Genomic DNA, 72,089 nt, shown 5'->3' with positions numbered 1-72,089 from the left:
GCCTTTCAGCTGCGCCCTCCAGCCGGCCTCCTGTGGCGGCCGGTGGCCGCCCTCCGCCCCTCTGTGCGCCCTGGAGTGCTGCTTGCCGCTGCCGCGACCCCCCCTCTCCCTGCACCCCGGCGGGTTCCTGCCGATGCCGCCCAGGAACTTCCTGATCTGGTAGCCGCGGAACCACGACTGGATCCTGACCGCCGCCCGGGCCACGCGGGTGAGCTGGCGCCGGGACAGGTGCCCCCTCCACGCCGCCTGGATGGCGGTGGCCGCTCGCTCCCTCTCCTGGTGCTGGCGGCGGGTCCGCACGCTGCGCCGGGACCTCTGCTCGCAGCGACCAGATGCGGCCGCGCTCCGCACCGGGACGCCGGGCGTGCAGAGCGGGGCGAAGACCGGCGCGTCCCGCCCTCTCGCCGCCTGCTCCTCCTCCGGTGGTGCTGGCGGCGGCGGCCGTGGGCAGGTCTGCCCGGTGTGGACCCGTGCTGCTGGCTGCCTCTGCGCACGGGGGAGAGGCGGGGAGCAGGAGGAGGCGGCGGCGCTGCACTTGGCCGCCTTCTTGGCCGCGGCTTTGAGGCAGACCAAGGGGAAGATGCCCTCGCATTCAAACGCTCTCCGCGTCTGGTAGCTCCTGAAGGTGGCCTGGATCTTGGTGGCGGCCGACGCTTGCTCCCGCAGCGCCCGGCGAGTCCGGTAGCCCTTCCAGGCCGCCTGGATGATCGCGGCCGCCGCGCACTCCTCCCGCAGCCGCTTGAGGGAGCGGCGCAGCGGTTGCTCGGGTGGACAAGACGCCGCGTCCTTCGGCACCTCTAGGTCGGACAGGTCGAAGTCCAGCTCCGCCGTCCCACCGCCGCCGCCGCCGGGGAGGGAGCCCACCGTCACTTCCCGGTAGCGGATGAGCTTACGGGGGCCCGAGGTGTAAGGGCTTGACTGCAGCAGGTACTGCGAGCCGCCGCGGCCCGGCGCGCAGTCGTGGCCGAGCGACGAGCGGCGCTCCGCTCTCAGCTCCTCCGCGCTGCGCTTCTTCAGCCAGCGGGCCGAGGCGAGGGGGAATGGGGGCGAGGAGCAGCAGCACGACACGCCGTCCCCGGTGTCGCCGCCCCCGCTCAGGATGTAACCGGGAAACAGTTCGTCCGACTTGGGGTCCTCGTCAATGATGGAGAGCGGTTCGCGGAGGGCGCTCTGCTCGCCCGAGCCCGGGCACCAGCCGCGGGAAAAGCGCGCTCCGCCCTCCGCCGGCCGCCCGCCGCTGCCTTTGGCCGGGTGCGGGGCGGAAGGGTCGCGCTGGCCGCCGCTGCCGTGGACATTGCCGGCGTGGTCGCCGTTGTCGATGATTATATTGCCCGGGCTGGCGCGGCCATCGTAGGAGAGAGGGTTGCAGCTATTGACGCCGTTAACGGAGCGAGGGGCGCCAATGCCGCCGCCGCAGAGGTAGATGCCGTTACTGGAGCGGTTGCTGCCACTGTGGCCGCCGTTACCGGAATGAACGCTGTCGTCGTTACTGCTGTAACCAGAGCGGACGCTGCCGTTTCCGGAGCAGACGTTGTTGTTGGGGCCGCCGGTACCGGAGCGAGTGCCGTCGTTGTGGTCACCGGTAACGGAGCCAACGTAGCTGTTGGGGCCGCCGGTACCGGAGCGAGTGCCGTCGTTGTGGACACCGGTAACGGAGCCAGCGCAGCTGTTGGGGCCGGCGGTAACCGAGCGAGTGCCGTCGTTGTCAAAGTAGTTAACGGAATGGACGCAATCGATGTCGATGCAATTAACGGAACGGGCGCTCTTATTGCTGCCGGCACCGGAGTGAACGCTGCCGGTGTGGCCGCCCGTACCGGAGCGGGTGCCGTCGTGATTGATGCAATTCACGGAACGGACGCTGTCGTTGCTGCCGGTACCGGAGCGGACGCTGCCGCGACCGGAGTGCGCGCTTCGGTGACCGGAGTGGGCGATGCCGTGGCCGGAGTGGGCGATGCCGTGGCCGGAGTGGGCGATGCCGTGACCTGAGGGGGTGTACCCCTGACCGGAGTTGGTGCTGTAGCTGATGCAGTCGCCGGAGCGGACTATGCTGTTGCCGTTACCGGAGCGGGCGCCGCCGCCGCTGATGAGGCCGGTACCGGAGTGGGCACTCCCCGTGTCGATGCCGTGCACGGAGTGGGCGCTGCTAGCGGGGCCGTGCACAGAGTGGGCACCGCTGTCGATGCCGTGCGCGAAATGGGCACTACTCCTGTCGATGCCGTGCAAGGAGTGTACGCTGCCGTCGATGCAGTGCGCGGAGTGGACGCTGCCGTTGATGCCGTGCGCGGAGTGGGCATTGCTAGCGGGGCCGTGCGTGGAGAGGGCGCTGCTCCTGTCAATGCCGTGCGTGGAGTGGGCGCTGCTGGCGGGGCCGTGCGCGGAGTGGACGCTGCCGTCGATGCAGTGCGCGGAGTGGGCATTGCTGACGGGGCCGTGCGCGGAGTGGGCGCTGCTCCTGTCAATGCCGTGCGTGGAGTGGACGCTGCCGTCGATGCAGTGCGCGGAATGGGCACTGCTGACGGGGCCGTGCGTGGAGTGGGCGCTGCTCCTGTCAATGCCGTGCGTGGAGTGGGCGCTGCTGGCGGGGACGTGCGCGGAGTGGACGCTGCCGTCGATGCAGTGCGCGGATTGGGCACTGCTGACGGGACCGTGCGTGGAGTGGACGCTGCCGTCGATGCAGTGCGCGGAGTGGGCACTGCTGACGGGGCCGTGCGCGGAGTGGGCACTGCTGACGGGGCCGTGCGCAGAGTGGGCGCTACTCCTGTCAATGCCGTGCGTGGAGTGGACGCTGCCGTCGATGCAGTGCGCGGAGAGGGCATTGCTGGCAGGGCCGTGCGCGGAGTGGGCGCTGCCGTCGATGCAGTGCGCGGAGTGGGCGCTGCTCCTGTCAATGCCGTGCGTGGAGTGGGCGCTGCTCCTGTCGATGCCGTGCGCGGAGAGGGCATTGCTGTCGATGCAATGCGCGGGGAGGGCATTGCTGGCGATGTGCACGGAGTGGGCGCTGCTCCTGTCGATGCCGTGCACGGAGTGGACGCTGCCGTCGATGCAGTGCGCGGGGAGGGCATTGCTGGCGATGTGCACGGAGTGGGCGCTGCTCCTGTCGATGCCGTGCGCGGAGAGGGCATTGCTGTCGATGCAGTGCGCGGAGAGGGCATTGCTGTCGATGCAGTGCGCGGGGAGGGCATTGCTGGCGATGTGCACGGAGTGGGCGCTGCTCCTGTCGATGCCGTGCGTGGAGTGGGCACCATCCGTGTCGATGCAGTCCAGTGAGTGGGCACTGCCCGTGGGGGCTAACAGCGACGTTTGCAACTCGCTCAGGGGTTTCCCGGAGGCGGCTCCGTGCGAGCTGAGATGGCCGTGCTCGTAGGACAGGTTGAAATCCACCATCTCCGACTCCTCGTCCGGCGGTTCGGGTTCGTGGTCCAGGGGCGGGTGGAGCCTCTTGCGCGCCAGGTAACCTCTGTAGAAGGACTGGATGTAGACCGCGGCTCCCACCAAGGTGGCCATGTCCTTCCGCGTCTTGTACCCTCTCCAGTTCGCCTGGATCTTGGTGGCCGCCTGGTGGCACACCTCCCCAAGCAGGCGGTTGTGCACCGTCTGGTCGCAGATGAACCTGGTGATGCGGGCTGGGGCAGGCTGGGCACAGGGATCTCTCAGGCGGCGGGCGGCGTGGAGCGAGTCCGGGTGCTGTTTGATGGGGAGCGGCTGGCAGGGGGCGGCCGGGCGCATGTCCGGCTCAGGCCACCGCCCGGGATCGCGGCTCCGGGGCGGCTCCTTGCGGGGGCAGCACAGCGACCTGGGATCTTCCCAGCTCAGGTGCTGCCCGTGGATGCGGAGGCGCCGGCTGACCGGCTCCCGCAGCACACGGCGCACCCGGCAGCCCCGCCAGAAGGCCTGCAACAGGATGGCGGCGCCCTGCTCGATGTACAGCTGCTTCCTGGCGCAGTAGCCGCGCCACAGCGCCTGGATCTTGGCAGCCGACAGGTTCATCAGTTTCAGCAGCTCCTCGGCGATGAAGGCGTCCTGCAACGAGCAACAGTCGACCGGGGCTTCGATGACGGTCTGTCGACAGCAACTGGCCGGTCCCGGGCATCGGTTCACCGGCAGAGGGATGGGGCGTGCGGGTTCCATGGAGTCCGAAGGGAGAGAGAGAGGGCAAAGATCTGGCGGTTCACACGGAAATTAGAATCTGCAAAATAAATAGAAACGTTTGGAAATGTCAGGCCAAATGTTTTACGCGTAACATCTCTGGCCCTGGGGGAGGGGGGAGGGAGTGTATCCGCCCCGCCGCCACCTGAGAACCTACGCCACAGAAGGACACAAAGTGCTGGAGTAACTCAGCGGATCAGGCGGCATCTCCGGAGAACACGGTTAGGCTGTAGTCATACAATGTGGAATCAGGCTCTTGTAAATTGGCCGCTTGTGTGCGGAAGCGTTCTAGTGCACCGGTGGCCGCTGGTTGCAGCCTGGACTCGGTGAGTCGAAGGGCCTATTTCCGCACTCACCAGCAATAAACCTCGTACATTATTAGCACACTTGGGGGGTGGGGTGGGGATGGGGGCGCCACCGAGCCGCCCCAAAATACTGTAGGTGACGTTTCAAGTCCGAATGAGGTGCGACCCGAAATGTCACCCGCCCATGTTCTCCAGAGATGCTGGGTTACTCTGGCACCTTAAACCGCTCGCCCTTGCACACCTGCACTCACAAGGAGCACGCCTTTGCACACCTGTACTCGCAGGGGAGGGCGTACAAAGGTACACACGTGCACTCACCAGACGCGCCCCCTTACACATCTGTATTCACACGAGGAGCGCACCCTTCCTGGTCATGTCCTTGCTTCTCCTACAAGCTCCGTCTTAGGAGCGCTCGGGTGGCATTGGGGACGTTTAAATAGTGCATACGGGGAGCGCACAAAGGCCCCGAGGGAGCAGCGGCAGGACTGCATCTCCGTGCCTCCCGCCCTATCCCCCGGGACAGCCTGCGGACCTGGCCTCACACATGCCGAGGCACCGCCCGCCCGTCTTCATCCGACCACGCTCCTTCAAACGGGCGCCCGCCCTCACACATTTGTATTCACCTGTACTCACTGGGAAGGGCATACCCTACACACGTGCACACATCTGCATTCACACGAGGAGCGCAACCTAACGGATTATTTCTCACACGAGGCGCGACCCCTTACACAGGGGGCGCACCCTAACACACGTACTTACAGAGGGGGGTAGCTCACAAGGGGAGCGCCCCTTACACATCTGTATTCGCCTTATATTGCTGCACAATCACGGGGAGCGCACCCTTGCGCGCCAGTCAAGCACACGTGCGCTCACAGGGCGCTTGTGCATTATGCTCATGCGGCGAGCGCACCCGTAACACACTCGCGTACACACGGGGCTCGCACCGTCACCCACCTGCCCTCAAACGCGTGCAACCTTTACACATCTGCACACCGGGGAGAGTACACGCATACACGCGTATCTTTGCACACATGCCTTCGCAAGAGGAACGCACCCATTAAACACCTCTGGTCATTTGGAGTGCGCACCCTTACGCGGCTGCGTTCGCACGCTGCTCACACCAGGACACTTTATACACTTGCGCACACGAGCGCCCTTATACACACACAAACGCATCTACGTACGCGGGGCGCGCACCTTACACGGGGCCATCACACCGACGCTCACCCGTAGGCGCCTGTACTCACGAGGGCGGAGCATGTTCACTCGTTTGCACACGAGAGGCGCGCACTTACACATCTGCAAACGGGCCGAGCCTTTTACACGCACTAACAACTGCACTCACACGGGGTGCGCACCCTTACACGCAAGCACGCGTGTTCTGAAACTTACACGGGGAGCGCACCAATACATACCTGCGAGCAATCAGAGCGCGCACTTACCGTTACACGCCTGACTCGCACACAGGGAGCGCACCTTTACACGCATGCACACGGGGAACACCCTCGCACACCTGGACTCGCACAGAGAGCGCACCTTTACACACCTGCACACTGGGAGCGCACCCTCACACGCCTGGACTCGCACAGGAAGCGCAACTTTACACGCCTGCACACGGGGAGTGCACCCTTACACGCACGCTCATACGCATGCTTCCAGAACTGCACTCACACTCACGAATCTCCTTGTCCTTAAACAGAAAAATAGGTGCAGGAGTAGGTCATTCGGCCCTTCGAGCCAGCATCACCATTCAATATGATCATGGTTGATCATCCAAAATCAATACCCCGTTCCTGCTTCCCCCCCATATTCCTTGGTCCCCTTAGCCCTAAGAGCTAAATATAACTTTCTCTTGTAAACATCCAGTGAATTGGCCTCCACTGCCTTCTGTGGTAAAGAATTCCACAGATTCACAACACTGGGTGAATTTTTTTCCTCATCTCAGTGTTAAATGGTCTACCCTTTATTCTTAAACCGTGCCCCCTAGTTCTTACTATCAGATTGTTTGTTATCAGGCTTATGAACGGTCCTCCCAAGTGGACCCGTTGGGCCCATTCCTCGGAGAGGGGGGACAGGGGAAAAGGAGAGGGTGTCACTTTACTGGGCCTCGTGGCGCCATTGCTGCAGCCAGAGCGAGCCCTGGACCCAAAGCCTCTCCTGTATTGGTGTAGCGCCTTCCCCCCCCCCCCCCACTCAATCCCGCCCCCACTCACTCACTCCAAGCCCCCCCACCCCCACTTCGCTCTCCCCGCTCCCCTACTCCCCCCAATCAAGGTCGGAGCTGAACACAAAATGGCATCCCTTGCACATACCCACTCCATCCCCACTCCCTCTGCCCTCACCCAATCCACGCCCCCTCCCCAGACATGGATAGAAAATTGGTTGACAGACAGAAAGCAAAGAGTGGGGATAAATGGGACCCTTTCAGAATGGCAGGCAGTAACTAGTGCGGTACTGGAAGGCTCGGTGCTGGGACTGCAGCTATTTACAATATACATTAATGACTTGGATGAAGGGATTAAAAGTACCATTAGCAAATTTGCAGATGATACAAAGCTGGGTGGTAGTGTGAACTGTGAGGAAGATGCTATGAAGTTGCAGTGTGACTTGGACAGGTTGTGTGAATGGGCGGATGCATGGCAGATGCAGTTTAATGTGGATAAGTGTAAGGTTATCCACCTTGGTGGTAAGAACAGGAAGGCATAGTATCATCTGAATGGTGTCAAGTTAGGAAAAGGGGACGTACAACGTCCTAGTGCATCAGTCACTGAAAGGAAGCATGCAGGTTCAGCAGGCAGTGAAGAAAGTCAATGGAATGTTGGCATTCATAACAAGAGGAGTTGAGTATAGGAGCAAAGAGGTCCTTCTGTAGTTGTACAGGGCCCTAGTGAGACCGCACCTGGAGTTTTGGTCTCCAAATTTGAGGAAGGATATTCTTGCTATTGAAGGCGTGCAGCATAGGTTTACTAGGTTAATTCCCGGAATGGCAGGACTGTCATATGTTGAAAGACTGGAGAGACTAGGCTTGTATACACTGGAATTTAGAAGGATGAGAGGAGATCTTATCGAAACGTATACAATTTTTAAGAGGTTGAACACGTTAGAGGCAGGAAACATGTTCCCAATGTGGGGGGAATCCAGAACAAGGGGCCACAGTTTAAGAATAAGGGGTAGGTCATTTAGAACGGAGATGAGGAAAAACTTTTTCAGTCAGAGTTGTGAATCTGTGGAATTCTCTGCCTCAGAAGGCAGTGGACGGCAATTCTCTGAATGCATTCAAGAGAGAGCTATATAGATCTCTTAAGGATAGTGGAATCAGGGGTATGGGGAGAAGGCAGGAACAGGGTACTGATTGAGAATGATCAGCCATGATCACATTGAATGGTGGTGCTGGCTCGAAGGGCCAAATGGCCTCCTCCGGCACCTATTGTTTATTGCCTCCACTCAATCCCCCCTCCCTCATCCACTCCATGCCCCATTCCCCCCCACTGACCCACTCCATCCCCCTCCCTCCCACCCACTCCATCCCCCCAACCCCCACTCCCTCCCTCCCCCTCCCCCACTCCATCCCCCCTCCTCCTCCCCCAACCCCCACAATCCCCCCTCCTCCTCCTATCCACCCTGACCCACACCATTATTCCCCCTCCCTCCCTCCCCATGAACCCCCCTGACCAACCCGCACCCTCTCCAGCCTTCCCCTCCTCATCTTCCCTCCCTCCCACCCAACCTCCCCTGACGCTCTCGTCACCTTCTCCCACCCCCATTTGCCACTTCCGTCACTCGGGCGGGTCCTGCCACCACACTCCCCCCTGCAGCGCGGGTCTCCCCCGCCTCCAACGCACCAGTACCCCCCTTTCCCCTGCGGGTCCCGCCTCCCGCCCCCCTCCAGCGCGCGGGTCCTGCCCCCCACTCCCCGGCTGCGCGCGGGTACCGCCCCCCTCCCCCTGCAGCGCGCGGGTTCCGGCCCCCCCGCCCCTTGCAGCGTGCGGGTCCCGCCCCCCTCCCGGCCCCCTGCAGCGCGCGGGTCCCGCCCCCCTCCCTGGCCCCCTGCAGCGCGCGAATCCCCCCCCCTCCAGCCCCCTGCAGCGCGCGAGTCCCGGCCCCGCCCTCTGCAGCGCGCGGGTCTTTTCAACCGTTTTTCTTTAAATGGAAATGATTCCGAGCTGCACACGGGTCTTTTGAACGGTTTAAAAAATGGAAATGTCTTCTTCGGGTTTGTTAACTGTTTTAAAGGGTTATTTTTAAAAGTCTAATCTGTGAAGTGAGCGGGGTTTTTTTAACAGTTTTTAAAAAAATGGAATTTGATCTCCCCACTCACACATCCCATTGGTGATCTGCCGGCTCAGGCCCAGCAATCCTACCGATGCGTGCGCTCGTTTGCGGGCGGGGAGCGACCCCCGGGTCCTGGCGCCTGCGTTGAGCGCTGTTCGTCGTGAGCTACGGGGAGTGGCCGAGAGGCAGCGCTGATCGACGGCCATCTTGTCAGACCCGCTGCCGCCGCGTTGCAGTATGGGAGGAAGGTCAGACGCGAGGCATGCTGGGACGGGCGGCGGTCCTCGGGGTGGGGGGAGCGCTATTCTTGAAGACATGCGAGTCCCATTGTGACGTCAGACGATGAAGATCCACAACCAAATCTCAAAAGTATATATATACACAGGCAGCATGAGCCAGCGCTGCCCTCGCAGCTGCGGCTTGCCTGCAGTCCGTTTGTCTTTTGTGTTTTTTGTTGTTTTTGTCTGAATTGTAGTTTTAATATGGTGTAGTGTTTGTATGTTATGGGGGGAGGGAACGGGAACTGTAACAATAACATTGTCTCTCCCGAACGGAGACGCGACCTTTGTTTCTGTGTCGTGTCTCCGTTCCCGCTGCGGCCTACCACCGGCCATGCAGCTGGAGCTGGCGGGCTCCGGCTGTGACCACCCGGGCTCTGGTTCGCAGGGCCCACGGCCCGGACTCACCACCTGCGGCGCTGGCCGCCTTCAGAGGCTGCGGGAGTGGCTGCGACTCATCTCCGGAGGCTCCGGCACGGGCCGCGTGGACGTCGGAAGCCCGCAGCCCCCTGGGTGGGGGCCGACATCGGGAGCTCCGGCAGCGGCAGCGACTTCGCCCGCCCCGAATTATGGGGCTTGGGTCGGCCCGCCGCGGACCTTTCACCGGCCTGGAATAGGCCGCGGGATTTACTCCGCCCGGCGGGGGCTTCAATGTCGGGAGCCACGGCCACCCCGACGTGGCAACTCCAACAGCCTGACCGCGGGAGAAGAGAAAAATACATTCTGGCCTTCCATCACAGTGAGGAGGGGACTGGAGGAGACTCACTGTGATGGATGTTTCTTTTGTTTGGTGTTAGTTTATGATTGTATGTGTTATTGCATTTTTATTGATTATTCTTATTGGTCGTATTGTTGAACTGCGGGTAATGTTTCATTTCACTACACATTTATGTGTATGTGACAAATAAACGACTATTGACTATTGATATATATACACATATATATATATATACATATATATATATATATATATACTAGACCATGTGGACCCGTTGGGCCCAAACCTCTCCTGCATTGGTGCAGCACAATCTACTCCCCCACTCCCCCCTTAGAGGCATGAAACATGTTCCCAATGTTGGGGGAGTCCAGAACTTAGGGGCCACAGTTTAAGAATAAGGGGTAGGCCATTTAGAATGGAGATGAGGAAAATCTTTTTCAGGCAGAGAGTTGTAAATCTGTGGAATGCTCTGCCTCAGAAGGCAGTGGAGGCCAATTCTCTGAATGCATTCAAGAGAGAGCTAGATAGAGCTCTTAAGGATAGCGGAGTCAGGGGGATATGGGGAGAAGGCAGGAAAGGGCCGAATAGCCTACTCCTGCACCTATTGTCTATTCCTTCCCCCTCTCCCCTCCCCCTCATCCTCCCTCCTCCCCTACCCTCCCACTCCTTCCCCCCTCCCCACTTACCCCTCCCCCCACTTTTTGTTTTTTTGCTCAAGATTTCAGTATCTGTAGTTTCTTGTCTCCATCAATGTTACATATGTTCATTTGTTGAGTGCCAATGAATTTTAAGTTAAAACTAGAGCAAGTGGACCCATTCCGCATAAATGGGAAACAGGGAAGGGGAGAGGGTGTCGCTGAGTGAGCCGTGGACCCAAAACCTCTCCTGTATTGGTGTAGCACCCTCAACCCCCCCCACTCAATACCCTTTATCCCCCATCCTCCCCCCACTGACCTACTCCATCCCCCCTACCCACCCCACTTGCCCCTCCCCTGCCCCACCCCCATTTCCCCCACCCCTATTGCCCCATCCCACTCCCCTCACCCCCACTCTACCCTCCCCACCCCCTCTTCCTGCCCGCACCCCACTCTCCCCACCAATCTTCTCTCCTCCCCACCATCTCCTCCCCCCCACCCTCTTCTCCCCCGCTCCCCCCCCACTCTCTAGTCCCCACTCACCTCTCACCTCCCCCCCACCCCTTCCTCCCTCCCACCTCCCACCCCCTCCACCCACATTCCCCTCCTACCCCCACCCTCCCCTCCACCTACTCGGCCCGCACGCCCACTCCCCTCCGTGGACACGCTGGCGGCGAAAGCCACTTACCACTGGCCGTCAGAGGTGGGAGGTAGACAGCGCGGCGGGAGCTGGGACTACTCGAGGCCGGCAGCGCGGCGGCTGGGCCTGGTGGAGCTGGGACTACTCGAGGCTGGCAGCGCGGCGGGAGCTGGGACTACTCGAGGCGGGCGGCGGTGGCTGGGCCCGGCCGATCTGGGACTACTCGAGGCCGGGGGCGCAGCGGCAGTAGGCGTGCACAAGATGGCAGAGCATTAGGAGGAGGAAGAGAAGAGCGGCCGCCATTTTACTGGAGTCGCGATGAGGCAGTCGGTGGAAGCGGTCCTCGTCGACGACGCCGTCAGTAGAAGCGGCCGCTGAAGGAGGAGGAGAAGAAGCTGCCCGTTGGGGTTTGTGTTGCGGTGATGGTGTGGGGCGCTGGGCCCGGGCGGGAGTGTGGACTCGAGGACGTCGTGGGTTGAAGGGATGGAAGGGAGGGATCAGTGGACCATCAGTCCGACCATCTCCCTCCTGCTTGGAGTGTTCCCCGGGTGTGGGGGAGAGTGGGGAGAGGGGAGAGAGGAGAGGGAGCCACTGACCCCGGGGTGGGCGCCCCACTGCCGGCAGCCATCTTGTTTGGCGAAGTGAGGAGAGAATTGAAGTCGTGCGTGCCGCATTGTGATGTCATACGCTGAGCACTTTGAAGAATTCGGTTAGAAAATACATTTTAAAACTTTAAAATCTCTTTAACTTAAAAAATATAAGACCGATTTAAATAAAACTTGTTATAAACAGTCGCCAGGACAGTGGTGATTACGGTGGTGCTAAAATTGTGGCGCTCTGGTTTACTGTTTTGGTTGTAAGTCAGATGGAACATAGAAAGCATTTTATCAGGATGCATCACAGCTTGGTTTGGTAACAGGTCCATACAAGACCATACAAAATTGCAGCGAATTGTGGATGCAGCCCAGACTATCACATAAACCAACCTCCCTTCTATCGATTCCATTTATGCCTCACGCTGTCTCGGCAAGGCCAGCAGCATAATCAAGGACAAGTCACACCCTGGCTACTCCCTCTTCTCTCCTCTCCCATCAGGCAAAAGGTATAGAAATGTGAAAATGCACACCACCAGAGTAAGAGACAGTTTCTTCCCAGCTGTTAGCAGGCAACTGAATTATCCTACCATAATCAGAGCAGTGCTGAACTATTATCTACCTCTTTGATGTCCCTTAGACTATCCTTGATTGGACTTTGTGGCTTTACCTTGCACTAAACGTTATTCCCTTATCATGTATCTAGACACTGTAAATGGATCAATTGTATTGTCTTTCTGCTGACAAAAAGCTTTTCGCTGGACTTCAGTACACGTGACAATAAACAAAACTGAAACTAAAATTTCTCACCTACACCATTTTTTCCTTAATGTTACATTCAATTAACTTCTCTTTTATTAATCTCATTGCCATTGTTAGTTAATGTTCTTCATCTACTGACACAATTACAGCTGCCACTGCCTTGTTCACTTTACCATCATTATCTGCATCTGCCTTTCACGAGCCAAGTCTCTCTTGCTTCTCTATTTTTTATAGCTTATACTAGAGATTCTGCGCATCAACAGGCCCTTCGGCCCACCGTGTCTGCACAGACTAGCAATCCTCGAATATTAACACCATCCTACACACACTAGGGACAATTTTTCATTTACACCAGGCCAATTAACCTACAAACCTGTACTACTTGAGTGTGGGAGGGAACCAAAGATTGCAGAGAAAACCCACGCGGTCATGGGGGGAACGTACAAATTTCATGCACAGCACCCGCAATCAGAATCGAACCTGGGTCTCTGGTGTTGTAAGGTAGTAGCTCTTCTGCAACCCAACTGTGCCATCAATTATAAAATGCTTTAGTATCGGCCATTATATCACTTCAATACCACGGACACCAGAAGCATGTGGCAGGGTGTCAGGGACATCACTGGCTACAAGAGCAGCCCTGCCTGCCCCCACAGCGATATCATACTAACCAATGAGCTAAACACCTTCTTTGCCCGCTTCGAAACTGGCAACACCACCTTGAGTGGAAGAACTCCAGCCGAGGCAGAAGGACTGGTCTTGCAACTGAGCACACAGGAAGTACAACGCGCTCTGCAAAGGGTCAACCCACGCAAGGCTGCAGGCCCGGATGGAGTTCAAGGAAGGGTACTTCAGGACTGTGCTGAACAGTTGGCTGAGGGATTCACTAGGATCTTTAACCTGTCATTATCTCTGGCTAAGGTCCCCAAGTGCCTGAAGTCGGCTACCATAGTGCTGGTGCCGAAAAAAGCAAAGATCACCAACCTGAACGACTACCGTCCGGTTGCCCTAACTCCTATAGTCATGAAGGGCTTTGAAAGGCTGGTCCTCTCACACATCAAATCCAGCATCCCTGACTCACTGGACCTACATCAATTTGCTTACAGGGCAAATAGATCCACAGAGGACATCATCTCTCTGGCTCTTCACACTGTCCTGGCTCACCTGGTGAGACAGGGCACGTATGTGAGGATGTTATTCATTGACTATAGCTCTGCCTGCAACACGGTCATCCCCACCAAGCTCATCACCAAACTCCACCAGCTAGGCCTTAACTCGTCGTTATGCGACTGGATCCTGGACTTCCTGCTGGAGCGACCGCAGGCAGTGAGAATGGGCCCGCACCTGTCCTCCACTATACCCTGAGTACCGGCACACCACAGGGTTGTGTTCTGAGCCCCATGCTCTACACCCTCTTCACACACGACTGTGTTCCTGCATTCAACACCAACACCATTGTCAAGTTTGCAGACGACACAACGGTGATCGGGCTAATCACCAACGGTGATGAAACAAAATACAGAGCGGAGGTGCAGAACCTGGCCGACTGGTGCTCTGATAACAACCTGTCCCTAAATACCACCAAGACCAAGGAGCTGATCATCAACTTCCGTAGGTTACACAACGGGGAATACGCCCCGATCTTTATCAACGGGGACAGTGTGGAGAGAGTGTCCAGCTTCAAGTTTCTGGGCACTCGTATTTCGGAGGACCTAACATGGCCCAATAACACTGCTGCGCTGGTCAAGAAGGCACAGCAACGACTGTTCTACCTAAGAACACTGAAGAAGTCTGGTCTACCCGAACAGCTGCTGACGACATTCTACCGCTGCACCGTAGAAAGCATTCTAACACATGGCATCCTTGTGTGGTATCTCAGCTGCACAGAGGCAGAGAGGAAAGCTCCTCAGCGGGTAGTCCATAGAGCTCAGAGGACCATCGGAAAACAGCCTTGGAGGGCATCTACAACACACGATGCCTCAGAAAAGCCACCAGCATCCTCAAAGACTCTTCACACCCCTGCAACAGTCTGTTCGAACTTCTACCATTGGGCAGACGATACGAGGCCTTCTACGCCCGCACCTCCAGACTCAGGAACAGCTTCATCCCCAGGGCCATAGCTGCTATGAACCGGTCCTGCTTAGCCGGATGGTCACATCGCACAGTGATCCAGCACAGATCTACTTGTACTTTATTCTGTTTTAAAACTGTTACAATTTGTTTCATTGGGTTGTTTAAATTAATACTGACTAGCTAATTAATTTATTGCATCGTATGGGAAGCGCATTCCCAATCTCATACCCCTGTTCAATGACAATAAAGATATATTGTATTGTTTTGTACAGGTTGGTTCTGTAGATTCTTCCTAATATTTTAAAATATTTTATTTGTCAGCTTGTTACTTTTTTATATTTCTGCCTGTCCTCCACTGAACTTTGCTGTCATTTAAAATTATCCCCTGTGTACCACTATCATTAAAACAAATCTCAAAAAGCACTGGTCTGAGCTACTGTCAACCTTCTTTGGAAGCAACTACAACTACAGGTGGCAGGAGTTATGGGGAGAAGGCAGGAGAGTTGGTATAGGAGGGAGAAATCGATCAGCCATGATTGAACAGCAGAGTAGACTTGATGGGCCGAATGGCATGATTCAGCTCATATCACTTATGATCTTATGACAACTGTGCATCATGATTCTGTTTTCTGTCATGGCCAATTTCTTATGCTTATTGCTGCCCAGTTTATACCACAGGCTGTAACTACTGCTGACAAGCCTACTTTGCGCACTTTATCAAATGCTCCTTCTCTCTCCAATTTGGTCCACATAGACTACGTTAACTCAATTTTTCTCCCCAATTTTTGCCTTATTAAAAATATTCAGTCATCTTAGTTAAAGACCATTTGCCTATTACAAATCTGTGCTGACTTGCATTAAGCGGTCAATTGTCTCAGATTCTTGGTTCAAACATATTTCTCCTCAACTCCTCGCCGGTTCTTTTGCTAATTATCTCATGCCTATGCCTTCTGCATATGAACATTCTTGCCATTAGTAACTTTATTCTTTCAAAACAATTCAATGTTTTAAATATCTGTGTCAACTTTTGTAACTAATCACCTTTTAACCTCCTCCTATCAAAGAATTCCATCCCCCTTCTTTCACACTTGCCTCCCTCATTCTATAGTCTCCATGTATATAATGGAAGCCCTCCCTCCCTTCCCCCTCTCCCCCACCATTTCTATGAACATCCCGATAAATCTTCTCTAGACTCTCAGTACTGGACATCCTTCTGACGGTGTAATGCACAGAATTTGATTCTTAACCCAGATTTATTACTCATTGCGAAATATAGTACCGACATGCCCCCTGGTGACACTGCTACAGGTTTCTAAGCCTTGTCACGGACTCACTCACCATAACCTCCTGTGAACGCCCACAATCTGCCACGGATTTCAAACGTTTCAGGGAGTTTAACTGAAAGTCATTCTATGCAATCGCTCAGCAGTTGCTGCCATTGGACGGCCCGGCTTCTAAATTGTTGTTACGTCATAAATAGCATTGCATGAACAGCCTTGATGGGCACTAGCGGCATTCCCTCAGTGATGTCAGTGTAAGCACCGGTGATGCGAGAGAGAGAGAGAGAGAGAGAGAGAGAGAGAGAGAGAGAGAGAGAGAGAGAGAGAGAGAGAGAGAGAGAGAGAGAGAGAGAGAGAGAGAGAACCAGCATTATTAGAGTACCATTAATGAGAGCAACAGGGTAGTATTAGTAACAGTAGAGTAATTTCAGGGGCACAGTGTTAAAGTCAGTGAAGCAAGATAGAATTATTGCTGGAAAAGTTGTAGTATTGGTGACACCAGAAAGACCAGGAAAAGCAACTCATGTTCACCTTGGGTAGCTTATGGTATGAACATTGAAGATGGACACAAAAAGCTGGAGTAGCTCAGCGCTACTGGCAGCATCTCTGGAGAGAAAGAACGGCTGACGTTACGGGTCTAGACATTTCTTCAGACTCAATACGAGTGTATGAACATTGAATTCTCCAATTTGAGGTACTCTTCTTTCTCTGCAATAACCTCAGCCCACCTCCCACCCTCCATTGAGCCCCAGTTGACCCTGCACACATCTCTCCCTTCACCCTCCACCTACATTCCTTCCCCATGCGACACAATTTGCACCTCGTCAATCCTCGAGCTTTACAATTTGCAACTTTTGTCTCACACCTTCTGCATGTTTGTTTTTGGCCTTTGTCCAACCATCTGCATATCAAAAAACCTCCCTTTACCCGTGTTCACCAATGGCCCTCCAAGGTTTCACCCGTCCCTCCACTCTTCTAGTTTTCTTCCCTCCATTCCTGCAATCTGTCCGAGGGGGCCCAACCCAAACATCACCTGTCCATTTTCTTCAGGGATGCTGCCTGACCGGCTAAGTTACTCCACTATTTTGTGTCTCTCTTCAGAAAGACAATAGTTGTGATATCAGTGGAATTGGAGCAATCTTCATATGCTCCTCCTTGCATTTGATTCCAAACCCAGATCTGAGCCTTTAACTCAGTAGTTTAGTTAAGTGAAACAGGCCTTTCGGCCCACACCGACTAGTGATCCCTGCACATTAACATTACCCAACATACACGAGGGACAATTTACATGTGTACCAGGCCAATTCACCTACAAACCTGTAAGTCTGTGGAAGGAAACCGAAGATCTAGGAAAAAACCCACAGGGAGAACGTAGAAACTCCGTACAGTCGGCACCCGTAGTCAGGATTGAACTGGGTCTCTGGCACTGTAAACGCTGTAAGGCAGCAACTCTACCGCTGCGCCACCATGCCGCCCTTCAGTTGATAGAAGGAATTGCAGATGTTGGTATACAAAAAAAGACAAAGTACTCAGTAGGTCAGGCAGCATCTCTGGAGAACATGGATAGGTGACGTTTCAGATCCAGACCCAAAAGGTCATATGCATTTTCTCCAGAGATGCTGCCTGATATGCTGAGCCGCACCAGCACTTTGTTTCTTTAACTCGGTCTTGCTTTTGGTCATATATTCTCCTATTTCCTGAAAGGCATTTGTTGAACCCTCACTCCAGTAAGTGTTTATATCTGGGGTCTTGTATACCTCTGAGAGTTAGTGTCTGTAGGACTGGACTCCAGTGATAATCAGTGTTTGCAAAACAGTATTTCAGTGCTGTCAAAACTCTCACACATCAATCGTTACCACCACAATCAACTGTTCCAACTTACCATTCATTGTGAAATGAAACTCACCTTAACTTGGCTGAGTCCCAACTTGAACTGAAGCATGTTCACCATCATTCCTGTCTTTGCTTACCAATTGATGAATTAACAAAAGACAGTGCTGGAGTAACTGAGCAGGTCAGCCATCATTCTGGAGAACATGGATAGATGATGTTTTGGGTCGGCACTTTTCTTCAGACGGATTATTTTGATTAATTAACACCTCAGATTGAGTGTGAAGTAGTGTCCTGATCAAAAACATCTCTTGTCCACATTCCTCAGAGTTGCTGCCTGACCCATTGAGTTATTCCAGCACTGTGCGTCTTTTTTGTAAATCAGCATTTGTCGCTTTGTGTTTCTCCCTCAAATTTAAAAAAAATTCCCCTGTTTTCAAATCACTACATGATACCCATCCCGATCATGTTAACCTGTCCCAGCTCCATGATGTTAAACCTTCCACTTCTATCTTCTCGGTCTTCCTTTAATTAATTATACCACCACCTGTATCTTCATGTGCAGGAAGGAACTGCAGATGCTGGTTTACACCAAAGGTAGACACAAAATGCTGGAGTAACAACAGTTCAGGCAGCATCTCTGGAGAAAAGGAATAGGAAGGGTATCGACCTAAAACATCACCTTTTACTTCTCTCTAGAGATGATGCCTGACCCAGTTACTCCAGTATTTTGTGTCTACCTTCATTCCAACAGTTGACCCAAGCACTGTATTTATACTAAATCTATTTCCCTTTCTTCATTTAAAACATTGCTTAAACTATGTATTTGACTGAAATGCTGGAGTAACTCAGCAGGACAAGCAGCATCTCTGGAGAGGAGGAAAGAATGGGTGATGTTTCCAGTAGAGATGCTGCTGGTCCCGCTGAGGTACTCCAGCATTTTGTATCTACCTTGTTGAATCTGTGGTCACATTCCAATCCCTGAGATAGTCCACTTCAGGCATTCCAGAGTTCCTGCTGGACTGATATACACTGGCAGAGAAGAAACCAGTTAGTGACTGGTATTGTAATATTGTCAAAGTTGGAGCTCAATAAATAATTGCGTCACTAGAATATCCCCAAGCACTGAGTGGCACATTTCCCTCAAGGGCTTTGAGAATGTGAATTTCACCAATTCAAACTAGCTTTTAAGTGAGATGGACAAAGTTTAAAAGATACGTGGAAGGCAAGTTTTTTTTTTAGAAAACAGTGGTGGGTGCTTGGAACATGCTGCCAGGGGTCGTGTGAAGGCAGATATAATAGTGGCTTAAGAGGCTTTTAGATGGGCATCATGATATGTAGGAAATGGAGGGATATATGGATCATGTGCAGGCAAAGGAGATTAGTTTAACTTGGCATCAGTCAATACAGACATTGTGGGCTGAAGGTCTGTTCCTGTGTTGCACCATTCAATGTTCAAACTCTTTAAGAAATCTAACTATAACCACTTAGTCCGTGGCGATATTCTAGTGACGTAATTATTTATTGAGCTCCAACTACACCAACCCAATTACTTTCAAGAGGGGTTAAATCCACAACTCTCATGAAGTATGTAGAAAGGAACTGCAGATGCTGGTTTAAACCAAAGATAGACACAAAAAAATTGGAGTAACTCAGCGGGACAGGCAGCATCTCTGGAGAGAAGGAATGGGTGATGTTTTGGGTCGAGACCCGTGTTCTGACTGGTTAGGGATAAGGGAAATGAGAGATATAGATGATGATATAGAGAGATAAAGGACAAAGAATGACATATATGCAAAAAAGTAACAATGATAAAGGAAACAGGCCATTGCTAGCTGTTTTAGGGTGAAAACGGGAAGCTAGTGCGACTTAGGTGCAGGAGGGATAGAGAGAGAGGGGGAATGCCGGGGCTACCTGAAGTTAAGAGAAATCATGAATCATACCACTAGGTTGTAAGCTGCCTAAGCGAAATATGAGATGCTGTTTCTCCAATTTGAGTTTAGCCTCACTGACAATGGAGGAGACCTAGGACGGAAAGGTCTGTGTGGGGAGGAACTACAGATGCTAGCTTAAACCAAAGATAGACACAAAATTCAGTAGGACAGGCCGAATCTCTGGAGAGAAGGAATGGGTGACGTTTCGGGTCAAGACCCTTCTTCCGAGGACTGTGTGCGAATGGGAAGGAGAACTAAAGTGCCCAGCAACTCTCATGAAGTGCTGTCTACCAACCTATTTCTGACTTGAAGTTTGCATGGCGAACATGTAAAGATAAAGTGCTGGAATAACTCAGGCGGTCAAGCAGCATCTCTGGAGATCATGGACAGATGACATTTCGGGTCTGAAGAAGCAACCCAAACTGAAACATCACCTATCCATGTTCTTCAGAGATGCTGCCTGACCTGATGAGTTACTCCAACACGGTGTCCTTTTGACATGTTTTAGTTTAGTTGTTGTTTGTAATATTCAACAGCATGATGGTCATGGGTCTGAAGAAAGGGCCTCAACCTAAAACCTCACCTATCAATGCCTTCCAAAGATGTTGTCAGAGCTACTGAGTTATTCTAGTACCGTTTTTGTTGGTAAACTAACCTCATCCCAGTTCCCCGACTAGTTGCACAGTCCTCCTAATTTAATTTTACTGATTGCATGCCTTGTTGTCACCTTCTCCTTAGCTAACAATGATCCATTCTACATTTTCCTCAATCAACATCCCCTTTGATATAAGAAAATAACTGCAGATGCTGGTACAAATCGATTTATTCACAAAATGCTGGAGTAACTCAGCAGGTCAGGCAGCATCTCGGGAGAGAAGGAATGGGTGACGTTTCGGGTCGAGACCCTTCTTCAGAGATGCTGCCCTCCCGAGATGCTGAGTCACTCCAGCATTTTGTGAATAAATCGATTTGTACCAGCATCTGCAGTTATTTTCTTATCCCCTTTGATATCTCGTTCTCACGTCTTACCCTTTCATATCTCTGTCTCCCTCTCCCCTGACGCTTTCTGAAGGGTCTCAACCAGAAACATCACCCATTCTTTCTCGCCAGGGACACTGCCTGTCCCGCTGAGTTACTCCAGCATTTTGAGTCTATCTTCGGTGCAAACCAGCATCTGCAGTTCCTTCCTACACATCTGTCATTCCTTGCTGTTTACATGGTTAACAACATGCTCTGAGCACCAGACTGCATTGCAGCTACAAAGCAATATTGACCATAATGCTTGAAAATGTTTGATCAATCTCTCAAGACAGCCATAAAATACACAATACCAAAAATACTCAATCACAGTAGCTTATCAATTCTCATCAGAAAGTACCAACTCAGCTTCACCATCTCATCTCCCATCCCCTAGCTTCTTCGGGCTTAGAATGAGAATGGTTATATGTTTATATGTACACTGCAAGGGCCAGGAGGCGAGCGGGCAAGATCATCTCTGACTCCTCTCACCCTGGCCACAAAATCTCTGAAGCACTTCCATCTGGAAGGTGACTCCGGACTGTCAAAGCAGCCACAGCCAGACATAAAAACAGCTTCTTTTCCACGAGGAGTTCAACTCAATAACCAAAATCTGTTGTCTCTTTTTTGCTCTGGTTTATTTTCACCACATGTTTAGACCGTAATGTTGTATCCTTATTGTTTTGATGTGTTTCGTTATTCTTAATTGTTAACTGTACGTTTGTGCTGTCATTTGTGAGCAGAGCATCAAGGCACATTCCTTGTATATGCACATACTTGGCCAATAAACATTCATTCATAAGTGATAGGAGCACAATTAGGCCATTTAGCACATTAAGTCTACTCCGCCGTTGAATCAAGGCTGTTCTCTCTTTCCCTCTCAACCCCATTCTCATGCCTTCTCCCCATAACCCCCGACACCCGTACTAATCAATTGCTTTCTGCAATTAAATGCAAAACAAATCTAACATCTTAATCATAAAATACCTTTATTCAAAAAATCACATTGTGGCAATACATGTCGGAATGTATAGCAACCAGGAATCTAATCAGACTGTTCCCATTACTGTATATAAATAGAGCATCTTTCAAATGGTAAAAACATACATTCCAACAATATTGTAACAGAGTCAGACGCTTATTTACAATTATTTAAAAAAGTTTGCACCTGGATGCAAACACGAACACTGCACAAAACGAGCAGGCATCTGATGTTAAGAGTCTGCAGGTGGTTTAAGGCCACAGCTATAGTCCATGCATCAGCTTTCTACAAACAGCAAACACCAACACACTGAGTGCAAGTGGACAGGGACTCAGACATGCAGTGCCAGACACAACTATTGGCTTTTGGTCAATTGAACTCAATCAAGTTACTGTCAATGTAAGTCAATATTGATCTGCCCCTCAGGCAGCACTATCTAAGAGTTCTTCCAACTCAACTTCAGTGTTGGTAAAATAGAAGGCATGGTCCACAACCCTTCAGTGATGTCGGTCAGGCGAGACAAACCATGGATCTGGGGGATTTATAGATGGCCTACACAGGAAGTGAATGCACAGAACCCAAGTAAACGTGGTCCACAAGTCTAATGGGCTTTCACCTGGTGGGTTAACAGATAGTCGCGAACTGGATTGTCCCCCAGTTATCTTGAAGGGTTCAAAGCGAGGGTTCCTCTGATGGCTTGTGTGTGGTGTCCTGTCCCGGTTTTCGGGCAAGGACCCGAGGCGGGGAGAGGGGGACGGAAGGGTTCCTCGGATGGTCCACGGGGTAGAAGGTGCGCCAGAACTGGGGCTAGAATGCTTGAACCTGCGGACTCAGCAGCAACTGGCAGCCGCTGTTGACATGGGTCAACACCTTCTGTTTGAGCTGAGCCACCTGCTCCCGCAGCAGGCTGGCGGTAGAGGCTAGCTCTGAGTTCTGGCACTTGAGGCCCTTCACTTTGTCCTCCAGCCGGGAGATGCGCTCCAGCTTGCGTTTCCTGCACTTGGAGGCGGCGATGCGGTTCCGCAGGCGCTTCCTCTCCGCCTTGATGCGCTCCTGTGTGTCCATGTCGATGGGCGAGAGGGGCGGGGTGTCGCCGAGACCCGACACGTCCGGCACGGTCTGCGGCTCGTCCTTGGGGGCTTGGAGCCGGCTCTGCGGGCACAGAGGGTGGCCGAGCGGTGTGTAGGAGACGGCGGGCGGCTCCGGGCTGTAGCTGACGGTCGGCGCCGGCCCCGGCGTCCCGTTGAACGGGCTGAGGTTGGTGTAGACGGGGGGCTCGGGGTGTTGCAATCCGCCGGCGTTGCCTCCGGCTCCCGAGGCCGGACCGGGGGCAGGGAGCGGAGCCTGCGGACCAGCCGGGCCGTTCAGCTGGTTCTGTTTGTGCAGATCCTCCAGGGCTTTGACGAACCCCTCGGCGAACGAGTTCTGCTCGTCGGTCACGCTGCGGGGGAAGAGGTTCTGCCCCGGGCCGGGGCTGGTGGTCACCAAGCCGCTCGACTGGATGATCAGGCGTTCGAGGTCGGGGGAGGCGAGCTTGAGAAAGCTCAGGTCGGGCGAGTTGAGCGGAGCCTCGGGGTCACGTTGGCTCTTGAGGCCGTTGTCAGACACGGGCAAGCTCAAGCTTAAGCTCTTCTTCATGCTGTACACCGTGCTCAAGGTATCGTCATGGTAGAAGGGCGTTTCCATACCGGGTCCAGACTGCCGGCTGGGGAAAGGCAGGGACTCGAACCCGGGACTCCGCTCGCCTACAGCAGCTGCCTGTCTGTCCGTCCACTTCGTTCCGGCGCCACTCCGCTCACGGCCGCTCGCCCGCCGCCGGCTCCTTTATATACCTTCGCCCACGTGTTCGCCCCATCGCATGATGTCACCTTCGGGCCCTCCCATTGGACGTCGGTGACGTCGTTGCCTCCGGCTGCTTTGCATGCAGCGCGGCCATTGGCCGCCCGTTGCCAGGGCGACGCGTTGTGTACTCCAAATAGGGTGACGTAATGGTTTCGGGGAGGGCCGCGTCGGAGCACGTGACCCGCCGCTTGAGGTGGAACCCGGAGCCTGAGGGGGAACTCCAGTAAATGTCCCATCCACACCCCCCAGTCACATCAACAGTCCCACATAAATCTGGCGGCTCACTTTAAACTATTAAATTCCTGTTAAAAAAGTGCTTATTACTTTGTGGGTTTCGGTACAATATTTTGGACTAAAACTGGCACGTATGTTAAATTTTAAATACTAATGTGTTGTAAAACAAAACAGTCCCCTGGGGTTGGGGGTTAAGGGAGGAGAGGAGGGTGAAGGGGGGTGTTTGAAAGCTCTCAGGCATCTAACCTTCACCTTGGAATGAGCAGCTTTGCTGCGCTACAATGTGTGGTCAAGGACTCGCTTCCTTCACAACAAGGCGGATGAGGAACGCGTCGCTTGGCGGCTCCTGCTCGGCACATTCATGCCTTGGGTGGATGCTTTTTTTTCAACAGCAAAGCAAAAGGGGAGGCCACGAAACTCCCTTCACAACACGAAACACAAGTCATCTTTCAGCCAAACAACTGGTGCGCGCTCCACTTCTGTGAAAAGCTGTTCTTAATTTGCTTGTTCGTTTCTCGGTATTAGGGGATTGTTGGCAAGACCAGCTGTTATTGATCGTCCCTACTTGGACCTACATAGAACCATGCAGCGTGGAAGCAAGCCATTCTACCCAACTATTCCATGCCAGTGAAAGACACAAAATGCTGGAGTAACTCAGCGAGACCCTTCTTCAGACTTTCGGGTCTCGACCCGAAACGTCATCCCGCAGCCCTGCACAGAATTTTCTTTCAGATATTTAAACACTTCCCTTTTGAATTCTTCATTTGAATATGCCTCCAACACTGCCCCTCGCTGGCCATTCTTGTCCCTGACCACTTGTGTGTAAACAAGCATTTCCTCATGTAACTTTGCAAAAACAACATATACCAATCAGTGCTATCTGTGTGGAGTTTGCATGTTCCCCCAATGACTGCATCCTCCGGGTGCTCTGGTTTCCTCCCACAAAAATGATGGGTGACGTTTGGGTCAGGACCCTTCTTGAGACTGACCCAACTTGAAACGTCACCCAACCTTTATCTCCAGAGATGCTGCCTGACCCACTGAGTTACTCCAGCACTTTGTGACTATCTTTGGTATAAACCAGCTTCTGCAGTTCCTTCCGACTCAGTTAGCTCCAAGCTGGTTGTGCATCCCTAATGTGCAATGATAGAGAGTGAGCAGAGTGTCATAGAGTCATAAAGTGATAGTGTGGAAACAGGCCCTTCAGCCCAACCTCCCACACCGGCCAACATGTTCCAGCCACACTAGTTCCACCTGCCTACATTTGGTCCATATCCTTCCAAACCTGTCCTATCCATGTACCTCTCTAACTGTTTCTTAAACATAGGGATAGGCCCAGCCTCAACTACCTCCTCTGGCAGCTTGTTTCATCCACTCACCATCATCACCCCTCAGATTCCTATTAAATCTTTTCCCCTTCACCTTAAACCTATGTCCTCTGGTCCTCAATTCACCTACTCTGGGCAAGTGACTCTGTGCACCTACCCGATCTATTCCTCTCATTATTTTATACACCTCTCTAAGATCACCCCTCATCCTCTTGTGCTCCAGGGAATAGAGTCCCAGCCTACTCAATCTCACCCTATCGCCCAGACCCTCTAGTCCTGGCAACATCCTCGTAAAATCCTCGAGAGTGAGTGTTATCTTTGACTGTTGGGCAGGGAAGCGAGTGTAGTGTGCAAAGGGAAGGATCATATAAAAGAGAGGAATTTGAGACAAGGAACATGTTGCCTTTGATCGGTTTCTTTGGTAACCACAGGACTTCCCCAATAGCTCTTTATATTTTTGAGTTGTAGTCACAGCTGTAATGTGGGATATGTGCTGTCCAATTTACTCACAGCACGCACAAATAGCAATGAAATAAGCAATTACGTTAAAAGAAACGGGGTCACTGGAAAATATTAAAACCATTTCCAGAATGTTATCAGAACCATGTGGTTATAACTATCAGGAAAGATCAAACTGGTTGAGAGTCAGTTCTCTCGAAATGGAGGCCTATCTAATTGATGAGGAACTTACAGATAACGAGAGGGTTCGACAAGCCAAATGTTGAAAAAGATGGCTGCCTGCAGTAGAGAACCACACCGGAACTCTTAAACATAAAATAGCTCACCCAATGTGTTTATATTTCACCAACAAGTCGAACCTGATTTGCTGGAATAAGAATTTTAAACGTTTTTTTTGGAAAAGTTAAAACAAAATAAATAACTTTCTCCCTTCTTAGTCCAGGTGTCTGTGACTGACTCCGGCTTCATGTTCCATCCCATATCTTCCCTTCTGCCAGTCCTCCTGACTTCTGTCTACCCTCTAAGGCATTCTCACCTCATCTTAAACCTGTGCAATTACCTCCTTAAAGTCACCCCTTTTTAGTTTAGTTTAGTTTAGTCCAGAGGTACAGTGTGGAAACAGATCCACCGAGTCCATGCCAAACAGTTATCACCCATATACTAATTCTCTTCTGCACACTAGGGTCGTGGGTCCTGGACTTTCTCACCGCCAGACCCCAAGTGGTCAGGATGGGGGAACACACATCTAGCCCCCTCACCCTGAACACAGGATCCCCCCAGGGTTTGCGTCCTTAGCCCCCTACTGTACTCCCTGTACACACACGACTGTGTGGACAGGTTCAGCTCAAACTCCATCATCAAGTTTGCTGATGACACTGTAGTGGTGGGCCGGTTCTCCGACAACAATGAGAAAGCCTACCGGGAGGAGGTGGCTGATCTGGCACTCTGGTGTCGGGACAATAGCCTCCCCTTGAATGTCAAAACAACTAAGGAGCTGATTGTGGAGTTTAGAAGGGCTCAACATCCAAGGACGTACACGCCACTGGAAATAAATGGGTCTACTGTGGATAGGGTGAGCAGCTTTAAATACCTGGGAGTCCACATCAAAGAGGATCTGACATGGACAACACACATTGCCGCACTGGTGGGTAAGGCAAAGCAGCGCCTTTACCACCTTAGACAGCTGAGGAAATTCAGAGTGTCTCTGAGGATCCTTCAATGCTTCTACTCTGGGGCTGTAGAGAGCATCCTGTCCGGCAACATCACAGTCTGGTTTGGGAACAGCTCTGCCCAGGACAGGAAGGCCCAGCAGAGAGTAGTGCGTTCTGCAGAACACACCATGAGAGCTACACTCGCCTACCTGCAGGACCTATACATCAGGAGGTGCAGATCAAGAGCAAGCAAGATTATGAGGGACCCCTGCCACCCCAGCAACGGACTGTTCCAGCTGCTACGGTCAGGCAAACGCCTCCGCTGTCATGCTGTGAAAACAGAGAGGATGAGACGGAGTTTCTTCCCACAGGCCATCAGGACTGTTAACTATTATAACTCCAGGGACTAAATTTTATTTTCTGTATTAATTTTAATTTATATGCTGTAATTGTAACTTTTTTTTTGCACAATCCGCAGGCATTGCCACTTTTATTTCACTGCACATCGTGTATGTGTATGTGACAAATAAATTTGACTTGACTTGACAATTTAAAGAAGCCGATTAACGTACAATCCTGCGCTTCTTCGGAATGTGGGAGGAAACCGGAGCACCCGGTTTTGTGTGCCTTCTGTCCATTTGGTCCATCTGCTTAGAGGTCAGTCCAGTTATCTCACCTTCAAACATTTCTCCGCAACATTATGTCCAGCTGCCTACTGTAGTAGTGTTTTACAACATCAAACAGCATAGGCATGGCTCCCCCTGATTATATTCCACTCCTTTCCCTCCATTGCCCTGGGCAGTTTAGAAAAGAGAAAGCCCCCCCTCCCCCCCCTTAAATAGAGATGTAGGAATCACATCAGCAATCTCGTCAGTGTTATTTATAGAGAGAGGAAGGTGAGTGCCGGGAACTAGAATCACAAGCATTGATCCAGCCACATTATTCTGCAAAGAGCGTGCTTTCAAAATAACATTCCAAACTAAAGAACACATATTTTGAAGACACATATTTTGAACATATCTGAAGAAAGGTCTCGACCCGAAACTTCACCTACTCCTTTTCTCCAGAGACGCTGTCTGACCCGCTGAGTTACTCCAGCTTTTTGTGTCTATCTTCGGTGTAAACCACCATCTGCAGTTCCTTCCTACACAACACATATTTTGTTCCATGTTTAAATAGTGCATGACAACCAAAGAACCTTTAAACAGTTAAAGGTTCAATGTCAATATTGCAGCCAGTTATTACGTTACTATGGGTGGGGTGATTATTACCAGTGTAGCAAGACAAACAGCGAGAGAGGGAGAGCAGCTCCTGCTAACCCTTTCACTCAAAAAGAGCAAAGCAGAATGATGGGAAATACATTCCAAAGCATCATTCCTCCAGTGTGTCACTCGCAGCCTACAAACTACAAACCTCCTTTTCCAGAATAGGAAAGCTTTTATTTTATTTTGCAGCCACAGGCTGTGAGTCAGCCCCACACAGAGCGTGAGTGGGTGAACTGTTCCACGCGTCGACTACACAAATATCATCCCAAAGATTCCAAAACTCACAGCACACAAGCCCAAAACACGTCTCAAAACTTCATAACTAAGCGGAGCAGAATTAGGCCATTCGGCCCATCCAATCTACCCCGCCATTCAATCACAACTGATCTATCTCTCCCTCCAAACCCCATTCTCCTGCCTTCTCCCCATAACCCCTGAAACCTGTACTAATCAAGAATCTATCAATCTCTATAAATATCTATTGACTTGACCCCCACAGCCTTCTGTGGCAATGAAATCCACAGATTCACCACCCTCTGACTTAAGAAATTCCTCCTCATCTTTCTCAAGGTACGTTCTGAGGCTATGCCTGTAGTCCTAGACTCTCCCACTAATGGAAATATCCTTTCCATGTCCACTCTATCCAGGCCTTTCACTTTTCTGGACACTCTGACTAAACTAAACATTCTTCTTTCTTTACTGTTCTTTACTGAACCACAAATCCTACAGAGTAACACGTTTGCCAGCGCCAGAAAGGTGGCGACTCTTGTGTACTGCCGAGGTGAGGTCTGCTGTATGATTTTACCGGGTTGCATGCAAAACAAAGCGTTTCACTGATCCGAGGCACATGTGACAACAAAGTATCATTGAATGAACACTGCTGCAACTGGACACCTTCCCTGATACACCATAGAATAAATGTTGTAAGGAGATCACACAGATTAGGTGTGTGAAGAAGGGGCTTCATTTTCTATTTAGTACCTTTTTTTCAGCCTATATTCACAGGTCTCCATTTTGTGTGTTTTCTTGGTTGTTTTTTTGTTTGGTTTAAGGTTACATTAAAACAACAAGAAAAAATGTTATTCTCGGTGTCAACAAAGCACGACAGTCCTGGTGGGGCCCACCAATTTTGGAAGATCTCCAGCTGGCCAGTAGCTCCCTCGCCTCCACCCTCCCTCTTCGAGGGACAAATCTGGTGTGAACATAACTCTAGTCCGCCTAAACCTACCTGATCTCCCGGTTGTCAAACATTTTAACTCCCCGTCCCATTCCCACACTGACCTTTCTGTCCTGGGCCTCCTCCATTGTCAGAGTGAGGGCCCAATGCAAATTGGAGGAACAGCACCTCATATTTCAGTTGGGCAGTTTACACCCCAGCAGTATTAACATTGACTTCTCTAACTTCAAGTAACCCTTGCTTTCCCTCTCTCCATCTCTCACCCTTCTCAGTTCCCCGACCAGTCTTACAGTCTCCAACTACATTTTATCTGTTTGCTTTGTTATTACCTTCCAGGTAACAATGATCTATTCTACATTTTTCTTCATCTGCATTCCCTTTGTCATATTTTCACAGCTAACACTTCCTTATCTATGTATCTCCCTCTCCTCTGACGTCAGTCTGAAGAAGGGTCTCGACCCGAAATGTCACCCATTCCTTCTCTCCAGAGATGCTGCCTGTCCTGCTGAGTTACTCCAGCATTTTGTGTCTTTCTTCGGTTTAAACTAACATCTGCAGTTCCTTCCTATACATTAACTCTAGAAAGGATAGGTAGTCAGCATGATGAGACATCATGAAGGACCCACTACCTAGACTTGTCAATGGTCAAGCTTCATGAGGGAGATTCCTTGATTGACCAAAACCTTTCTGCACCAGAAGAACAAAGATCATGATTGTAGGGTTGACATGCTTCTAAAATCTGATAACCTTTCCCAATTTTGGGTGATGTGAATGTTGGAATGAGGCAAGTAGCAAGATCTTCACCCTTCATGTTGGCATTTCCTCCTCTCCCCCCAAACATGCCTCCCTTCTTTCCCCCCCACCCCCCTTTCCTAAATTACTCTCCCAACTGCTTCTCCCAAATATGGTTGCAATATTTATTGTGATTGGTTCACTGAATAACCTTCTCCAAACATGACAACATCAAAGCCACACTGTCAACTCTCACAGATGGTCGGATGCCAACTAGTTCACTGTACACAGCAGTCACAGTCGAAGGATCTCGACCCAAAATGTCACCCATTCGTTCTCTCCAGAGATGCTGCCTGTCCCGCTGAGTTACTCCAGCATTTTGTGTCTGTCTTCGATGGAAACAACTTTGGCCCAACTTCTCCATTCCAATCATGATGCCCCGTCTACACTAGTCCCACCTGTTTGGCCCACATCCCTCTAAACCTTTTGTATCCACACACCAGTCCAAATATCTTTTAAATGTTGTTATAGTACCTGCCGCAACTACCTCCTCTGTCAGCTCATTCCATACACCCATACACCCTCTAAATGAAAAAGTTGACCCTCAGGTTCCTATTAAATCTTTCCCCTCTGACCATAAACCTCTATAAACTAGAGGAAAATCAGGATAACCTCATTCAAGCCAAATGCAGGCAGGTGGGACTAGTGTAGATGGGACATGTTGTTCGCTGTGGGCAAGTTGGGCCGAAGGGCTTGTTTCCACACTATGAATTCAACGGGTCAAGCAGCATCTTTGCAGAACATGGATAGGTGATGTTTCATGTGGGGATCCTTATCAAGACGAAATGTAAGGTCGGGGTGGGAAGAAAGCTGGGATGACTCTCTGATTCGTAGTCATCACAAAAAATATATATCTCTCCTAGTTAGAATAAAGTATTGTAATTGTGAGGATCTGGAGTAAAATTGAATGATCCACCCGTTAAAGTGGCTGGAGTATTTTTTTTAAACAGCCGAAACGCGAGCAGTCCGAGAAGTTCCGACCCGAAAAGTCACCTATTCTACCCCTCCAGACATGCTGCCTGACCCGCTGAATTACTGCAACATTTTGTGTCTGCTTCTTTCTGGAATTGAAGCCAGGTCAATGTGAAAGGCAGGTCCATTTTGTAAACATGTGGTCCCTGGAGAGAGAGGAGTTTGGAGCAAGTCCCCCTGCCCTTGTAAAACAAAAACAAACAAAATGTGTGTGTGTACGCAAAGCATGTGTGTGTATACGTGAATGTGCGTGTGAATGTTTGTGGCATGCAGGTGCGTGAGTTTGCGTGCGCGCCGCGGGGCAGCCAGTACAGAGGCAGACACACATCAAGCTAGACATTTACATTATGTGTGGGACGAGAGTGGGAGAGCTGTTAGAGTCTCACCTTCCGGGAAGACACCGAAATGAAACTAGGCAGATGGTGAAATATGATCCGTTTGCGCCTCTCGTTCGAGTATTGAGGCAGTGGCACTCGGTCTGTGCTTCACCCCCCCACACCCCTCCCCCTCCGACCCTATTTGGTTTAGATTACAGCAGAGCGCTTCATCAGCACACACACACACGCCTATATTTAGGACGAAAGGAATGCGTGCCAAAAAATCACACGCCCTATATTTAGCCGTGAGATTTTGCAAGGCGTCCACATCGAAAAGACTTCAAAGGACTTTGAAGAAGGAAGTGTGGTGAAAAAGTCAGCAACAAGTTAGTCAAGATTCGGCTGTCGCTCTCTCGCTGTCACCCACCCTCCTCTGATGGTCTCCGCCGTGGTAGCTCTCCGACTACCGCCTCCGTACAGAAGGGTTCCCCGTCCCCGCCAACCCACCCCGCTTCCTGCCGTCTCTTCCACTCTGCACGCTCACTCTCCCTTTCCCCACCCCCACTTTGTATTCCTCCCTCAATCACGGTACCCCTACTAAACTTTATTCCTCGCAACCCTCGTCATTCAGCACGGAAACAGGTCCTTCCGCCCAAATTGTCTATGCCGCCCAAGATGCCCCATTTAAACGAATCCCATTAGCATGCGTTTGGTCCATCTATATACTAAAACTCTCGTTTGTTATCTTGTTTGTGACTGAACTTCAGCCAAAGCGGTACACGATAGCGCGACAATTTTAGGCCCGCCTTACTCACCATTGTCACTTTAGTGATAATGCAAGTAGTTTTGTTGAAATCGGTGTTATATTTTTTAAGTTATTCACATTTTAAAGTTTAAGAGGAGGGGGAGGGGAGGAGGGAGTGGGGGAGAAGGGAGAGTAGGACAGGGTGTTGCACCAATGCAGGAGAGGTTTGGGCCCAACGGGTCCACTTTGTCTAGTATTCCTCTAAACCTTTCCTGTCCATGTACCTGTCCAAACGTTGCTATAGTACATGCCTCAACTACCCCTTCTGGCAGCTCCTGCCACATACCGGTCACTCCCTGTTCTCTCTCTCCCTGCCATTTACTGTCTATCTCTCCTTCCACCTCACATTTCATTTCCCTTCCCTCCATCCTCACTCCCTGTGCCTCCTCCCTCCACTCCCGGTACTCTCATTCCACCATCACCCCCCTATATCCCCTCTCCATTCTCTTTCCCTGCATCATCTCCCTCTACTCCCACCCTCTCTTCACCCACACTCTCATTAAAAGCATAAGAAACAGAAGTAGGAGTTGCTCTGCTCTGCCTTCAATAAAACCATGGGATGATTCATTCTGGGGTTGAAGACCGCTTCCCTGCTCTCTCCCACGCCCTTTGATTCCACTGTCGTTCAAATGCCTTGTCATTCTCCACCTTGAATACATTCCATGACTGTGCCTCCAAAGCTCACTGGGGTAGAACATTTTGAAGAGACCACTCTCCAGCCAATATAAGACGTACAGGTATGTAGGTTAATTGGCTGGATAAATGTAAAAAATGTCCCTAGTGGGTGTAGGATAGTGTTAATGTGCGGGGATCGCTGGGCGGCACGGACTTGGAGGGCCGAAAAGGCCTGTTTCCGGCTGTATATATATGATATGATATGATAACCTTTCACTATTTATCCTTTCCAGTACTTCCTTTATTTCTTTTTAATATTTCTCCCTGGACCTGCCTTATGAATTCTAACTCCCTTCCAATTCTATACTCTGGTGCTCAAGTGATAATTGGGAGGAGAGAGTTGTAATTGGACTTGAGAAATGACAATGGGTAGGTGGATTGGCATGTTGCTGAGTTGGGAGATTTTTAACCTGAAGTTGCTGTGTTAGTGAGCTGTGGGCGTGTTGCTATGTGTCAGCATGGTAAAACCATTTATTAAGATTGGATTTATGTGATCAGAGACTTTGTCATTATCTGTAATAAACTCTGGCACAAGACACACCCTTTTTTAACACATTACAGTCTGGTCCAATGGTAAATTCCTGTTCTCTCCAATGGCTCAGATCTATTGCTTCGTGCTGAATGAAACTCTTCCCATCCATGTGAATTATTGCGGGTGATCGGTCGGTCGATGATTGACTGAGATATCTTCGCTGATTTGTCTCTCCAGTGAACACAAGAAAATAGGAGAATGGAGACACGGAACTGCAGATGCTGGAATCTTGAGAAAAACACAAAGTGCGAGAGAAACTCAGGTCGTCAGGCAGCATCTGTGGAGGGAATGGATAAGTGACGTTTCAGGTTGGGACCCTTTGTCACACTCAAATAGGAGAATAATTCTTCTCATCAGGCATCTCAAGCCCATCCCACCATTCAAGATGATCATCAACTTCTCTTCAGTGCCATAGGCACAAGATGCTGGAGTAACTCAGTGGGTCAGGCAGCATCTCTGGAGAAAAAGTATGGGTGACGTTTCAGGTCAGGACCCTTGATTCTACATACTCTTCATTAGCAGTTGCCCAGTCTTCAAATCTCTGACCTTCAAAAATGTATCACCATCTACTTCAAATACCTTCAATGATTTAGGTCCCACCACTCTTTGGAGTAGAGAATTCCAGACATTCATCGCCCTCCGCAAGAAGAAATATCCACACCCCTTATTATTTTATGATAACCACCTCCCTCCCCCCCCCCCCCCCCCACCCTTATCTTATAACCTTTAGGCAATTTCTCACCCTCTATAATTTCAGTCTCCAAGTCATTAGCTTGCTCTCTGTTTCCCACTGAATCTCCCTATTGTGTCAGATCCCCACCTCATTTCCTCAGTCACCTCTATAATTCAGCCATCCTGGCCTTGTGACACCCATTGTCTCCCCGTCACAGTTTCCCCATCTGCATTCAAAACAAAAATCCATTAGGTTTCTCGTTTATAGAGGAATCAAAGGACATCAGCATTGGGCTGGAATTCATGGTCTTGAACTAGTCCTTGTAATCTCATCCGGCCTTGCTATCCCCAAAGATCTCAAAATCTCTCCTTGAATTTAATTCTTCTATTATTGGTGGTATGCACTCACCTGACTAGGCCTTAACTCTGTAATTCTCTCCTTTAACCTCTAATTTTACCCCATCTTTAAAAAAAAATTCTTAAAGCCTCTGACCAAGCTTTTGATCATCTGCTGCAACATCGCCCTAAATGCCCTTCAGTTAATTTATTGTTTGATAATGCTCCCACAAAGCACTTGTTGTTCTCCTCTCCGTTAAAGCTGCAATAAAATAGGAAAGATGATGTTGTTCCTTCTCGTCTCCCCCACCCCTAACCTATTAATTGAGACGGCATGGGAATCTAGACATAGTTTTTAGATACAGCATGGAAACATGCCCGTTAGCCCACCGAGTCCGTGCTGAGTAGCGATCACTTGTACACTAGTTCTATCCTGCATACTGGAGGCAATTTACTGAAGTCAATTAACCTACAAAAATGCATGTCTTTGGGATGTGGGAGGAAACTGGAGCACCGGGAGAAAACTCACAAGGTCACAGGGAGAACGTATAAACTCCGTACAGTCAGCACCCCATAATCAGGATCGAACCAGGCACTAAAGGGCAACGACTCTACCTCTGCACCACTGTGCCGCCCTATTCTTACCTGTTCTTAGACATGTGGAAACATGATAACAGAACAGGTGCATCAGGGTGTGGGAATGGAACCTGCTGAAGTAATTTAGGTACCTTTCTAATATCTTGTAAGAGATCAGACAGGATACTGCAGAGAAAATATTGGGGTAAGAGGGCAAGCAGAATACAAGCCAAGAGCAAGAAAATATATGCTTGAGGTGACAAAGTATATGCCTAGAGCAATAGAGTAATGGGGTAGGAGCTGCTTTACGTCCTCGTCATCCACCCTGGGTAGTTCTACAGAACTGGCAAAATTTGCAGCAAAGCGTCAACTACGGTACTCTGAAGCACCAATTGCCACTTTTGATTGTTGTAGTTGACATATGAAAGAATAGAGTACTACCAGAGGATATCAGAGCATTGTCCACAGGCAAAAGTACTAACTCATTAGTATTATCATAGCGCACAGAATACCTGCACAGAATAACAAAAGGCAACAGGGCAACACAGAGCACTATCGGAGCAAATCAGATCAGCCCAGGAGAGAGCATTCTTAATCCAGCACATTGGAATAAGATCGCAAAGCAACAATTTATCAGAGGGTGTCAAGCGTATTTAACCAAAGCATCAAAACACAAGTCCAAGGAAACAGAGAACCAGCTTTGAGTAACACCAGCTATTGTACAGTTATAGAATATTAGCTCAGAGAACGCAAATACAAATCCAGGGCCTTATTTCCTTTTAGTTCCCCGTGCACTGGATAGATACTCTCTCGTACTAAAGCTATAAACTACGACTCTGATGATTGAAACTAACACTCTCCTCTATTATAAGTACACTGGCATTTGGAGCGTTGCATTATTACTGGAATAGCACTTTGATTTGACCACCGATATGGACCTTTACAACACTGGCGCCTCAGTGCCTGTCATGGTTTAAATGTTGCTAAATATGACGATAAACTAAACTAAACCAAATTAAAAAAAAAAAACATTCAACACCTCTGTTAAAAGATTGAAGAGATTCTGTATGTCGGCAAATACTCTCTTGAACCTCGGCAGGTGTAGAGAGCATGACTGGCTGCATTAGAGCCGGGTTTGGCAACGCAAATGCCCAGGAAAGCAGAAGATTGCAGAAAATGGTAAACATCACGGGTACTGACCTCCCCACCATCTACAGGATCTACAGGAGTCGCTGCCTCAAAATGGCAGCCAGCATCACCAGGGATCCACAACACCCTGGTCACACACTCATTTCACTCCTACCAGCAGGAAGAAGATACAGGAGCCTGAAAACTGTAACGTCCAGATTCAGGGGCAGTTTCTTCCCAACTACCATCAGGGTATTAAACACTACAACCTCCAACTGAGCTCCAAACTATATAAATTTGGGGGTGTTGTTTTTATTGGTTCTGTCTTTGCACGATTAGTTTGTTTTTTTACATACTGATTTATTTATTTTTGTTTATTATAGTGTTCACAGTATACTGTGTACATATCTGTTGTGGTGCTGCAAGTAAGAATTTAATTGTTCTGTTTCAGGACATATGACAATAAAACATTCTTGACCTTCATCAAGGGCAGAACTTCTGGTTTCCTTTCCTTTCCCTTAATTCAGTGTTGCTCATTCCCAGATTAACTGTGAACACTTGAAAATCCTTTCAACATTTATTTACTTGGAGTTTTACTTTTAATTACTTCGGGTGCACAGTTCTACCGTTGAATTCTCAGCTAAACATTAGTTCAGTGGAGATTCTCTCGAAAGATGGGACTGCCTCCCCATGCTGGGCTTCTACATAGCAAGTCATATTTCAAGATTTGTTGTGATCTGCACTTGGAACGGAAAGCGATTTCATAAGCGTGAAGTACAGAAACCTGATGCAGCTGTGGGAAGGACAATTTTGTTTGTCACACACCCGGACATGGGGCTCCGTGGCAGAGTTTCGAGAAGGCTTGACATTATCTGCGTTTCCATGCTAACTCGTTTGGGGATTCCCGAACATCTGTCTCACATTCAGATACATTTCCACTTCGGCCCTGGGGGTGGAGTGATATTTACTCACAGGGCAGGCCTGGCAAGCACATCATGTTAATATTTTGCTTAACCCTTTTATCACCAAACCTGTATTCAACGATGGTCAGAGAGTCACGGTAACACAAAATGTTACTACCTTTGAGGTCTTAATTGCATTGGCGCTGGCTCTGACTGACTTACAGGCCTCACAGATATCGATTCTTACTGAGGTATGGGTTCCACACATATTACACACATTCACAGCTTCCACATTCAAGTTCTCTCATTCATCCAATAATACTATGCAGGGAGGAAAGCTGGTTTACACTGAAGATAGACACAAAATGCTGCAATAACTCAGCGGGACAGGCAGCATGTCTGGATAGAAGGAATGGACGTTTCGGGCAAGACCCTTCTTCAGAAACCTTCAGGATTCTTCATGATCATCAGGAAGAAGGGTCTCAACCCAAAACGTCACTAGCATTTTGTGTCTGTCATTCAATAATACTACAACGTAGTAGCACTTGATCCTCGGCTCTGACTGCGATTTAATTTAATCTCTCAACTTTGCTGTGGTCACAAGGGGTTAAACAGGAAATTAATTTCACACTCCACTTATGTATGTGGTTGATGTGAGGCAGTCGGTCGGTGACTTCCACAATGGCAGTAAAACCTTTAGGTGCAAATGCAGTTTCTCTGAGGTAATTGCCAAAATAAATTATTTATCACACCGTCGTATGTAACCAATTAACCAACAGTGACTAGCAGTAACCACTCGATAAAGAATAATTAATTACTAAATCAATAAGTTTAAACATTCAGGGAATAATTTGCTCTTTGTGAGATCTTGTCAGAATGTAGAATGGCCATGCTCGCTGGCTACATGTTGGACTCCGATCCTTAGAGGTAAACATGCCATAGACATTAATTGGTAGGGTGTACTCCCAGCCATATACATTGGATTTGTGCATCCTCCCAACTCATTGTCCTCCAGAATACTCCTCCATTTTGAATGGTTATGGATCATGGATTTTCACAAGTTGGCTGCAGTGTTATTACTTTCTGAGGTGTTTGAGAACATCCCCAAAAAAATCCTCTGTTCATCTGATAACCTCTTGCCATGAAGGAGCTTCAAATTGAGTTTGTATTTTGGGCGTTCGGTGTCAGGCATGCAAACAATGTCATTGACCCAGCGGGGATAACTGAATGTAATTACCTCTAAGGATCGGAGTCCAACATCGCAGAGGATCTTACCTGGTCTACCAACACCATTACCACAGTGAAGAAGGCACAGCAGAGACTCCACTTCCTGAGGATCCTCAGGAAGACCAACCTGCAGGAGAAGCTCATGATGTCCTTCTATCGCTGCTCCATCGAGAGTGTGCTGGCATACTGTATAACCACATGGTATGCCAGCTGCTCAGAAAAGGACAGGAAGGCCCTTCAGAGGGTCATCACGACGACCCAGAAGATCATCGGTTGCTCACTGCCCTCCCTGGAGCACCTGTTCAGCCTGCGCTGCCTCAGTAGAGCAGGAAAAATAATAAAAGACCCATCCCACCCCGGCCACCGTCTGTTTGTTCTTCTGCCCTCTGGTCGACGTTTCAGGTCGATCAAATCCCGAACAAACAGACTCAAGAACAGTTTTTACCCCAGGGCCATACGAGAACTGAACACTACTTTCTGCAATAGGTCACACTGTTAAAACTTTTGTATTTAATATATTGGTATTTATTTGTTTTGCATTTATTGCATATCTGTTTTTTACGCACCGTCAGGATTGCTATTTTTTAATTTCGTTGCACTTGTTGCAACGACAATAAATGAATATTATTATTATTATTAGGGCCTCATTGTTGGGGAAGTTGGCGACAGAAGTTGTTGGTTCACTTAGCCTGTCATTAACTCGGGAGGAATCTGCGCATATATTTGTTGGTACCGCCTCCAAGTTGTCAATGCCACAGAAACATGCGGTAGGACAAGGATCATATTTGCCCAGTAGTCTATGAGATTTGTGTTTGCTTCCTTCGGTGAATAAGCTAATTACTTTATACAGGTCCTCCGGATGCATGCATTTTCATATAAGCATTGTCTTCATAATGCAGCTTGATGGCTGAAGATGGATTGACTTTGCTTCTGGAGTGGAGGTGTCTTGAAGTTTTCCCATTTGTTCTGTAGGATAGTCCCACATTAGCCAGTGAGACACAGCAAAATGATGAGAAGGAGCAAGAAGATTAGCAACTTTGCAGATGATACAAAAGGAGGTGGTTTTGCAGATAGTGAAGATAGTTGTCAAAAATTGCAGCAGAATCTTGATCGTTTGGCCTGGTGGGCTGAGGAATGGTAAAAGGAATTTAATACAGTGAAATGTGAGGTATTGTATTTTGGTAAGTCTAACATGGGCAAGACCTGCACAGTGAATGGTAGGGCTCTGGGAAGTGTTGCAGAGCAGAGGGACCTACGAGTGCAGGTACATAGTTCCTCGAAGGTGGCGTCACAGATAAATGGGGTGGTCAAAAAGGCTTTTGGCACATTGGCCTTCATCAGTCAAGAGTATTAAGTAGTTGGGAGGTCATGTTGCAGTTATATAAGATGTTGGTGAGGCCACTTTTATGTATTATGTTCAGTTCTGGGCACCAAGTTATAGGAAAGATGTTGTTAAGTTGGAAAGGGTGCGGAAAAGATTTACAAGCATGTTGCCAGTACTTGAGGGCCTGAGCTATAAGGAGAATTTGAGCAGGCTGGGACGTTAATTATCTGGAGCACAGGAGGATGAAGGGTGATCTTACAAAGGTGTATAAAATCATGAGAGGAATAGATCGGGTAGATGCAGAGAGTCTCTTGTTCAGAGTAGGGGAATCAAGAACAAGAGTGCATAGGTTTAAGGTGAAGAGGAAACAATTTTATAGGAATCTGAGGGGTAACTTTTTCCACATAAAGGGTGGTGGGTGTATGGAACAAACTGACAGAGGAGGTAGTTGAGGCAGGAACAATTGCAACGTTTAAGGAACAATTAGACAGGTACATGGATAGGACAGGTTTAGAGGGATGTGGGCCAAACGCAGACAATTGGGACTATTCTAGATGGGACATGTTGGTCAGTGTCGGCAAGTTGGGCCGAAGGACCTGTTTCCATGCTGTCGGACTCTATGACTCTGAGTGTTTTGGGACAGTGACTCAGCCTTGCTTGACACTTGTCTACACGGAGGTTGGATTGAGACCACTGTGATTCATCTTCCACAGCCTCCTGGGAGGGTACATTGCTCCAGAGGTTCACAGCTTCCTAAAATAAGAAATTCCTTCTTGTCTCTTGATTCTGAAACGATGCACCGGGGAAATAATTTCAACGGTATTATCCTGTCAACCCCCCCCCCAGTCTAACATCCCAAGTATTAATTTGTTCAATCTTTCCACATAAACCAGTCCCTTCACCCCAGAACTCAATGTTGTGAACCTCTCTCTCTGGACATTATCCAAGTATATCCTTCTAGTAACGAGACCAAAGTGCTCTGGTTGTGATTTCACTCAAGCCCTGTTATTGTAGCAAATCCTTTGCACTTCATTCATCTTGCAATAAAGTCTAACAAGCCACTCATTATCCCATGTACATGCAGTACGGGCACACTAACTTTGTACTTCTTGATCAAGGACAACCAGATTTTGTTCATTAGTCTCAACCATTTAAATGATATTCTGCTTTTCTGTTCTTCCTACAGAAAGAACAATCTGTACCCTCACTTTTCCCACACAATAGTCTCCATCTGCTATGTCTTGGCTCACCCTGTGACTTAACATCAACTAATCCTGTCCCCATGATTCTTATTTGCTGGCAATACTCACTGAGTGGTTTAAATAAAGAGGAGTTGAACTTTGTTTTCAGAGCAAAAAAAAAGTCACATAAATGCAGAACTCTGGCAAATTCTGGGGAGCTGAGAGTTTGTGGTCTGATCTCCACGTCATTCTCTAGACGCATCCTATGAATGGAGCAGGCTCGAACGTCACCAGAGTGCGTCAGATTCAGACGTCATCCGACAAAAGGCCATTTCTGAACCGAAGCTAATAATAATCTGTGCCCGGAGACTGCTACCTTCAAACTCTGCTTCCATCAGCAGCCGCCGTCGCCATGGCAACACTGACATCTTTTGATGACTGCAATTTTCTGCAGCAGGGGGTGTGCGAGGCTGCAGATTCCCACTCACTCAGGAAGCCAAGTAGAAGCACAGACTGCAATTGAAAACCCACCGCACTGCAGCAATTATGTGAACACATCAGAAACAGGAACAGGAGTACGTCATTCAGCTCCCCGGCGTCCCCTCCGCCAGTAAGACGACACCCGATCTTTTACCTCACTGCCATGTCTGAATGCCACTTAGCACTAGTAAGAGTATCTGACTAAAACTCACGCCAAATCGCTCCTTATCCCACTACTCCTGTCCTTACCCCGACTGCACAGGCAGGTTTAAACCGAAGATAGATGCAAAAAGCTGGAGTATTTCTGCAGGTCAGGCAGCATCTCAGGAGAAAAGGTATAGGTGACATTTCGGGTCGAGACTGAAGTTTCTGTCTGAAAAAGGGTCTCGACCTGAAAGTTCACCTGTTCCTTTTCTCCCGAGATGCTGCCTTGCGCGCTGAGTTACTCCAGCCTTTTGCGTTTATCCATTATTGCGTTTATTGATAAATCTCCAGGGTACAGCTGTCGGTAAGTGGTAGATGAGGAATGATTAAAACCATTTTTTATTTGGTTAAAACAAATTGGATTCAGGAAGAGTGGAAGAGTTTGACTAGAGGGTATGTTTGAAGGTGGCACCAGGAGTTATAGTGCCAGTCACACAGCACAGAATTCACTAGTCGTTTAACCAGTTCTCCACATTGTTTCCCTCTCGAGGTCACACCTTCCCTGGTTAACAATGGGCCTACCAGGGCACCACCCTGCCGGAGGTCATTTGTGGCCAGCTCTGAATGTTCCTAGTCTTTTCTCGCCTCCAGCTCCTGAAACCACCCCCCACCTTCAATCTGAAGAAGCGTCCCCATCAGAAATGTCACCCATCCTTTTTCTCCAGAGATGCTGTCTGACCCGTTAAGTTACTCCCGCATTTACTCCCATCTATCTTTGGTATAAACCAGCATCCGCAGTTCTTTGTTTCTACAGAATCTGGCTATCGGCTCAACCTGTCTACGCTGACCAGGTTTTATGCTGAGCCAGTCCCATTAGCCTGCATTTGGCCCTTATCCCTGGCAATCTTTTCCGTCCATGCAACGTCTAAATGTCTTTTAAACATCCCCAGTATACCCATTCATACAGCTTCCTCGGGCAGCTCATTCCATCTACACACCACCCTCTGCATGAGGAAACAGCTCCTTAGCTCTTTAAAAATCTTTCCGCTTAAACCTATGTCCTCTAGTTCTGGACTCCTCTAACCTGGGAAGAAGACTGCGACCATTCACCGTATTTATGCCGCCCCTGATTTTGTACACCTCCATAAACATCACCCCTCATCTTCCTGACTGTGCTCCAGACTAAATAATCCCAGCCTATCCAGATAACTCAAGCCCTCGAATACTGGTAACTTCCTGGTGAATATTTTCTGCATCCTTTCAAGTAGAACGATACCTTTCCTACAACAGGATGACGAGAAATGCATCCAATACTGTGAATAGGGTCGCACCAATGTCAGGTACAGTCTGGTTATTGTAATGTCTTCTGTTTTTCCACTTTATGGGCCTTGAGCCCTAGTCCCTACTCCAGTGACATTCTTGCTGCTAATCCAAGTCTTAGTGATGGTACAGAACAATATTTAGTTTGTTTAGAGATACAGCATGAAAAGGCTCCCTTTGGCCCACAGAGTCCGTGACGAGCAACGACCCCCATACACTATCACTGTCCTACACACTAGGGACAATTACAATTTTTTCTGAAGCCAACTAACTTACAAACCTGTACGTCTTTGGAGTGTGGGAGGAAACCGGAACACCCGGGGAAAAACCACGCTGTCATGGGGAGAACGTACAAACTCCCTATAGACAGCACCCATAGTGAAGATCGAACCCAGCTCTCTGGTGCTGTAAGACAGCAACTCTACCACTGATTTATGAAAATTGGGGAAAAAAGTTGTTGCTGTAATTCTGAAAATTAACTTGCTTCCTCTCTTCCCTAATTCTGATGATGGTTCCCACACATGAAACCAAATTTTAACTACAGTATTTCTTTTTCCACAGATACTGGCCACAATGCCGAGTACTTCCAGCATTCACATTTATTTTTTGATTTTCATTTACTATAGAACTCATCACCACTTCACTTTCAAGAATTGCAACCTTGAACAGGTTCTACTCTGCTCTCTGGCAGATCCTTTGCCAGTTTGTTTTGTTTTGTTCAGCCTCAGCGGTTTCTCATTCCCTTCTAATCTATCTAAACCCAATTTATTTTATCGCTTTCCCAGTTCTGATGTAGAGTCCTGGATGGCACGAGGTCACAGCTGCTGCCTCACAGTGCCATAGACCAGAGTTCGATCCTGACTTTGGGTGCTGTCTGTGTGGTTTGCATATTCTCCCTGTGACATTGTGTTTCCTCTCACATCTCAAAGACATGAGGATTTGTAGATAAATTAACCGCTATTATATGGCCCCCAGCGTGTGGGGAGTGGCTGTAAAAATGGGATAACATCGAGCTAATGTGAATGGGTGATCGACGGCCGGCGTGGCCTTGGTGGGCTGAAGAACCCATTTCCATGCTAGACCTCTGAACCTGACACTGGACACAGTTTCTGTTTCCACAGATGCTGCCTGGCCTGCAGAGTGATTCCAACATTTCTGCATTCAGTGCCAGTGCCTAGAAAATACTGCAGATTTGGAGCAGCAGTGCCAAACTGTGGCAGAGCTGGTATCTGTGGAGTGCTAACCTTTCGGGGGGGTGGGGGGGAGCATACAGAATGGTACTGTCTTTCTAAGAATGTAGTATGGATAAGATAATAATTGGATGAGATTCAGAGACCACTGCTAAATCTCTCATGGACAGCTCTTCTTCCTGATCTGTGCTAAGCAGCAACTTATTCAAGGTGTTTCAGCTGATTTGCTCCAATTCGCATACCTATGATACTCGAAACAGTCTGGAATAAAATTCTCACTGCCACACTGATTTGTTTCCTGGCCAGCTTACACCAGTGCTGGTATGATGCTGCCAGTCTATTCAACTTTGGTAGCATCACCCTGTCCCATATCAGGGACGCAAAGACACACACACACACCAAAGGTGTAGGAAGGAACTGCAGTTGCTGGTTTACACCAAAGATATAGACACAAAATGCTGGCGTAACACAGCGGGTCCGGCAACATCTCTAGAGAAAAGGAATAGGTGACATTTCGGGTCGAGACCTTTCTTCAGACTGAGAGTCCAGGGAGAGGTATGAAAAGACACAGGACAAATCAAAGCCAGCACCGATGATCAAGGAAAGGTGGAGCCCACGATGCACCATAGTTGGCTGTGGAAGAGCTAATATCAAAGAGATATATGGATGCAAACAGTGGAACTAGAAGGATGACTAGGATGGGGGAGGGGCAGAGAGAGAGAGGGGGCATGCAGGGGTTACTTGAAATTAAAGAAATCAATATTCATACCACTGGGTTGCAAGCTGCCCAAGTGAAATATGCAGTGCTGTTCCTCCAGTTTGCTTGTGACCTCACTGACCGTGGAGGAGGCCCAGGAAGGGTTAGTATGGGAATAGAAAGGCGAGTTAAAGTGTTTGGCAACCAGAAGATCAGGTCGGCTGAGGCGGACTGAGCGAAGGTGTTCAGCGAAACAATCGCCCACAAAACCTATTTCTTGCCTGTGCTATGGGTTACCGATATGTGTACACATGCATCGTAACTGATGCAGTGGAATGGACTAACATGGCAAACAACAAGGATGTGAGTAAATTACAAGTGGGATGGAAAATATTGCATGAAGTTAAGGGAAGCAACTGGAATTATATTACAAAATGAAGAGCCAAATTCTCACTTCCCACTTCAAAAAAACTGGAACAGTTTACAAAGAAAAGGGGAATTTCTGGTCTGATGAAAGTGAGGCAATATCAGAAACATCGGTCCACTATCTGAAACTGCCTGGTTTTAACAAATGGAGCTTCTCCGTGTGCCCACACAAGCTGATCTGGACACACATTGAAAACACTCAAAGGTTAATCCGTATCTGAAAGTACACATGGCCTTTGGCCTCAAGAAGCCTGGCCCTGGTCAGAGTTTAAACCTGGTTATAGGAGTCATGTTTAAACTAGAGTTCTCTTTCTCAGTCCTGAAAATAGCTCATTGGTCTTTTCAACCTTAAGTGCCAAGCAGTGATCAGATTTGTATCATTGCACTAAATTGTGAGATTAGATTTTAGACTTTAGACATACGGCATGGAAACAGGCCCTTCGGCTATTGAGTCCGCACCGACCAGCAATCACCCCTTACACAAGTGCTATCCTAATTTACTGAAGTCAATTAACCTACAAACCCGTACGTCCTTGGAGTGTGGGAGGACACTGGAGCACCCGGGAAAAACCCACGTGGTGACAGTGAAAACGTGCAAACTCCACACAGGCAGCACCCAGTCAGGAATTAACCCATGGTTTCAGCACTGTAAGGCAGCAACCCTACTGCTGTCCAACTGTGCAGTCCTGAGATACTTGATAATTATTGTCTACATACCTCCTAAAGCCTGCCCCAAACCAGTTTATCTTGAGCTAAATATGCACGATACAAAGTGCATGGGAAATGAAGGCTGGGGTGTGGCTATGGTTCTCAGCCTCAGGCTGTTGCAGACATGCAGTTTCACTCGATCACACGGCAACAAATCCAACTGCGGGAGATGCAGATTTAGTTGAAACGGAAAAATAATGGTGCTTTACAAAACAACAGGAATAGAGAGCAACGAGCCAGGAGATGGACCGTAAAAAAAAAAGCATCCTCCTGTTGACTTCATCCACAACATACAAACTGCAAGGCTTGAAAGTAGAACCCAGGTCTTTGGCACTTCAAGACAACAGCTCTACCAGCTGTGCCACTGTGCAGTCTTCTCTGTTCCCCATGTAGGCTTCCCTCAGAGTCCACGCACCCTGTCCCCTGCACAAGCTGGCCTGGGAACCCTTCTTGGCCTTTTAACTCGGTTACTTGTTCCAAAGACCACGGGTAGTAACAGTTTCTTCCTCATCTTTTTTTTATGAATGGAATACATGTTTTGAACAGCAGAACTAGATTGGTAGATAAGAGCATGACTTTGTACATCACATAACCAGTCCAGCTGTAGTTTTGTAAACCGCCTATGAACCAAGGATGCTCTGACGAGCCCCGTTTCCATCCACGTCCCGAGACCACTCACACTGAAGCAAGAACAATAAGAAACAACAACTAAGAGAGAGGAACTGGATCCTGCTAGACACTAGTCTGCAGGTAACCCTCCTCTCAGTTCCATCCACTCCAAAACTTTATTTGTTTTAACCAAGACAACTAAAAGTTCCAATTTCAAAAAAATGGATGAGGCAACTCTTTATCCCTAGAAAACCAACTCAGAGGCACATCATTTCACTGTTTTATTTAAAGGATTTCCCTCTCAGCTCACTGCCGAATACAAGGTAAGAGCAGGCTTTAATAAATCAAACATTTGCAGCACACAAAGGCAGCTGTTGGGCGTCTGCATTAATCACAGTGACTTGTGATTGAATTATCTTGAGATAAGTGGGTGAGTGCGAGAGACAGCAGGGGAACGGGTGGGTGCTCAGCGTTTCAGAAGGGGGTGGGAGAAGTGAGGAAATAAGCTTGACTTGGCCCTGAAAACAAATTGTAAGCCCAACCTCTCACCTCGAACCCCAGCACTAGATATCACGTTCACCCCCACCTGTGTCTCCAACTCCTCAGACACTTATTTTTGGGGCAAAGATCAAAAAACTGGTTAATGGCATCACAACCCGCGACTTATTCATGAAGAAATCACATTAGACTTGGAGAGTACGATGGGAGGCAGCTGTACACAAGCAATGGGCAGGTGTCACATCATTGTGACTGGCAATAGACAAAATGCTGGAGTAACTCAACGGGACAGACAGCATCTCTGGCGAGAAGGAACGGGTGACATTTCGGGTCGAGACCCTTCTTTGTACTGAGAGTCACAGGAAAGGAAAACAAGAGATAGAGACGATGATGTAGAGAGATATAGAACAATGAATGAAAGATATGCAAAAAAGTAACGATGATAAAGGCAAAGAGGTCATTGTTAGCTGTTTGTTGGGTGAGAACGAGAAGCTGGTGCGACTTGGTTGGGGGAGGGATGGAGAGAGAGGGACTGCAGGGGTTACTTGAAGTTGACTGGCACACTGCATTCAGTTAAGGAGGGGGTGGGGGTGGGTCTTAAACGCACGCTCCTGCTTTTAGTCTGAAGCAAAACACCAACCCAACGCTGACATATCTTGGAGCACTGGAGGATAAATACAACAACACACCCAGATGAATCATGGCCTGGCAGCTGCGCCCGTCTAAAATTCCCTGAATAAACAGAGGGTGTATGGTGACAGTGGGCCGAGGTGCAGCTTGATCTATGGGAGAGGCTGTAATAACACAGCAACAATTGACAGCCTTGCTGTAGGATTAACACTCCCAACAGGCCACCCAAGCACCCCGAGCTCCCTCCACACACAGCCACTGGAAGCCAGAGTATTAGAGCCTTAAACTAACCGCCGCACAACCCAGACACAGCACGCCGAGCTCCATCTCCCCACCACAGGCAATTATTTTACACTCGCTCAAGTTCAAAACAAGCTGGTATCATTTGCAAATTGCCAGTAAATAAATATGCTCTTTAGATTCCCTCAAACACAATTTATTTATAATTTACAAAACCTAGGTAACCAATCTCCAGTCGCGGATTTGTCACTCATTCACGTAATCTGTACAGAAAGCAAACACTATCAAAATCCAATGGATGGCCACGCACGCACACAAAACATACAGCATGGACAGACGCACACACACACACACACATTTGCTGTTCTTCTCACTGCTTCTTCACTCCGGCTAATTTTCCTGGTTTCTTCTCTTGCCCTCGGCCAGCTCCGCCCACTCCCCGTCCACGGCCACCGAACACACCTGTTGACAACGAACACTGGGTTACATTCACCCAAAACTCTACACCTAAACCTTCCACATTTTTGTTTAGTTGAGAGGTACAGTGCAGAAACAGGCCCTTTGGCCCACCGGTCCACACCGATCAGTGATCTTCGCACACCAACACAACCCTACACACACTGGAGAAAATATACCAAGCCAATTAATCTACAAACCGGTACGTCTTTGGAGTGTGGGAGGAAACTGAAGAACTCGGAGAAAACCCAAGCGGTCACGGGAAGAGCGTACAAACTCTGCACAGGCAGCAACCGTAGTCGGGATCGAACCCGGGCAAGCGCTGTAAGGCAGCAACTCTCCCACTGCGCCCCATTTTCTTCTTCACAACATCCAGCACGAAGACAAATCTGGGGAGTGCAGATCACGCTAAAAACGACTGCACGGGGAAATGCTGGGACCCACCAACTTCTGTCATCAAATGGGATGCATGGTTCTACTGAACACTGGTCTCATGCACGTTTCCCCCCTCCCCACTCACAATGAGGTATGGGTTCCACCAAGCTCAAGTTTATGGTCACAGAATTATAAGGATCAGAAGATCTCCAATCCAGGAAATTAGTACAGTAACCCAGGCTGTCACTTCAGCTGGAGGGAATAATGCCACATCAAAAGAAATATTAAACCGAAATGAAAAGCATTAAAAAAAAAAGTCTATGTTGGAAATCAGAAACAAAAACAGGATATGCGGGAAATACATGGGTCAGACAGCTTTTATGGGGGAGAAACATAAAAAACATGTTTCCCTTTTCAGTGACCTTCTGGATTGTTTTACAATTTCCTGTTTTTATATTAAACCGAGGCCTCAATTCTCAGTGGTATCAAACATCTCCCATGGTGCAATTTCGGAGAGTGAGCATTTACACTGGCTGTGTTGGGGCTAATCCTTTTTCTTCATCGCTGAAAAGTGTATAGACTGTGCACTGTCTCTTTAGAGGGTGCTGCAAGCACATTGCCTACACTATCTCCTGTATTCCAGTATTGAGGGCATGGGCTGTGAGGAGCCCCGAGATTGTACATCCTGAAGCTTTTCAAAACCAGAGAGCTCGAGAAAGTGATCTGGAGCACTGCGATCATTTCTTTAAGGTCTTGATGGAGTGGATGTGAGAGGATGTTCTCACAAATCTGAGAGTCTAGGACCAGAGGCCATAGCCTCAGAATGGTGGTGAATCTGTGGAATTCACTGCCAAACAGCCATGGAGGCCATCAATGGGTATTTTTAAGGCGGAGATTGACAGATTCTTGATTAGCACGGTGTCAGGGGTATTGGGGTGAAGGCAGGAGAATGGGATTGAGAGGGAAAAATAGATCTGCCATGAATGAATGGCAGAGTAGACTTGATGAGCCAAATGGCCTAATTCTGCTCCTAGAACTCGAGGAATGAATATCAGAGATAAGATAGTATCTTGAGTGGTGAAGCCTAACTCACGGTGACAAAGAGGTGAGGGAGGCTTGCTTCCATTCACTCCTCATCACTGAGCCCACGGTGAGGGTCCTATTCATGTTCCCCATTTGCAGTTACAAATGGAGCATGGTATTTCACCTTAGATGACCCAAGCTGCAAGTGATGAAACGCATTATGCCATAAAACTGTTCTTCATCTAGTCACTCATCCGTGAGCTTGGGCAATAATGAGGGGCTGGGGAAGGGATGCTGCAAATGGAGTCGTGCATCAGGATGAAGCCCTACCTCGTCCAGCCCCACCACTAGCACCGCGACCTTTCTGCTGCTGCTGCTGCTTCTGCTGCTGGAGGCCACCGCGACCTCTGCCCTTCGACAGCACCTCCTCTTTCACCATGTCAATGATTTCATCGGGGATCCGGAGATACTTGATGGTACTGCCACGGATGTAGCATTCCGGCATTTTCCAGAACTTGTCTCCATCCTATAGCAGGGCAAACAAAAATCAGAGCTGTGAGGAGGAGATTCAGGAATAGCAACCCCTTCAATCGGGGGATGGAGGAATGTGGTCTATTGTTATAGAGTAGGGTTTCACTCCAAACACCGAAATATAATCAACTTCAGTTTAGTTTACAGATACAGCGCAGAAACAGGCCCTTCAGCCCACCGAGTCCATGCCAAACAGCGACCCCCACACGCTTACATTACTCTACACACATTAGGGACAATTTACAATTTTACAAGCCAATTAACCTCTAAACCTGTATGTCTTTGGAGTGTGGGAGGAAACCAGAGATCCTGGAGAAAACATACTTGGGTCACAAGAACGTACAAACTCCGTGCAAACAAGCAGCCATAGGCAGGATCGAACCCAGGTCTTTGGCGCCGTAAGCATCAACTCTATCGCTGTGCCACCGTGACGCTAATTAGTAAAAGGGGCCATACCACTATAAGTTATTGCAGTTTGTTGTGTACTTGCACAGTTGGAAATCGCACATAACACCCAAGTATTTTACAAGAGTCAAGAGTGTTTTATGTCCAAAAACAGAATAATGAAATTCTTACTTGTAGCAGCACAACAGATATGTTAACATTGTACTCTGTATATTGTACATAGAGTAGCTATCAATTTTTTATTCACACATCCAGATATTATTTGCAGAAAAGTTGCCCTGTCCTTGCAAGTGCCAAATCACTGTGATGCCCAGTGATGAGACATCTCTTGAGCACGGAATTTTCAATTCATTGTTTGATTGCACGATACAGCACGGGGATAATCCCTTCAGCCCCCCGAGTCCATGCTGACTATCGATCACCCATTCACACTATTTCTACGTTATCACACGTTCCCATCCACTCCCTACACACTGGGGAGAAATGTTCCAGAGGCCAATTATCTTACAAACCAGCACGTCTTTGAGATTTGGCAGGAAATCGGAGCACCCGGAGGAAACCCACCTGGTCACGAAGAATGAGCAAACTCCACGTGGACAGCAGCCGAAGGCACTCTGGCGCTGTAAGGCAGCAGCCCTGCTGCCTGATGAAATGAAATGATGAAAAAAAAGAGGAAATTGTGGTCTTATATAGTGTTAGACCTGCCCCCAGTAGTACTGTAGCCCAGTGATATAGAGTGACAGACTGTGGGAAGGAACATTTTTTTAAACTCCAAAGATACTATGGGTTTGGTTTTACTTGCTACCTTTCATAATCTCAGGATGTTGCAAAAGGTTGAGTCCATGAAGACGTCACGAAGTGTGGTCCCTGTCTAATGCAGGATGTTGATGCCATGTCAGCAGAAACATCACTGCTACCGCATGGAAATCCGCCTGACTGGACGCGAGGACCCTTCTGCCACCCAGTGACTACACCAAGAGGTAACAACATCTCAGCAAAGCCAGACTCATTAAAAGAACTCCGGTCCAATACAGTAGCCATGTAACACATACGAGGAAAAGAGTGTTTACGGGCTGCCTCCATCCACTGGCAGCCATTACACACATCACAATCCACATAGAATATTAACGTGCCCTCTTAAATAGGGCCAGAGGCAACCTTTTAAATTGCAAGTGGTCCTGGGTTTTTCAATCAGGGGATAGATTACATGGAAACATAGGAAATATGTGCAGGAGTAGGCCATTTGGCCCTTCGAGCCAGCACCGCCATTCAATATGATCATGGCTGATCATCCAAAATCAGTACCCCGTTCCGGCTTTTTCCCCCCATCCCTTGATTCCCTTACCCCTAGGAGTTAAATTACCAGAGCAAGGAGGTTTATGTTAGTTTTAGTTTAGAGATAGAGCATTGAAATACACCCTTCGGCACTCCGAGTCCACACCGACCAGCAAGCATCTGTACACTAGTTCTTTCTGACAGAGGGGAGAATTTTGCAGAAGCCAATTAACCTACAAACCTGAAATGTCCTTGGAATGTGGGAGGAAACCAGAGCATCCGGTGAAAACCCATGCGCAGGGAGAACGTACAAACTCCGTACAGACAGCACCTGTAGTCAGGATCAAACCTGGGTCCCTGTCGCTGTAAGGCAGCAACTCTTCCACTGTGCCACACGAGCCAATGGTCTAAACAGGTTCCATCCGCGCTATGACCATTCTATGCGCTATGACGCAAAATGAGGTAGTTGCATGTGACCATTGAACCGGGGGTTGGGGGGTGTCACACACCATGCCGATGATGGGTTTCTAGGTAACAATCTAGTCTTAAACCCGATATTACAGTTCTTGCATTCATTTATGGGCAAGCAAAATATCTGCCTTTTACCAAGCGATTAGATTGTTCCGATCATCACCTACTCCAAAGCCGAGATATTTTGCAGGCAATAAAATGATAAACATTGAAGGGAGAAGACAAAGAAATTGAAGAGGAGAAACTTTTATTTGCGGAAAACTGCAATCTGGAATACACTGTCCCTAAGCACGTTCAATAAGACTTTTCAAAATGGAATTGGAGAAATGCTTTAAACGGATAGATCTGAGGCGAGAGTGTACAGGGCTCTTTCTGTGCTACATATTTCTCTGAGTAAAGAAAGAGAAACAACCAGGGATGGTGCGAGCTGTGACCAGCAGGCACGAGTGGCCAACTGGTTTCAAGAGTCGATCCTACGATCGTGTATATGAAGCAAAGATTTTGCACAGGAGGTAAATAAAGCTACACCCTTAAGCAGCACGAGCAGAGTTCCAGTAACAGACCTCACGGAAAACACACCTATTACTGAAAGTCTCACTTTCATACCAGACTGTAACGGCAATTTCCAGATTTGAAGACAGAAGGGCACAGAACTGGAGACAACGCAGGTCCCTCACCAGGCAGCCAAGAGGTGGAAGCCTTGGCACATCGACAGAGAATATATTTCCACTTGGTGAGGAATCCAAAATTAGGGATCATATATAGAGGATAGTCACTAATAAATCCATTACGATGTGCAGGTGAAATATTCCAGCCTCAAGAGTAGAACTCACTATTTAGGTAATTGGCAGAAGTTAAAAACAAGCTAGAAGTATAGTTTTTAATTAAGACATAGCCAAAAGATTAATGGGAGAGTCTAGGACCAGAGGCAATAGACTCAGAATAAAAGGATGCTCCTTTACAATGGAGATAAGGAGGAATTTCGTTAGTCAGAGGGTAGTGAATCTGTGGAATTCATTGCCACAGACAGCAGTGGAGGTCGCCATTGGGTGTTTTTAAGGCACAGAATGACAGATTCTTGATTAGCAAGTATGTCTGGGGTTATGGGGAGAAGGCAGGAGAATAAGGTGGAGAGGGAAAGATAGATCAGCCATGATTGAATGGCGGAGTAGACTCATTCTACTCTGCGCCTGCGCTGCCGTAGCAGCTGCGGCCTACCTGCAGTCCATCTGCCTTTGTGTTTTTATGTTGTTTTTTTGTCTTGATTGTACTGTAAATGTGATGTAGTTTTTTGGGGTGGTGGGAACTGTAAATATAAAATTGTCTCTTCCAAACGGAGACGCGACCCTTTGTTCTGGGTCGTGTCTCCATTCCCGGTGCGGCCTACCATCAGCCAAACCCCTGGGACTCGCCTGTGGAGGCTCCGGCCGCGTGGACGTCGAAACTCGTAGCCCCCTGGGTGGGGGCCGACATCGGGAGCTCCGGCAGTGGCAGCGCCTTCTCCCACCCCGAATCGCGGGGCTTGGGTCGGCCTGCCGCGGCTTGGAATAGGCCGCGTGTTTTTCTCTGCCCGGCGGGGGCTTCAATGTCGGGAGCCACGACCGCCTCGACGTGCAGCGGCAGCGTCTTCACCCGCCCCGGATCGCGGAGCTTGGGTCGGCCCGCTGCAGACGTTTCACCGTCCGGCGCGGCCTGGAACGTGGTAACTACAACAGCCTGACCGCGGGAGAAGACGGCAGGGGAAGAGAAAGGACATTCTGGCCTTCCATCACAGTGAGGAGGTGACTGGAGGAGACTCACTGTGATGGATGTTTCTTTCTGTTTCTTTTTGTTTGATTGTGTGTGTTATTGCTTATTTTTATTGCTCTTTTATTGCTTTTATTGTTCTTGGACTGTGGGTAATCTTTCATTTCACTGCACATTTATGTGTGTGTGACAAATAAACTTGACTTGACTTGTTGGGCCAAATGGCCTAATTCTGCTCCTACGATCTAGGAAGAGAGACTGCAGATGCTGGAACCGTGAGCAAAAACAAGGTGCTGGAGGACCTCAGCCAGTCAGGCAGCATCTATGAAGGGATCTGACTGATGATGTTTAGGGTTGTGACCCTTCTGCAGGCCAACTGAAATAGGAGAGGAAAAACTTGAAAAAGGCTTGGATAGTTTGGGAGAGTGGGCAGAGAAGTGGCAGATGGAATATAGTGCAGCAAAGTGTGGAGTCATGCATTTTGGTAGTAGGAATAAAAGCTTCGACTATTTTCTGAATGGGGAGGGAATCCAGAAATCAGAGGTGCAAGGGGATTTGAGAGTGCTGGTGCATTATTCCCAAATATTTAATCTGCAAGTCGAATTGGTGGTAAAGAAAGCAAATGCAATGCTCGCATTTATTTCGAGAGGGCTTGTGTATAAAAACAGGGATGTAATGCTGAGGCTCTATAAGGCGCTAATCAGTCCGCATTTGGAATATTGAGAGCAACTTTGGGCATTACATCCGAGGACGGATGTGCTGACTCTGGAGAGGATCCAGGGGAGGTTTACGAGAATGATCCCAGGAATGAGTAGGTTAACATATGATACCTTTTGACGGCACTGCGCCTGTGTTCGCTGGAGTTTAGAAGAATGCGGGGGGGCCTCAATGAAACGTACAGAATAGTGAAAGGCTTGGATAGAGTGGATGTAGAGAGGATGTTTCCACTAGTGGGAGAGTGTACGACTAGAAGTCAGAGCCGCAGAATTAAAGGACGTTCTTTTTGGAAGGAGATGAGGAATTTCTCTAGTCAGAGGGTGGTGAATCTGTGGAATTCTTTGCCACAGAACACTGTGGAGGCCTTTGGTGGATATTTGTACGGCAGAGATAGATAGATTCTTAATTAGTACAGGTGCCAGGTTATGGGGAGAAGGCAGGAGAATGGGGTTAGGAGGGATAGATGAGCCATGATTGAATGGCAGAGTAGACGATGGACCGAATGGCCTAATTCTGCTCCTATCACATGATCTTATGAAAGTAAGAGTAGGATGCATTGAGAGCAGGATTGAAAGGAAAAGGAAAGCCATTACTTGTCAGTCTGAAGAAGGGCCCCGACCCAAAACCAAACCAATGATCACCTGTCCATTTTTTTCAGATATGCCGCCTTACCCACTGTTACTCCAGCATTGTGTGTCTATCGTTGGTATAAACCGGCATCTGCAATTTATTTCTATTACGCACCTTTTCCTTGCAATCTTGCTCTCAATGTAGTCCATTTGTCCCATTCTAATGGATCAAGTGGCGAGGCACAAGCATTGAATTGAATACTTCTCTACTGTATATTCCGAGAGAGTACCTGATCAAGATGCAAAAGGCTGAAAAGGCATTTATAAAATTCTAGATTAAATCACATTAAGCCGTGCACTCCAGTCATCAATGTGATACTTCATGCAAAAGCACCCTTATTTTTAAATAATCAGTCCAAGATGCTTTGGTGGAGTAGCCACCCAGTTCCCATCCACTCTCTGAGCTGCACATTTCTTCATTCCCATTCACAATCAACAGAGCCTCCTTTATACCTTTAGCAGCCACCGAGGCAAGCAAGTGAAAGGGGAACTGATCAGAGCCTGGAGTGGTTAGCATTTCCCGTTACCCGATACGTCAATAGCAGGATATTGCTAGTATTCATTCTCACACCAATCCAACAAGGAACCAGCAATATCTCGTGGTATCATTTACACAAACAGATCACATTGTTAAGTCATTTGCCAGAAAAAGCAATTGTGCTCACAACATTTCAGGGATCTACTACAGTAATTTATGAGTCGTGGATTTTGCCAAACTGCTTCTGAAAGACTATTTCTTACACAATCTTGTGAGCAACAAACAGGAAGGGGCCTTTCACCATCTTTAAGCCTGTTTCATAATTTGATCATGTAATGGCTGGTGCTCATTTTAATTCCATTCCCTTTAAGATATTTACCCCACAAAAATGCACCATGTTTAAATATCTCAATTGACAAACCCCCCCCCACCCAACCCACAATTTCTTGAATTAGATCTCTACTGCCCAGTGTCACCGTACCCATCCCTCTTCTGTCAACCACCTCCCTAAAACCTTGCTCTGTACTGATGTCTTAATTTTAAGTGAACAGATTAAATAAACGGATATGCTGAGTCACTTACCCTGGATGTGCAAATCACCTCCCGCAGGTTGATGTTCATCCAGTTGTCACAGCTGACCAGGTGACCATTGTAAGTCTCACCGTTCTTCAACTCCACAAGCTGTTAAACACAAACACACATTTTACTCAATGGAACAACATTTCTTAAACACCATTACTTTACATCGTATCCTGGTATCCCCCTTTGGATATCTCAGCAGCCCATTTCAATAGATGTACGGTCTTTAATTTAACCTTCTTTGGTGAACTTCACCCTGGGACCAGCTCCTGTCAAAGTCAGCCCCTTGCCCTGATACCAAGATGTTATAATGGCCATGTTGCGTTGTAGGGATGACAGCACAGTGGCGCAGCAGTATAGTTGCTGTCTTACAACGTCGAGACCCGGTTTCAATCCTGACTATGGGTGGCGTCTGTACAGAGTTTGCACGTTCGCTCTGTAACTGTTTAGGCCTCTCTCGGGTGCATCTGTTTCCACCCAATTAGTAAAGACATGCAGGCTTGTAGGTTAATTGGCTTGTGTAAATTATCCCTAGTGTGTAGGATAGAACTAGTGTATGGATGATCGTTGGTCGACGAGGACTCGGTGGGCCAAAGGGCCTGTGTCCACACTACCTATAAAAGAAAACCAGGGACAATTAACAGAAGCCAACTTACTTACAAAACTTGCACGTCTTTGGAGTGTGGGAGGAAACGAGAGCACCCAGAGGAAACCCACTCGGTCACAGGATACAGGTACAATTGCTCAAATGAGGCCATAAAAGACTGTAGTCAAGAGTGGGAATGGAAGGCTCCACACCAGTCTTGCTCCATGAACAAAGCATTCAAACTAAAGCACCATCAGCATCCAGTAATTCTCAGAGCATGGGAAGGCTCTAAAAGCATATAGTCAGCAGCAGCTGAGCGTGGGAAACTGGTATCAAAACAAAACTAGCTGCCACTTTTCACACAGTAAATAGGATCTTAGAAAATTTTCATTGGCTGCACAGACTATGGGGAAGCCCTGAGATTCTGAAAAGCTATACAGAGACTCAAGAAACCTTTCCTGGATTTCTCATCACAAACAACGTACAGGTATGTAGGTTAATTGACAATAGACAATAGACAATAGGTACAGGAGTAGGCCATTCAGCCCTTCGAGCCAGCACCGCCATTCAATGCGATCATGGCTGATCACTCTCAATCAGTACCCCGTTCCTGCCTTCTCCCCATACCCCCTCACTCCGCTATCCTTAAGAGCTCTATCCAGCTCTCTCTTGAAAGCATCCAACGAACTGGCCTCCACTGCCTTCTGAGGCAGAGAATTCCACACCTTCACCACTCTCTGACTGAAAAAGTTCTTCCTCATATCATATCATCATATCATATATCTACAGCCGGAAACAGGCCTTTTCGGCCCTCCAAGTCCGTGCCGCCCAGTGATCCCCGTACATTAACACTATCCTACACCCACTAGGGACAATTTTTACATTTACCCAGCCAATTAACCTACATACCTGTACGTCTTTGGAGTGTGGGAGGAAACATCTCCGTTCTAAATGGCCTACCCCTTATTCTTAAACTGTGGCCCCTTGTTCTGGACTCCCCCAACATTGGGAACATGTTTTCTGCCTCTAATGTGTCCAATCCCCTAATTATCTTATATGTTTCAATAAGATCCCCCCTCATCCTTCTAAATTCCAGTGTATACAAGCCCAATCGCTCCAACCTTTCAACATACGACAGTCCCGCCATTCCGGGAATTAACCTAGTGAACCTACGCTGCACGCCCTCCATAACAAGAATTGACTGGGTAAATGTAAAAATAATTGTCCCTAGTGTGGAGGATAATGTTAATGTGCGGGGATCGCTGGGCGGCACGGACTCGGTGGGCCGAAGGGCCTGTTTCCGCACTGTGTCTCTAAATCTAAAATCTGTGTCTCTAAATCTAATGGGGGGGGGGGGGGGGGGGACCTGACCCAGAACATAGAATGGCTGAGAGTTGGGTGATAAGTAAAATCAGCGAGGGAATGAATTGCTGATGTTCTCAAAGGTTCCAGAAGATTCTGTCCCCCCCCCCCCCTCCCTCTGCTTTTCCTTCATCTCTCCACCTCTCTCTCATAGGCATAGGTTCAAGGTGAATGAGAAAGATTCTATAGGAATCTGAGGGGTAACTTTTTCACACAAAGGCTGGTGGGTGTATGGAAAGAGTTGCCAATAGAGGTAGGTGAGGAGGGTACTATCACAACATTTAAGAATCAATTAGACAGGTACACGGGTAGGACCGGTTTAGAGGGATATGGGCCAAACACAGGCAAGTGGAACATGTTGGTCAGTATGGGCAAGTTGGGCCAAAGGGCCTGTTTCCACACCGTATGACTATGACTCTCTCCCTTGTCCTTTCTGATTAGCAACATGTGGTGTGAATGGATAAAGAGGTCATGTGGAATGGAAACCGCTTGCAGCAATTCTGAGCAGAAGGAACGGTACGGTGGCGCAGCGGCAAAGTTGCTGTCTTACAACGCCGGAGACCCAGGTTGAACCAGACTATGGGTGGTCTGTACGGAGTTTGTACCTTCTCCCCATGACTGCATTGGTTTTCTCCGAGATCTTTGGTTTCCTCCCACACTCCAAAGACGTACAGATTTGCAGGTTAAAGAGCCTTGGTACAAGTGTAAATTGGCCCTAGTGTGTGTAGGATAGTGTTCGTGTGCGGGGATCGCTGGTTGGTGTGGACTCGGTGCGTCAAAGGGCCTCTTTCTGCGCTGTATCTCTAAACTAAACTAAGCAATGCCAACTCATGAAACTATGTATGAACTCAACGTAGGCAGGCAGCCTGACTGCGACTGTTCCCCAAACAAACATTTATCAACACAAACTTACCAGACAGTTTCAGCAACATCAAACTCCACCACAGAACACCAAGGGTGGGGGGTTTTGAGACATGCTGTAGTAAAGTGGAACATGCAGAGACAGCTGTCTGAGTGCAATGAAGGAGCCCGAGTCTCAAAGAAACAGGATTGGAGGCTGGAATTAAGCGCTTCAGTGTATGGGTTAAATTTCCTGCAAATTCCAACTTGTCTGACCAGCACAGACTGCGATCTAAACAAAGCAATTCAATATACATTCCAGTTTCACCACCATGCAGTCGGTGGAGCCAGCTCAAATCCTCGCTCCACGAGCGACTCAGCTGGTAACCCTTACAAACACCAGATTATCTGGGATCTTCCAGAAATTAAAGTTTAATCTCATGGACAACAAGCCTCGTGGCCTCTTTAAAATTGTCCCAAGTGTGTAGGGAGCGGATGCAAAAACATAGAACTAGTGCGAATGGGTGGTTGATAGTCAGCATGAATTTGGTGTCCTAAAGGACCCGTGTCCATGCTGTCTCTTTCAATTCAATTCAGATTTGAAATAGGAGCAAATACTTGGGGACAAACCTTGCATGCCATTAGAAAAGTGGTTGTATTATTTTCTTTAAACAACCTGCATTTCTACAACATTCGTACCAGACCGAAAAGTGGAAGATGCATTCTCAGGAGTTTAATCAGAAGGAAAAACATTACACCATTAGGTGTTCAGAAGCTCAGACAAACAAGCAAACAATGGGACACGGTACAAGCGGGTGAAGTAGAGATATCACTCTCCAAAATGATCAGTACATGATAGAGCATTCAACCAGGCTCACCATGGGATGATTCTGCGCCGTCTTCAGTAACGAGAGGGGAAGCTGAAACACAAAAATAATTCAATGAAACCCGAGAAGAATCGGCTTTGCATGATATTGGAGTTTGAAATTAAGATACACTTCCCACAAAAAAAACGAAAAAACTCCCCGCTCCCTCACAATGCTAGAGACTCATGTGCGACCCTGGCCTCACGTGTTGTCAGTGTGGAGTTTGCATGTTCTGTGACCGCATGGGGTTCCTCCCAATTCCCAAAAATGTGGTTTGTAGTTTCATTTGCCCTAGTGCGTAAGAAGTGGATGAGAAAGAGGGCCGAGATAGAACTAGTGCGAATAGGCAACTAGTGGTCGGCCTGTACTCGATGGGCTGAAGGGTCTATTTCCACGCTGAATATCTAAAACTAGAATCCAGCAGCACGTCACAATAACTAAAGGGTAACTAAATGTAAGGGAGGACTTTTTTCTCTGTAGTTTGGTTCACAGGAAGAAGCACAGCAGAGAAGGTGGCGAAGACAGGTGCAATGTGAGCTCTTACAGCCACCAATGACCCTATATAACAGTATACACGAGACCAGAAACCTCAGCATTGCACGGACTTCAATGTGATTTCTCCCTTCATTGCATCAACTGCCAGCTTTAATCTGACTCACGCATTCGCACCCTCTACCTCCAATACATCTTCCAATCTGATGGAAAAGGTCTGATGTTGCGCTGGAATTTATATAAACCTTGTTAAAAATTATCTGGAGTTAGTGCACTCATTTGTGACCACCTCACAGGGCAGTGAAACTGGCCATGGAGGACACAAATTTGTCAGTAATAATAGTGAGGGCCAAACAAGTCAATTATGAATGAAGTACAGTTTTGGAGTAACTCAGCGGGTCAGGCAACATCCTTTTCTCCAGGGATGCTGCCTGACCCGCTGAGATACTCCAGCATTTTTTGTCTTGTTTTATAAACCAGCACCTGCATTTCCTTGTGTTTCGGTCAATTATGAGGACAGGCTTCACAGATTATTTGAGATTTTTTTAATATAGAAAATTAAAGGTGACCTTATTAAAATTGTGAGATTATAGAATTTTATGGTGGTGTTCAACCAGAAATATTTTTCAAAGAGCAATCACTCCCACAGGCACATGGACTTAAATTGTTTCCTGCTCAGAGTCATTCTAGGATTCATTCTGGTGGGGGCACCTAGTGTTGCAGAAGCAAAACATAAGGAAAAAGGTTCTGGAGTCGTCCATTCAGCACCTGGGAACTGCTGTACCATTGAATGAGATCATGGCAGAACATCAATCAGAACTCAATTTTTTTTCACTCATTAACCATATCCCTCAATTTAATTGGTCTCAGAGACAACAGTAAGTGAAGAAATTTTACAACTCAATTCCAACTGGCCAATTCCTTGGTTCCTTGCTTTGAGTATCAATCTTTTTAAACCCCTCAAGAATCCCTTCTTTCCTCCGGATCACACTGCCTAACTCCAAGAATTACAACCTGGCCCGTTTAATCTTTCATCGTGAGGCAACTAGATCAGCCCAAGCATAATGTAGTGAATCCTATTTCCTCCGAGACTAATATATCCAGAACAGGTTATTTTAGAACCAACACTCCTTCACACAAAGGTCAGTGGAAATTTGGGGCTCTCTGCCCCAAAGAGTTGCTGAAGCTCAAGGGGGTGGGATCAAAGTAAAATTCTGAGACAAGTAAAAGATTTGTGTTGGGCGGAGTATCGAAGTAAAGCTAGTAGATGATTTAAGTAACAGTATATGCTAACTGAATTGATGAATGTACTCAAGTTGATACGAGTTTGTGTCCCAAGCTTTGATCCTATACATTTTCCTCATTACAAGTTTTCTCCATTTTTAATTAGTAATTTAGTTTAGAGAGTGTCAAAACAGGCCCTTCACCCCACCGAATCCACGACAACCAACAATCACTGCGCACATTAATTCCATCCTACACACGAGGAACAATTTACAGAAGCCAATTAGCCTACAAGCCAATACGTCTTATAGCTGCAGGAGTCTGGCACTAAGAAAGATAAAGTCTGAGCATAATTATCTTTATTAGAATTAAGGCAGTTCAGACGACTTCACATTTTTTCCAAATATTACTTCTCAACCTAATCTGCAGAGATGAGATTCTTGAGATTTTATATCCGAGTAAATTGTTGCAAATTGCTCCAAACTAATGTAATACAATGACGCAGCAATCTAGAAATAACCTGCAAGCATCATTCATAGAACATTTCGGAGCGCAGGCTTTGGAAACACTGTCGTTTCAAACAAAATGTACACATTCCAAACAAATGAAAAATATTTTGCCTGCAAGCCTGAACTTATTGAAACTTCTAATCACTCTCTAAAACATGACAATCTCATCCTTACAGCTGCACCCAGCTCATTTTCACAACAGAAGCTGTAGTGAAACAGTGCCACCACTGGCAGAGGATGCCTTTACAGTCTGAGGAGTCTGCATAGACATGTTGCTCCTCATGTGGATAAACTGATATTGCTAGCCTAATGCTGAAGTTGAGACATTTGCTTCCAAGCAAACACCCCAGAATATCCAGAAGAGGGCTCCCCTATTACTTTGAGGGAAAATAGCCATTACCACTGCAATGAAAACCTCTCTATACAACATCTGTCACACAACTGGTAAGAATTTAATTGTTCTATCTGGGCCATATGACAATAAAACACTCGTGACTCTTGGAAATAAAGCTAAAATCACCCCAAACTTAATTTGTTCCCATGTTGACCTCCTTCTGTTGGTTACCCTATCATTGAATGTCCTTACAATATGACACAAAAACATGCAAAAGACTATTAATCTTCAACAATACAGGTTCAACAAAGCATTCGGCAAACACATGAGAAACTCCACAAAAACTAATGTAACTATTCATTGTGCTTAGAGACATAGATTGATAGTGTGGAAACAGGCCCTTCGGCCCACCTCGCCCACACTGTCCAACAATGTCCCAGCTACCCTAGTCCCACTTGCCTGCGCTTGGTCCATATCCCTCCAGACATGTCCTACCCATGTACCTGTCCAACTGTTTCTTAAACGATGGGATAGTCCCAGCCTCAACTACCTCCTCTAGCAGCTTGCTCCATACACCCACCACCCTCTGTGAAAAAGTTACCCCTCGGATTCCTATTAAATCTTTTCCCCTTCACCTTGAACCTATGTCCTCTGGTCCTCGATTCCCCTACTCTGGGTAAAAGGCTGTGCATCTACCCGATCTATTCCTCTCATGATTTTGTATACCTCTATAATTTTGTATACCTTTTTTGTATACCCTCATCCTCCTATGTTCCATGGAATAAAGACCTAACTGACTTAACCTCTCCCTATAGCTCACACTCTCTCGTCCTGGCAACATCCTCATAAATCTTTTCTGAACCCTTTCAAGCTTGACAATATCTTTCCTATAACATGCTTCCCTTGTGTGATTAACGTCTCAGGGCCGTCACTTGGCCTACTGTTCTATGCAATACCTCCTCCATATACCTGAAATAAGTAGCTGGATAGCTGCTCCCTTGCACTGAAAGATGGTCTGGTCTATGGGTCTGGCTTAGGCCTGCAATATTTTGGAACAAGTGGCTAACTGGTTTGGGGCAAAATGGTGAGCAGAGTGTTGTTAGTGGGAGAATGAAGGTCTCATGGCTGCCACTGATATCGTCTAAAGACACTGTCTTGGGCTGGGGTATTAAATGGAGATTGCAACCTGCTGCAATCTCAGCTGCTGTCACAACCTCAAGGACCCTACCTATAATATACACCTGGCGAGCAGCAAGCATTAGCTTCACAAGAGCTGTCTGAGTTTTTGTTACAGTGCTGAGACATTAGCTGGCCTCCACCTGTGCTGGAATGTTAGCTGAAACCTCAGCCTTCAGCAGTTGCCTCGTTTTTCGTTTTGTATGTATTGTTGTGGAAATGTGCGTTAACTACCCACTGCAAAACAACCATTTTGGGCTTTCTATAGAGCTCCACACAAAAAAATGGAGCAAGTTGGACACAAAGCTTTTCAGTTATTGCTACTGGTCCAGCATGTACAGAGCCTAGAACTACAGAACTGGAGACAAGAGTTCAAATCCCACTTTAGCAGCAAGGAAAATTACAAGTAAATACACTAGGTCTAGAAGCATTCCCATGAACAAGTTCTCAAGTTCTGATAGATTTGGTACTAAAATTGTTTAATAAAGCATAACCAAAAATGTGTCGTTGATGGTACTGATCAGCCATGTTCATATTGAATGTCAGAACAGGCTCAAAGAACTCCTGCTCTTATTTTCTACGTTTCTTCCTGGGATGAGATGGTTGTCCTGGCAACAGAGACTCAACCAGGTGATGAGAGGGAGTGTGTAGGGCAGCTAGACATAGAAAAAAAAAGAAACAAAATAGGTGCAGGAGTAGGCCATTCAGCTCTTCGACCCAACACCACCATTCAATATGACCATGGCTGATCATCTAAAATCAGTGCCCAGTTCTTGCTTTCCCCCAAATCCCTTGAATCCTTTAGCCCCAAGAGCTAAATCTAACTCTCTCTTGAAAAAAATGGCCTCCACTGCCTTCTGTGGCAGAGAATTCCACAGATTCATAACTCTCTGGGTGAAGAGGGTTTTCCTCATCTTGGTCCTAAATGGCCTACCCCCTATTCTTAAACTGTGACCCCTGGTTCTGGACTCCCCCAACATCGGGAATTTTTTTCCTGCATCTAGCCTATCCAATCCTTTAAGAATTGTATATGTTTCTATAAGATCCCCAATCATCCTTCTAAATTCCAGTGAATACAAGCCCAGTCGACCCATTCTTTCATCATACGTCATCATCATATCATATCATATATATACAGCCGGAAACAGGCCTTTTCGGCCCACCAAGTCCGTGCCGCCCAGCGATCCCCGTACATTAACACTATCCTACACCCACTAGGGACAATTTTTACATTTACCCAGCCAATTAACCTACATACCTGTACGTCTTTGGAGTGTGGGAGGAAACCGAAGATCTCGGAGAAAACCCACGCAGGTCACGGGGAGAACGTACAAACTCCTTACAGTGCAGCACCCGTAGTCAGGATCGAACCTGAGTCTCCGGCGCTGCATTCGCTGTAAAGCAGCAACTCTACCGCTGCGCTACCATGAAGTCAGTCCCATCATCCTGAGAATTAACCTGGTGAACCTACGCTGCACTCCCTCAAAAGGAATAATGTCCTTCCCCAAATTAGGGGACCAAAATTGCACACAATACTCCAGGTGCGGTCTCACCAGGGCCCTGTACAACTGCAGTAGGACCTCCTTGCTCCTAAACTCAAATCCTCTCGCAATGAAGGCCAACATGCCATTAACTTTCTTCACTGCCTGCTGTACCTGCATGCCTACTTTTAGTGACTGAGAAACAAGCTCACCCAGGTCTCGTTGCACCTCCCCTTTTCCTAATCTGGCACCATTCAGATAATAATCTGCTTTCCTGTTCTTGCCACCAAAGTGGATAACCTCACATTTATCCACATTATATTGCATCTGCCATGCATCTGCCCACTCACCTAACCTATCCAAGTCACCCTGCAGCCTCATAGCATCCTCATCCCAGCTCACACTGCCACCCAGCTTTATGTCATCTGCAAACTTGGAGATGTCATTTTATTCCCTCATCTAAACCATTAATATATATTGTAAATAACTGGGGTCCCATCACCGAGTCTTGTGTCACCCCACTAGCCACTGCCTGCCATTCCGAAAAGGAACCGTTAATTCCTACTCTTTGCTTCCTGTCTGCCAACCAGTTCTCTATCCATGTCACTGCCCTACTCCCAATACCATGTGCTCTAATTTTGCACACTAATCTCTTGAGTGGGACCTTTGCTAACTGGTCCTTAATTCCCTGTTTTCTCTCACCCTCCTTTCTTAAAAAGTTGGGTTGCATTGGATCAGTTCCTGTGGACTGGAGGGTAGCCAGAGTCGAGAGAACATTGGAAAATGATCACCAATGCGTCCACGATTTCTAGGGCCACCTCCTCGAGTACTCTGGGATGCAGACCATCAGGCCATGGGGATTTATCTCTCTTCAGACCCAATAGTTCACCTAACACCTTTTCCTGCCTAATGTGGATTCCCTTCAGTTCCTCCCTCCCAATAGATCCTCAGTCCCCTAGTATTTCTGGAAGATTATTTATGTCTTCCTTAGTGAAGACAGAACCAAAGTATTTGTTTAACTGTTCTGCCATTTCTTTGTTTCCCCATTATAAATTCACCTGACTGTGATTGGAAGGGACCTACATTTGTCTTCACTTATCTTTTCCTTTTTACATTAACTAAAGGAGCTTTTAGAGTCAGTTTTTATACTCACCGCACTCTTGCTTTCATGGTATTTTTTTCCCCGTCTTAATTAACCCCTTTGTCCTCCTCTGTTGAGTACTACATTTCTCCTCATCTCCGATTTGCTGCTTCCTCTGGCCAATTTATACACCTTTTCCTTAGATTTAACACTATCCTTGATTTCCCTTATTAGGCATGGTTGAGCCGCCTTTCCCTTTTTATTTTTTCGCCAGACAGGGATGAACAATTTTTGGAGTTCATCCATGCGGTCTTTAAATCTTTGCCATTGCATGTCCACCGTCAACCCTTTAAGTATAATTTGCCCGTCTATCCAAACCAATTCCCATCTCATACCTTCAAAGTCTCCTTTCTTTAAGTTCAGGACCCTAGTCTCCGAATTAACCGTGTCACTCTCCATCCTAATGCAGAATTCCACCATATTATGGTCACTGCTGCCCAAGGGGCTTTGCACAACAAGATCACTAACTAATCCTTCCTCGTTACACAATACCAGTCTTGGATGACCTGTCCTCTAGTCGATTCTTCTAGTCGGTTCTTTAAAAAACCATCCTGTATACATTCGAGGAAATCCTCATCGTCAGCACTGCTACCAATTTGTTTGGCCCGATCTATATGTAGATTAAAGTCACCCATGATAACTGCTGTACCTTTGCTACACGCATCCCTAATTTCCTACTTGATGCTATCCCCAACTTCCCTACTGCTGCTTGGCGGTCTGCATACAACTCCAACAAGCATTTTCTGCCCATGGCTATTTCGCAGTTCTACCCATACCGATTCTACTGAAGAAATCTCCAGAGATGCTGCCTGTCCCGCTGAGTTACCCCAGCATTTTGTGTCTACCTTCGATTTAAACCAGTATCTGCAGTTATTTCCTGCACAGTCTGATGATGGGTCTCGGCCCGAAACGTGCCCCATTCCTTTTCTCCAGAGATGCTGCCTGACCTGCTGAGTTACTCCAGCACTTTGTGTCTGTCCCCACAAGTACCAGCAGCGGCCTTTCCTTCACAACCAGGCGGCGTCATTCTCTTCTCGTCTCGTCTCCTCCCTCGTCGTCGCCGCCTGAGCCCATCCTACCCCGCCCGCATCCACTCCCTCCCTCCTTCCTTCCTTCCTTCCTTCCTTCCCCCTCATCTCCGCCTGCCTTATCCTTCTACTTTCGCTCTCGCCGGCTCATTTGCTCACCATTTTTCCGCCGCTATTCTTCTTTCTCCGAAATCCCGGACCGGCTGCAACCAAACTTGCTGCGCGCGCCCGCCTCCTCCCCTGAGTGACGGCCGGGTGCGCCAATCAAAGCAGGCGCTCGCAGCACCGCCCATTCTCCGATTGGCTGAGGTCAGGAAGCCAATCAGCGAAGGCAACATGTTTGGTTGGTAGGCGGGGAGGAGCCGTAGATTGTATTGGCGGCCGTCGCAGTGGCGGGAAAGAGCAGTTGTCGCAAATTGCGGCCCACTGCCAGAGTTTAGTTTAGATCAGTGATACAGCGTGGAAACAGGCCCTTCGGCCCACCGAGTCCGCGCCTACCAGCGAACGCCCCCCGTGCACACTGGGGACGATTTACAATTTTCACCGAAGCCAATTTACCCTCAAATCCGCATGGCTTCGGAGGTGGGAGGAAACCGGAGCATCTTTACATTGACACCCTTGACAAGGTTCAGAGGCGTGCAGCACGGTTTGTGACGACTACTCAAGACAGTCAATCGTCTCCGATATGTTAAATCGCCTTGGCTGGGAGTCGCTAGAGTCAAGATGCACCAAAGGCCGCTTATGTACTGTCCACAAAGAGACTCATGGCATCATCCCCATTAACATATCTCACTTTATTCAATCCAATACCCAGAAATTTACAAGACAGTCCTCAGCCATTTCATTTATACTAGAATTAGAACAAACAATAACAGCAACCTACATTCACTATATCCATGGACTATCCCAGAGTGGAACATCCTTCCCGACACCACCAGATGTGCACCAACCTTGTCACTCTTCAAGTCACAGCTCGACAACTTGGACATGGATCATCTCACCAAACTTGCCCACATAAAAATCTAAATCACCTTTTTGCAACCAGTACCCACGCGGGCGAAACCTGCATGAGATAGCCCAGCTGTTGGCGGTTGTGCAGTAGAAAACAGAAACCCTGGGGAAAACCCATGCGGTTACGGGGGAACGTGCAAACTCCGTACATACAGCTCCTACAGTCAGGATTGAACCCGGGGCAATGGCGCTAAAAGGCAGCAACCACCGCTGTGCCACCCCAGTTCAACTCTTGTAAGGGGGTAGACTCAAAATGCTGGAGTAACTCAACGGGTCAGGCAGCATCTGGAGAGAAAATTCACTCCAGATTTACCTTCGGTTTAAACCAGCATCTGCAGTTCTTTCCCACATCTCTTATAAGGGGTATTAAAAGAAATGGACCACAAATTAAATAACTATTTTGTGACTCTATCCCAAAAGACATAAAAAATATACAGGAAGGAAAACCAAGTTCCCAGTGCAAAAGAAAAGGTAATGACTTGGATGAAGGGTTTAAAAGTACCATTAGCAAATTTGCAGATGATACAAAGCTGGGTGGTAGTGTGAACTGTGAGAAAGATGCTATGAGGTTGCAGGGTGACTTGGACAGGTTGTGTGAGTGGGCGGATGCATGGCAGATGCAGTTTAATGTGGATAAGTGTGAGGTTGTAGCGACCATAGAGAATGGTCCAGGTCGTCGAACCCTCGGATTGGCCAGCGAGGTCACGTGGGAACACGACCATGGGGATTGGTCCAGGGAGCGACATCGCTGATTGGCCAGCGATGTCAGGTGCGCGTTTGGCGCCCGATTTAGTCAGTTCGGCGAAGTCTTCAAGGAAGACGGTAAGTTTGTAATGGTTGTCCTTTACCTTGTTGTTTAACTCTGTATTCGAAGATTGCGGCTGCAATAAACTTCTTCTACAACCAACAAGTTTCGGACTCGCCATATTGGTGACCCCGACGTGATCTGGACGATCACCGACTGAGCAGGAACCCGACGCCTCGTTGACGATGACCGAGCCGGGCACACCGGAGTTAAGCGCCGGAAGCGTTCATCTTCCGTGGTTTTGGACGCACGCACCGCAAGCTTGGTTTATCCACTCCGAGGCTCAATTTCATATAAAGAAGGTGTCGGACGAATCCACGAAGTACTTCTACCTCGTCAGCGCTCTATCGCCGGACACAACCAAGCGCGTGATGCGGTTCATCGTGGATCCACCTGCGGAAAACAAGTACGAGGCCATGAAGAAAGTATTACTGCGAACCTTCGGATTTAATAAGCATGGTGGTGCGGCAAAACATCTGCACCTACCAGATCTTGGAGACCAACTGCCTTCCGTCCTCATGGCCGAAATGACGATGCTAGCCGGTGAGCATACGGATTGCCCTATGTTCGAACAGGCATTCCGCGAGAAACTTCCCGAGGATGTCCGACTGCTGCTCACGGATTGTTCTTTTAAGGACCCCGAAGCATATGCAGCGAAAGCGGACGCGCTCATAACGGCAAAAAACAAGGCAAGTGGTTCGATCAACAAAGTCTCGACATCAGTGACCACGCCACAGCGACGGCAAGATGGCGCCACGTCTCCCGCCAATTCTCCGAAAGCCCGCCAAAAAGATCCGCACAAGCGCGGCTGGTGCTATTATCACCTACGATGGGGTAACGGAGCCCGCAACTGCCGTTTGCCTTGTACCTTCGCGGGAAATGCCTCGGCCGATCGTACATAGGGGCAGTTACGATTGGCCAGAACCGGCGCCTCTATGTCCATGATCGATTCACGGACACAGAATTTTTGGTAGACACGGGAGCCATCGTCAGCATAGTGCCGCCGACAGACCTCGAAACCAGATCGGGTAAGACAGGTCCCACCCTCATCGCGGTTAATGGCAGCCCCATTCGCACTTTCGGTACACGGAAGATGTCCCTTGTGTTAGGCCTCCGCACGTACGAATGGCCATTCATCATAGCCGACGTCAAACAAGCGATCCTGGGCGCAGATTTTCTCTGGGCTTTTTCACTGGTTCCGGATGTCCGCGGTAACGACCCCCGACCCTCCGCCGAAGATGAGCACATCGCTCCGACAATCGCCTCCTCGCCCAGCCCTACTGTCCAGGCCGTCGTCGCGGCCCCCGACTCGTATGCTGCGATTCTGGCAGAGTTTCCGGAGCTGCTCGTCCAACGCTTTGACACGCCTTCGGCTAAGCAAGGTGTGGTCCATCACATCCGCACCGAAGGCCCTCCCGTTTTCGCTCTGGCCAGGAGACTACCGCCAGACAAACTGGTGGTGGCAAGGGCGGAGTTCAGGAAAATGGAGGAGATGGGAATTGTCCGTCAGTCTGACAGCCCGTGGGCCTCGCCGTTACACATGGTCTCCAAGGCATCTGGGGGGTGGAGACCATGTGGCGATTATCGGCGTCTCAATGCTGTCACCACGGCTGATCGCTACCCCATACCGCACCTACAGGATTTTTCATCTGGGCTGGAAGGAGCGGTGGTGTTTTCCAAAATCGATTTGGTGCGAGGATACCATCAGATTCCGGTGCGACCGGAGGACATACAGAAAACTGCAACAATTACTCCGTTCGGGTTGTTTGAATGGTTGCGTATGCCTTTCGGTTTAAAGAACGCGGCACAGGCTTTCCAGCGGCTGATGGACCGCGTGGGCCGGGGTTTACCGTTTGTGTTTATTTATTTAGACGACATCCTGGTCGCCAGCCCCTCCGTGCAGGAACACCAGGCCCATTTGCGGACCGTGTTCCAGCGGCTCCAAGACCACGGGCTCATAATCCAACCCTCCAAATGTCAATTCGGCCTTCCTGCTCTTGATTTTCTAGGGCACAGAATTACCCCTGCCGGCGCCTCCCCTTTGCCCGAAAAGGTGGAGGCTATCCGGGCATTTCCTAGGCCCACCACAGTAAAAGGGCTACAGGAGTTCGTAGGCATGGTTAATTTCTACCATAGGTTCGTTCCGGCAGCTGCGCGAGTCATGCGCCCACTCTTCCAATGCCTTGCAGGGAATCCGGTAGATTTGTTGTGGTCCCCGACCGCTGAGTCGGCTTTTACAGCAGCTAAGGCAGCCTTGGCAGACGCCACCATGTTGGTCCATCCGAGCCCCTCCGCCCCCACGGCCCTGACGGTTGACGCCTCTGACGTGGCGGTGGGCGGGGTTCTGGAGCAGCAGGTCGGTGGCCGTTGGCAGCCTTTAGCGTTTTTCAGCCGGCAACTAAATTCGGCCGAGCTGAAGTATAGCGCATTTGACCGAGAGCTTCTGGCCCTCTATTTAGCTGTTCGTCATTTCAGGTATTTCCTCGAGGGCCGCCCATTTGTGGCATTTATGGACCACAAGCCATTAACATTTGCTTTTTTGAAATTGTCTGACCCATGGTCGGCCCGCCAGCAGCGGCATCTGACTGCTATCTCCGAATTTACCACCGATGTCCGTCATGTCGCGGGTAAGCTTAATGCCGTTGCTGACGCCCTGTCTAGACCTGCTTTTCCCCCTATTTCGGCGGTGGACTGCGAGGTGGATCCCCAGGAGCTTGCGGAGGCACAGCTCCTAGCGGATACCGTTTCGACTTACCGGTCCACCACTTCGGGATTGAAGTTGGCCCAGGTAGCTTGTGGGTCGGAGGGCACGAAAGTCTGGTGCGATGTTTCTCTTCCCCGTCCCAGGCCGGTAGTACCGCCCTCCCTTCAGCGCCAGGTTTTCGATGCCATTCATGGGCTGGCGCACCCGTCTATCCGCTCCACCTCGGCCTTGGTAGCAGCGAGGTTTGTCTGGCACGGCCTGCGGAAACAGGTAGCGGGGTGGGCACGTTCCTGCGTGCCCTGTCAGACCGCTAAAGTCCAACGCCACGTCCAGCCCCCCGTACAGGATTTCGAGGTCCCGGCTGTTCGTTTTTTTCACATCCACGTGGATTTAGTCGGGCCTTTACCTTCCTCCCGGGGCTACACCCACCTCCTCACGGTGGTGGATCGGTTCACCCGGTGGCCAGAGGCTTTCCCATTGTTTGATATTTCGTCCGCGTCTTGTGCTAGGGCTTTGGCCCTTCATTGGGTAGCTCGTTTCGGGGTC

The 72,089-nt window shown here is 48.6% G+C and overlaps 2 protein-coding genes across 4 annotated transcripts; both read right to left on the bottom strand.

The window, feature by feature from the left end:
* Positions 1 to 21,472: 21,472 nt before the first annotated feature.
* On the bottom strand, positions 21,473 to 23,281 carry LOC144607407 (transcription factor JunD-like). The gene has a single exon (XM_078424247.1). It carries the CDS (start codon positions 23,146 to 23,148, stop codon positions 22,270 to 22,272), a length of 879 nt encoding a protein of 292 aa, XP_078280373.1. The 5' UTR covers positions 23,149 to 23,281; the 3' UTR covers positions 21,473 to 22,269.
* Positions 23,282 to 46,199: 22,918 nt separating this feature from the next.
* On the bottom strand, positions 46,200 to 67,262 carry lsm4 (LSM4 homolog, U6 small nuclear RNA and mRNA degradation associated). 3 transcript variants are annotated; one of them, XM_078423560.1, is made up of 5 exons: positions 67,183 to 67,262; positions 59,651 to 59,692; positions 55,988 to 56,086; positions 49,484 to 49,679; positions 46,200 to 47,761 (listed from the first exon to the last, which is right to left on the bottom strand). In XM_078423560.1, the coding sequence occupies exons 1-5, from the start codon at positions 67,183 to 67,185 to the stop codon at positions 47,670 to 47,672; spliced, it is 432 nt and encodes a 143-aa protein (XP_078279686.1). In that variant the 5' UTR covers positions 67,186 to 67,262; the 3' UTR covers positions 46,200 to 47,669. The 3 variants fall into 3 exon arrangements, with proteins under 3 accessions (XP_078279686.1, XP_078279687.1, XP_078279685.1); XM_078423561.1 differs by lacking the exon at positions 67,183 to 67,262 and adding an exon at positions 66,943 to 66,963; XM_078423559.1 differs by lacking the exon at positions 67,183 to 67,262 and adding an exon at positions 66,841 to 66,951.
* Positions 67,263 to 72,089: the final 4,827 nt, after the last annotated feature.

Source organism: Rhinoraja longicauda, chromosome 28 (assembly GCF_053455715.1).
Source record: "Rhinoraja longicauda isolate Sanriku21f chromosome 28, sRhiLon1.1, whole genome shotgun sequence".
Lineage (NCBI taxonomy): Eukaryota > Metazoa > Chordata > Chondrichthyes > Rajiformes > Arhynchobatidae > Rhinoraja > Rhinoraja longicauda.
Note: the sequence above shows the minus strand (reverse complement) of the source record. Positions and strands in the feature narration are given on the sequence as shown.

Excerpts from the sequence above, each read along its gene's own strand:
- lsm4 (XM_078423559.1), bottom strand. The coding sequence starts at position 66,915 with ATGGGGCACGTTTCGGGCCGAGACCCATCATCAGACTGTGCAGGAAAT. Across the intron at positions 49,680-55,987 it reads AGGTGATTTGCACATCCAGG|GATGGAGACAAGTTCTGGAA; the intron begins GTAAGTGACTCA and ends GCCCTGCTATAG. Across the intron at positions 47,762-49,483 it reads TAGTGGTGGGGCTGGACGAG|GTGTGTTCGGTGGCCGTGGA; the intron begins GTAGGGCTTCAT and ends CGTTGTCAACAG.
- LOC144607407 (XM_078424247.1), bottom strand. The coding sequence starts at position 23,148 with ATGGAAACGCCCTTCTACCATGACGATACCTTGAGCACGGTGTACAGC.